We start from the raw sequence: 71,462 nt of genomic DNA, 5'->3' as shown, positions 1-71,462 counted from the left end.
TAATTGTCGGCCATTTTTTGAGTTTTCTTAGGATTGATACCTTAACTAAGGAGGTTATGGTTTTGGTAGCGTTTGCATGCTTAAACATGTTGCTTGGTTAGTGATAGCTCTAAAAGGTTTGAATGAATTCAGATAAAACTTTGTAGGGGTGTAGAGTGGGGTCATGTTAACAATGAGTTCAAATTTGGTTTACATCCACCACGGTCTTCAAGGTCAACTTAACAATTTATTAGTCGAAAATTGACCTCTGGCTTCTCCTTCAAGGTCAAAGAATTGATCTGAAAGTCAAAGTGATAAAAATCCAATACACAGCTTTTTAAACCCAAGTTTCTCACTGCCATTGTTTGAATTGACAACTTACGGCTACATGGGGAATGATATATGGGGTAAATACTGCCCAGAGTGAACTACCTTGGCAGACGTTTGCACTCTCTGCATCTTTTTTTCTTTATACAGCCAGAAGAGTCGATGGCTGTAGATCATTAGAAACAATACAGGTGTAAGGCACCTCTTTTCAGACCAAGACGCTAATATACAGTCTAAATCTATATCCCATTGTCTGTTTTCACTATACATAAAAGTTTGAGCCTTCAACCTTTGCATTCACTTTAGCATTTATGCATAATTACTTTGATTTTACTTTCAGTTGTCTCATGAACTCACTTTCCTTTGGTATGTCTTTGTCATATGGACCATTCAAGCCTGTGTATACCCCATAATTTAATAGCTTGTTTAACCAGCTTCAGCACTTTGGAGGAATCTTGGCCTGCTCTTCTTTGCAATTGTACCTCAGTTCATTGAGATTTATTCATGCACAGCTCTCTTCAGGTCCCACCACAGAATTTTAATCAAGTTCGACTGGGCCATTGCAACACCTTGATTCTTTTCTTTTCACTGGGCCACATTAACAAACAGTGTGTAAATCGTGCATCTCTGTTCTCCTTGCCCTCCCCCTTTTTAACTTTTTTTTACTTGAGCCAGTCAGTGAGTATCTCAGAAGAAACACTATTATTAAAATTTATATTATTTCAGCCACAGCCTTTTTTTCTTTTTAAACTGTTCCCTCCAGTGGAAACATTTTGGAAAGCTCAGTTGGAAGGTCCAGTTTTAGTCAGATTTTTTCCCTACTTTCTTCCTTTAGTGTTGATTGCACATGTCTGTTGGTTTACAATGATTCTGATTCGTATGCATGGTGATACAGTACGGACAAAATAAATTGGTGTGCATGTTTTGTGAATCTGATGACTTTGTGTACCCACTTGTTTGCTCAGAAATCAGTGAGTAAATGCCATTGTCCTTTTGACCTAACTTCAAGGTTTTTTTACTTACACAAATTTTAATTGCATTAAGAGATGGTTACAGTCAGGGTTGGGGAGTAACGGAATACATGTACCGCCGTTACGTATTTAAAATACAAAATATGAGTAACTGTATTCCGTTACAGTTACCGTTTAAAAAGGTGGTATTTAGAATACAGTTACTTTGTTGAAATAAATGGATTACACGGTGGTATTTTCCTGTTTCATGGCGGGTCAGGACTGTTTGGGTTTTGTTTGACAGCTATGTTCTGTTGTTCCAGGCGGCAGCGTTACGGTTGCCATGGTGACGCGCTCTCTCTGCGACTGTGTGTTTCCTGGGTGAGAGAGCGCTTTTTTGTTGTTGTTGTTGTTGTGCTATGCTAATAGGCCTAAAGAATGTAGCCTTATGCAGGGCTGGACTGGGACAAAAAATCGGCCTGGGCATTTTGACTAGAGACCGGCCCACCAAAAATGTGACGTCATTCAGGGGTAAAACCGCAAAGGATTCTGGGAACTTGTGGCAAGAGGTAGTAGCGCATGCAGGCTTTCAACTGAACTCAGTTACACAGCGATAAAAAGAAACACAAAAAATGGCAAGAAGCTGTTGTATTACTAACTGCAATAGCCGGTGTTGTGCCAAAAAGTGATTGTCTGCCAAAAAGTGATTTCCGGTATTTGCCAAAAACTGATTGCTCGTATTTAAATTGCTATAAGTAACTTGTTGGGCTATAATATGTGAAACATATGTCAAATGCATCCCTCATGGATGACATAAAGTCATCTCTCTAGGTAGCTCCCCAGCTGGGTCTAGACTGGGTCTAGAGAGTATTTTAAATTCAGGGAATTTAAAATAGAAAGTAGCTCATCCACAGAAGGACTGGTAGCTCCCCTTACGATAAGGGTTCAGATCGCGCGAACAGGTGTGAATGTGAATGTGTGTGTTTAGTTAGTTTGTTTGTTTGCGTGTTTTAATCAATTTTAAATCATGCTTTTTATTTGTTTTTGTTTCTAATGTCTCTGTAAAGCACTTTGAATCACCTTGTTGTTGAATTGTGCTATACAAATAAATTTGCCTTGCCTTGCCTTGCCTCTCCATCTCCATCTCTCTCTCCTGCTCTTTTATTTCTCTCTCTTGCTTCATCTCTCTCTGCTGCTCTTCTGTCTCCTCTGTCACAGACTTCTCCACTTTTGATGATAAATCAGCCTGGTGCAACATGTAAGTATTGGCACAATTTGTTAAGATTTTGAGGAGTTTGAGAAACTAAACTTAAGCATAAAATAAAATTTACAATCAGTAACTTCATAGCACCCGCCCAGCAGTATATAAACTCCATCATGCTAGCTAGTACGCAGTACCAGTTATTCTAAGCGACTGTAAAAAGTCAGCACAATGAAAACAAACTACAACTAAACTTGGTTTATATCTGACACAGACAGCAGGTCATAACTTCTTACCTGAAGCTTAGTTCCTCTGCCACTATGACCGGCGGCCGCCTATGGTCTCTCCCCCTCTTGCCTCCCCTTTCCCTTATCCACCTGCTGGCCTCCACCACTTGCTGATGTTGCTAAATCTGTGGAAGCTATTCCATAGCTTCCGCCAAACAATTCAGTTATTTTTACACATTTGGCAGCGTCTACCTGAAGGGCTTGTTTCTTTTTGGCCCTAATTTTTTCTGCACCTCCTTTCCTTTTTTTGTTCTCCATTCTCTTTAGTTCGTCTATAAGATTGCTAAACAAGGGGGAGGGTACATCCGACCTCCTCGGCTGTAATTCATCCAGGCCAGAGTCGATCATGACCAATTGGCCAATCCAACACCTTTCATTATTTATACCCTTTCAAAAAAAATTTTTTAAAAATCGATCGGCCCATAAAAACAAAAAATCGCCAGCGGCCCACCGGGCAAATGCCCGGTATGCCCGATGGCCAGTCCAGCTATGGCCTTATGGCAGTGTAGTCCGTGCTGCAGGGAGAATGGACTGCCATACCCGTTATGTGTCTGTGAGCGCGAGGAGGGAGAAAAATGTGAGTGGAAAAGTACGAGCTGTCACCGAGCAGAAACAATAATAACCACTGCAGCCAAGAAGAGTGCCTGACGAGCCCAGTTGTAAGTAAGCTATTAAGACTCGACTGTACACTGTGTTCGTGTTTTCCTCCGAAAACAATAAGTTCCGTTGGAGCAGCCTTTCAACGCCTCTCTCTGTCTCTATTTTTCGGCTACGAGCCCGACACGGAACCCACGTATTAGCCAGAGGTCCCTTTACTACGGTTCGGAGCCGCGGACCTTCAGTAATAGTAATAAATCACACAGCAACAGAACATTCATGCAGTTGTAAAAAGCATGATAATATATTAAGTAATCCAAAGTATTCAGAATACGTTACTCTCATTGAGTAACGTAACGGAATACATTACGAAATACATTTTGGGGCATGTATTCTGTAATCTGTAGTGGAATACATTTTAAAAGTAACCTTCCCAACACTGGTTACAGTTGATCATAAATTAACAAAGTGCATTTGATTAGCTGCACTAGGCTGCTACGCTTCTAAATCCCACGGAAGCAATAAAGGTGTAGAGTCATCAGCCTATTACACTAAAACAGGACTAACACAAAACAGACAACCATTCACATTCATAAAGATATCTATGGCCAGTTTAAACTCACCAATTGACCCAACATTTACGTTTTTGGACTGTGGGAGAAAGATAACCAGGGAGAATATGTAAACTCCATGTAGAAAGGGAACAGCCAGCTTGTGGATTCAAGCCCAGTACCTTTTTGCTATGAAGCAAAAGTGCAAATCGCTGCACCGCTGTGCTGCCTGCTTTTTTATGAACTTTAAAGGTGGCAGTCACTACTTCATGGCAATAGAATACATTGCTCATCAAAGCTCATTTGAATTCAGCAGACATTGACTCAGGGTGGGTAAAACTGTAATTACAATCCATCTCTTACAATGTGGACTGTGAGACACCATGGCTGTAAAACACTGCAATAAAAACAGTCTGGAAGTACTTTGATGAGCTATGTTTTCACAAAGGAATAGATGAAATCTGGCTATACAAACAAAACTACTTAAGCTACCTTTTAGTACAGATGCAGTATTCATTTCTGTGCATATAATTTGATCAACCTTGTGGTGCCAAAAGCGTTGATTTACAGTTAGTCTTTCCTCACTATAGATGTGATCTGTAACAGATAAGCTAATTATTATGTTGGTCAAAATAATTAAGCTGAGAGCATTACAGCTCCACAACTTCACATAGAAATATGTTTGTGTCATGTATGCCATTTGCCAGATTCCATTTAAAGAGGGAAGTCAGAAATCTCAAGCTCCCAGTCGCAGTTTTTATCTGGATCTCCCTTTCAGATTGACTTTGCAATCCAAGATGGGAGTGGCAAGTGGAAACAATAAGTAAAAATGTAGACCCGCTGTTGTGTATTAGTGTCTCCATGAAGAAGCCATACACAGAGCATCAACCAGAATCTGTCCAAACATGCACCCATGTTTTTCATTTCACTGCAGATATTGACAAAGACAGCTCTAACTTGATCCTTAGGATCACCCGTTTTTCTGCCTGCTGCAACTTGAATGTACTAAACTTGGGGGTGACGTCGCCAACTCCAGCCTCTGACTTTGGAGATAAAAGGAATTTAAAATTTGACAAATTTAGTAAAATGAAAAGCTTTTAAACCAAAACCAGGATTGGACTATATGCTGTAAAGTGAAAGAAAATCATATTGTATACACAGTTCAAAATATGAATACATGTGAAGACTTTTAAGCAGATGTCGTAAAGGTAGCACACATCTTTAAAACAACAAATTTATTAATGCAGGTCTCTTTATTTATTTATTTATTTGTTGTTTGGATAGGCTGATAAATGCCTGCCACATAGAGCAGAACAACAATGCACCGCAAAAAAAACACGACCCAAGTAATCTGTGAACTGGCCACTGAAGGAAGGTTGAAGTCTTGTTGGGGATATAGACACATGAGGGCCCTCTTACAGCATTCATCTCGATGGCAGTAGACACAGGATATCACGGTGATTGATGACTATTGCAGGATATCTCACCCTCCCTCTCTCTGCAGTCCAACCCAGCAGAAGAAAACCGTCTCAGCTGAAGGTGTCTGCGCTGCTGGCACTCATGACTTGCTTTATATATCCAGGTAAATCACACAGGCCTGAAGTGCTGTAAACAGACAGAGAGAGAGAGAGATGCATACAGAAAGAGAGGGGGAGTCGAGAGTTCTGGCGCTCATGAATGGATCTCTAACAACAGGGATGTTCTTTCACTCTGAATTACACCCAACTAACTCTGAACACTGTGTTCGGAATCTCAACAGGTTCCACACCTCCTGACGAAAGGAGATTTAATTGCTAGAAAAGAAGCAAACCATCTGCTTTCACACGATTAAGGCAAAAATGACTAAATTATGGCTGACTCCAAAAATGAATCAGTCATTATCAATCAATTAATATTAATATGTGCCAGGCCTCAGCCAAGCTAATTCAAATCACTGAATGGACCTGTACACTGTGGGTTTTGTTTTGGTATCTTTGGGAATTTTTTCAATTTAAATATCAGACAAATAACATAGCTTTCTGGGAAGGTTTTTGCATAAAATCCATAAAGAAAGACATCTTGCACTTCAGTTTTAGTGTGTGAAATTTTAGTATTTTATTAGTGTGTTACTTAGGACTACTTAGGAATTCTGCTCTATATCCCTCTGAGAACGAGCCTATTCATTTTGTCCTCTGTAATGGACATTTGTTTTTGCTCTATATTTTGTGGGTTATTTGAGCTACCCTACTACTCCTAATCAGTGTTGAGAAGGTTACTTTTAAAATGTATTCCACTACAGATTACAGAATACACAGTGTTGGGGAGTAACGGAATACATGTACCGCCGTTACGTATTTAAAATACAAAATATGAGAAACTGTATTCCGTTACAGTTACCGTTTAAAAAGGTGGTATTTAGAATACAGTTACTTTGTTGAAATAAATGGATTACACGGTGGTATTTTCCTGTTTCATATTGTGGCGGGTCAGGACTGTTTGGGTTTTGTTTGACAGCTATGTTCTGTTGTTCCAGGCGGCAGCGTTACGGTTGCCATGGTGACACACTTTCTCTGTGACTGTGTGTTTCCTGGGTGAGAGAGCGCTTTTTTGTTGTTGTTGTTGTTGTGCTAAGCTAATAGGCCTAAAGAATGTAGCCTTATGGCAGTGTAGTCCGTGCTGCAGGGAGAATGGACTGCCATACAGTGTTGCCAACTTAGCGACTTTGTCGCTATATTTAGCGAGTTTTCAGACCCCTTAGCGACTTTTTTTCTAAAAAAAAGTCTCTAAAAAAAGATGTGAAAGCGCGTATTGCTTTTACTCTCAACAAGCAGCGGGTGCTGTAACGCAGTCAGTTCTTCTTTTACTCTTATGCTGTTTTGTGGATCACAAGGTTTAAAACTACAACACACACACAAAGTAACTCCACCAGAGTGCCTATTTCGGGTTACTTTTGCCGGTCCAAGACCGGGTAAAGGAGCAAGGATGGAATTGTGACATTAAAAAAAAACAATAATTGCTAAAAGAAATTTAATTTGTAGTTCTAAATAAACTCTAAATGCATTTAGGACGTTTTTTACTCACTTTATGTCTCTTCCACGATGTTATATTTCTCTCTCCAACAACATAGGTTACAATTAGATTAGCATGACCAATTATGCAAATTAGGCGATGACGTCATTTAGCGACTAATAGCAACTTTTAGGACAGCCAATAGCGATTTTCCTTACTGAGGAGTTGGCAACACTGCTGCCATACCCGTTATGTGTCTGTGAGCGCGAGGAGGGAGAAAAATGTGAGTGGAAAAGTACGAGCTGTCACCGAGCAGTAGGGTTGCCAACTCCCTGAAAAATAAATAAGGGACACCTCGTGGCCAGGGCCGGGCGACCCAGTTGTCTTCACCCTTCCCAGTGTGGTGAATTTTCTAGCTCTTTTTTTGTGTGTGAAATTATTTTTTTAACCATTTGACTTGAAGTTGATTTAAGTAGATGCATATTCTATTCTTTGTGATATGAACACATGTGAAACAAATGATCATTTAGCCATTTATTTTTAGCTCAAAATGACAACATTAACACAGTAAAACAGGTCTCCTTCTTAAACAGAAGCCTGTCATGCTTAACTTTTGAGAATATAAGTAAATCTTTCTTTAAAAGAACTCTGTCCTGCTTAACTTAAAATTATATAAATTAATAGAAAGCAATAGAACGAAAAATATTCTTGTAACAGTGCACATTTAGTGCATTTAGTACAATTGGCTTCAGTTGAGGTATTATTTCAGCTTTTCTAATGCTAATCAGCTGCTCCTGTTTGTAAACCCGCTTGTTCCCATGATTACGCATCTTAACTCATCATCATTATTCATCTATGTATTACTTTTATGTATTAGTGATCTATTTGTTGTAATCATCTATCCTTGCAGTTGTTTATTACACAAAATAAGTTATATTATCACACTTCTGGCCACATAGCGCTGATTTTCACTGCACATGCCCATATTAACTTTTTCCAGCCAGGTGTTTTCCTTTTCCCATTCTTCCCTTTCTCTGAGGGGAACAAACATTGCTGCTCTAATGCTGGGCTTACACTGTGCGGTTTTAGGCCCATTTTGAGACGATTTTTGAGTCGTGCGACTGATTTGGTGATCGGCCCGATTTTGGCCTTCATCATGCATCGTGTAGTATACGTGGGGTAACGAGAAGCGATTAACACCTCACGACCAGCTCCCGATCATCAATCGCTCGTGACGTGTCACCGCAGCCGCTCACACTGCTCACTCGCAAACACGTAAACGTTGGTGAAAAAGACTGAGCAGCACGGCTGTGCAGCGTGTGATCTGGACACAAGCAATGGAGGCACAACTTGTAGAACTTTGGAAAGCTCATCCGAGCCTTTTCGATGTGGCATCACAAAATGATCACGACCACAACAACCTGAAAATAGTTGGATTTACATTGCTGTTCAATCACAGCTGCCTGATGAATGTTTTTCATTAGCAATTTAGCAAAGTTGATGGTGGTGGTGTGTCTGTGTGAGTGAAAGACAGAGAGAGAGAGAGCGACAGATTTTCTGTTATAACCTTCATTTTATGGAGGCACAGTGTGAGCACTCAGGTCTCATCAGAGCATCGGGCGGTATAGTGTGAGACCCTGCATCGTGACCTACCAACTTCTAACCCCTGCGAGTCAATCGTGCAGTTTGAAAATCGCACAGTGTCTGTCCAGCTTTAGGTGTACTGTCGTCCGAGACTTGCACCGCAGTGTCGGCGTTTGTTTCCCTGTTGGCCATGCTTCTTGTTGTGGTCATCTGTTGTCTTCCGGTATTTTCTCCGCAAGCGACCTTTCCTCGACCAATGAGATGAGCGGTAATCTGAATTGTCATACTCGAATTGTCATAAGTGTGCTGTCAGCTCATTGGTCACAAAGCAGGAGAGGGTCTGGGAATTATGTTTTCAAACAAAGCGTTAATTCCATAAACATTTATAGAGTACTTTTGATTCTCACTGTATTACGGAACAAAGTGCGTCCCTTATTAGCTCAATACGGGACGTGTACTTTTGTTTCGAAATACAGGACGATTCCGTATTTTAAGGGACGGTTGGCAACCCTACCGAGCAGAAACAATAATAACTACTGCAGCCAAGAAGAGTGCCTGACGAGCCCAGTTGTAAGAAAGCTATTAAGACTCGACTGTACACTGTGTTCGTGTTTTCCTCCGAAAACAATAAGTTCCGTTGGAGCAGCCTTTCAACGCCTCTCTCTGTCTCTATTTTTCGGCTACGAGCCCGACACGGAACCCACGTATTAGCCAGAGGTCCCTTTACTACGGTTCGGAGCCGCGGACCTTCAGTAATAGTAATAAATCACACAGCAACAGAACATTCATGCAGTTGTAAAAAGCATGATAATATATTAAGTAATCCAAAGTATTCAGAATACGTTACTCTCATTGAGTAACGTAACGGAATACATTACGAAATACATTTTGGGGCATGTATTCTGTAATCTGTAGTGGAATACATTTTAAAAGTAACCTTCCCAACACTGAGAATACATGTGGTTATTATTGTTTCTCCTTGGTGACAGCTCGTACTTTTCCACTCACATTTTTCTCCCTCCTCGCGCTCACAGACACATAACGGGTATGGCGGTCCATTCTCCCTGCAGCACGGACTACACTGCCATAAGGCTACATTCTTTAGGCCTATTAGCTTAGCACAACAACAACAACAACAAAAAAGTGCTCTCTCACCCAGGAAACACACAGTCGCAGAGAGTGCGTGTCACCATGGCAACCGTAACGCACCCAAACAGTCCTGACCCGCCGCAATATGAAACAGGAAAATACCGCCGTGTAATCCATTTATTTCAACAAAGTAACTGTATTCTAAATACCACCCTTTTAAACGGTAACTGTAACGGAATACAGTTACTCATATTTTGTATTTTAAATACGTAACGGCGGTGCATGTATTCCGTTACTCCCCAACACTGCTCCTGTTGTACTAAATAGAGGACATCCTGGGCTTTCGATTAATATCTCATGTGCCTGGGTGGCCTCTCCATAGGGGCAGGAAATCACAAAAAAAGTTTCAATGGGAAGACTGTTTTTTCCTCAGTTTTATTGATGCACCCTGCTAAGTAGACATTGGATCATAACTTAGCAGTCTCCAAGAAAACAACATGGCGATGCTATAAAGATAAAGTCAGAGATTTTATATCTTTATCTTACCTAGTGGCTTGTTGCTCCACATGAATGAGCTTTTACATCAGTGGCCCACTTTTATTAACCTAGCATATATTTGGCTTTTTTGACTTGGAAAGACTGACTTTTAAAAATGTTAACTACTTTAAACACGACAAATAGCACAGTGCTGGTCTAATCTAAGGATCATAATAGTAGAGAGAGCAGCCAAACCCATATGGAAAAGAAATAGTAAAAACTTATATGTGATTACTCATGAAAGTGGCCACTTTCATGAGTAAATCATACAACAACAACAACAATCTTTATTTATAGAGCACATTTAAAAGCCTTGGGCATACCAAAGTGCTTTACATAAAACAATAAAAAATAAAACAGTTCACACATTAACATCAAATACATAAGAGTAACGGATTATGTTCACAGATAAAAGCCACCAATAAGAGTAAACTGCAGCACATAGGTTATAGCAAGGTAAGACTGTACCACCATGATAAAAGACACCAATAATGGAAAGATAGCAGAGAATTTAATACAATACAATACAATAGGTCAATAGGTCACTGCAAGCAAGCCAGCATTTAACTGGTAGAAAAGGCAAGTTTAAAAAGATATGTTTTTAGCCGTGATTTAAAAGAATGAATAGAATCAGACGCCCGGATGCCAATCGGGAGATTGTTCCACAGCTCCGGTGCAACTAGAGCAAACGATCGATCACCTCTAGATTTCAGTCGAGATCTGGGCTGAACTAACAGTAACTGTGAGGATGACCTTAAAGCCCTAGCAGGAGCATATGGGTTTAAAAGTTCCTTAAGATAGCTTGGTGCAGTGTTATTGGTAATTTTAAAAGTAAACAACAAAATTTTAAATTGAATACGATATTTGACAGGCAACCAGTGCAGATCAGCAAGGACAGGAGTAATGTGGGCAAACTTCTTGGTTTTAGTTAGAATGCGTGCTGCAGCATTCTGAACTGTCTGTAATCTATGTAAAAGGGAAGAGTGGAGACCACAATAAAGTGAATTGCAGTAATCAAGCCTTGACGTTACAAAGGCGTGGATGAGCTTTTCTAGGTCTTTATACGGGATATAGTGCCTGGTCTTAGAAATAAGGCGAAGCTGGTAAAAACTGGATCTGACAACAGCAGACACTTGTTTATCAAGTTTAAATGAGCTGTCAAATAAGACACCCAGATTCCTAACAGTGTCAGAGAAAGAACTAGTGAGAAAACCAAAGGCATCCCGAAGTTTGGCACGAAGGGCATTACTACCAAAAATCATAATTTCGGTTTTCTTATCATTAAGGATAAGAGTATTTGCCAAAAGCCATTTCTTGACCTCACACATGCATTCTCGAAAGCTATTCAAAGACAGAGCAAGATCATCGTTTAACTCAAAATAGATCTGGATATCATCCGCATAATAGTGAAAAGCAATGTGGTATTTCTCAAAGATAGCACTTAAGGGAAGCATGTACAATGAGAAAAGGGTAGGGCCTAACACAGATCCCTGGGGGACACCACAGCAAACAGGTACAGCCGAAGAAGAGGATGTGGCCGAAATCATATAAGGCTTACATGATTTACTCATGAAAGTGGCCACTTTCTCATTACTTTCATACATTGTTTTAGTAAGTATCCAAAACATACATGTTTCATTATATAATTTTTCAAGGGATCTTATATCTGTTTTCACTCTTATATGCTTTTCATACAAGTTTCACACAAGACAGATACAAATTTTATAAGATTTATATATATATTTTCCATATGGGAACGTTTGACTGCTTGGTAAAAATTGGTCTCCATTTGCAGAAAATTGGTGCAGGATTTGACCAACCAACTTCCATCCCCAAAGTTTGTCTCGTGACCCTTTCTCTCGGGCTTTGTATTCCTCTCAGTTCGCACAAGCCCACATATTGCTGGACAGCTTGCGGAGAATTCCATCTGATAGGGCCGAACAGCAGGGATACAGCTGTGATGAGAGTCTGATGGGTGATTGACTGTGGCACTTTATTACCTAAAGGGGCGTGTTTCCCTCATCTGGACGTACTCAATCAATGTAAATCTGTCCTGCCAGGGAATTTATGTCCAACATGATGAAGTGCTTTGCTTTACTGTGCCGCATTAATTTGACGGGGCTATGATGCAATCACAGAGATAATTTTCCCTCACTGCCGGGAGTGAGACAAAAGTCGTTCAAACACACTAATTTATCCAGTCTTCCAAAAGCTATTTTTAATGTTTAATTCTAATGTTACAGTGTTGATTTTCTTTCTCCCCCATAATATTTGTTGAGTTAATCTTCAGCTTGAAGTCAGTTCATCAGTCCCACCACAGTGTTGTGCCAGTGCACTCTGTTGCAGAAAAAGCTAGTTGACCAAATGCTTTAGCTGAAAACCAGTTGCTAGGAGACAGCTCCTCCCTGCCCAGTGGATGTCTGGGATGCCCATTGTAAAAGTGTGTGTATTTTTGTGTCTCCATCCAGGCATCACTCGCTTTGTGGGGACCTAAATTTGTTCAAGTCACATTATGGAGACCTGTCTTCCTTATAGGGACCAAAAGCCTGCATAACATACATGATTACATTTTGCATAGACATATTTTGAGATCAGGGTAGGGTTGAGTTCCACATCATGCAGTCTCTGGCTCTAGACTCAGAGACTAGCTGCAATGTGGCAACCATGTCAATAAAATTCAGCTATCTGTGGCAATAGATGAGTGAAATAACAGTTGGAGAATAGAGCTGTTTGGGTACATAAACTTATTTCTACTTGTAAACAAGCGATTAGGGGGAACACCAATGGGAGTGAAGAAAACTGTTGACTACTATAAAGCAAACCGCTGTTGCTAGTGACACATGCCTTTTTCACACCTTTGCTCGTGTGATGAGACATATGATTAATAGTGGGTCTGTTGGCCTTCTTAAGTGACAACCCCCTCTTGGCTTTAAATACCTGGGACTCTCCACTACGTATTTGGTTATAGAACCGAAGAAGCCTCTTGGATGGGAGGTCAATTGTGAGATTTTATACATCAGAACATAATCTTAGTAGGCCTTGAAATTAATTCGATACATCCACAGATGAACCTCAAAACATGACATATTACACTGTGTCATTATATATCAAGGTCTATCAAGCTATCAAACTATAAATGTCTAGGTCAAAGTCACTCTGTAACATCCACCCAAGCATGCTCCCTTAGAGATTTTGCAGCTTAACAGTGTCACACTGCTTTATTTGATTGTTTTTGAGACATTATTCACCTTGGAAGTTTATTCCTGACCTATTTTGGAAGCAGTTACACAAAATAACCTAACCTTTTAGATGTTTCATTCTCAGTTTAAAGCCATGAAAATGCAGTGAACTTCTGAGCTTACTGTTTAGTTAAGGCTAGGTACCTTTGTGCAGCACCTGGATCACCTAAACAAATAAAGTTGTTTGTCTATCACTTGGGTAAGTCTTTGTTTTGTTTTTTTATGAAAGTGACTGACTATCTCAGAATCTTATAACATATTATTATTGAAATACTAATAGTGTAATGAATAATTTTTAGGTGATCATACAAACATTTGATTCTCTAAATTTGTTCTGCGTTAGTGTTTGTTTGTGTGTGTGAGCTTCTGTTGCCATGCGGTGTTGTGAAGTAGCTGTTTACTAGACAAATGGCGTCTAAGTGCAGTAAAAGCTTTTATGCAGTTTGCTTGGTCTGAAGTCAACTTGCTCAAAGAGTGCATTGTAGGCGAAGATGAATGAGTGCATGTGGGACGTTGCTGTCGTCATGTATGTGACCTCTTCATGCTGTAACCTTACAAAGAATCCAGATGCTGTTTACCAACAGCATCTTTCCTCTGTGGTTTACAGGTAACTTAAAGCTATTTAATGTGTGGGATCAGAAAATGTTTTTCTTTGCTTCCTTAAAATTCATAGCTACAATTTTTTTCATGACCAACAACCTGTTAGAGTGAAACAAACAAGCAAACCAATGATCTATGATCGCGATGTGCCGTATAGACCACGTTTATTAACACTATATTCCCACTGCAGCCCCGCATCTTGATTACATTGACGGGCGACTGAAGTTGAATTATCTCTTATTTGGATGACACACTGCGGGGATTGTTTATGACATATGTTGGTGAGGTAGAGGACTCAGCTCATAAAATCCACTGAGGACCATTATTAAACACAAGCTTCGTAACAGATATTAAATCAAGGTCTCTATGGTGAAGCCCTCAGCGGCAAAACACCCAGTACACTCAGTTTTCCACCTCACATTTGGTAACACTCAGAAATACTATCAGTTAATCAGCAGTAGGACCAAATTCAGACGTTAAGTTGGCTGGCTTTGTACTCATGATATCCCCATAAGCCGTTAAACGTACATGGATCAAATATGATGACTAACCTAAGAGGGAACAATGACTTGTTACTGGATCAGCACAAGCTGCTGCCCTTGTACCTTTGGCACAAGGAATACCCTTGTAGCTTGCGTATTATAAAGACCAGTCTTAAACCTGTAGCAACAATTTAGTACTTCAATGTAACAGTACAAACATTGACATTTTAAAGAGGTCCAGAAGTGAATATTGGGGTACCCATTACTATTTTTTATTACTACCCATTCATAGAAACGAGCTCACATTTGTATAGAGCTTTCTTACTGACCACTCAAAGCTTTATCTGCCTCACATCCACAGCAAACTACAAAATTTACTGCAACATTCATAGATTACTCTAGGGGAGGAAACAGGAAGGCCTGGAGAAGGAAACCTACCAGGCACTGTGAGAATAAAGGGCTCGAAAAGATAACCTCGACTTTATTGCTGTGAGGTGACTGTAATAACCTCTGCACCATCGTGCTGCTGCTACAAAACACAAATATGAAATGAAACTTGTCAGGATTGGATTATATGATATTTATTTAAATTCAATCTCAAAATCTAGAAGTAAAATTAATATTCTGTTTTTTCTGACATTTGAGTAACTCCCTGCCTTGTGATGTAAATAACAAGGCAGGGATAAAAGGTAAAATGCAATAATAATCACTAAGATTGCTTTTTCACTGATCTCTAATTCTGAGACTAAAGAAGCCCTCTTTACAGAAACACAAACCTGATCAGAATAGTAGTGAGTCATGTTTTGGCTGGGCATATATTGTGTTATTTCCCATAAAGAAAATGTGTAACATTTTAAGTGTGAATGAAGTGTAAATTTACCATATGTGAGAACATTATTGGTATTCAATCGGAGTGCTTTGGTATAGAAAGGAAGGGTGGACATATGTATAGTCACTTCTTTGTCTGATGAGTCCAGATTTCTGCTGCAACAGTCAGATGGTAGGGTCAAAATTTAGTGTAAACAACACGAAAGCATGGATCCATCCTGACTTGTATGAATGGTTCAGATTGTTTCTTGTTAGTGGTGTAATAGTGGTGTAATAGTGTGGAGGATATTTGTGGAGGACTTGCACATGCTGGGATCACTGGTGCTAGTACTAGTGAGCATCATTTAAACCTGGCAGCTTAGAGCATTGTTGCTGAGGATGTCTGTGCCTTTATGTCAACAGCGTTCCAATCTTCTGATGGCTGCTTCCGGCAGGATAATGCATGTCAATATTAATCAAAACATGTGATGAATGCTTCCAGTACCTTGTAGAAACTGTGCCAATTATATTTAAAGCAGTTTGGAAGACAAAATTGGGTTTCTGGTGAGTGTATGTGGTGTCACCACCAATGTTCCCTCTAATAGTGATAAGATTTCTGGCTCTTTTTAGAGAACCGGCTCTTTCGGCTCGGCTCACTAAAAAGAGCTCTTTTGGCTCCCAACTGGCTCTTTAGGTTGTTTTGTTGCTTTAATTAATTAATTATGAACAACAATATAAAATTATGCACAAAAGGAATTAGTGATGTAAAAAACATGGTTTTCTTTATGTATGTTTGTAGTTATGTGGGCCCCTAGAGACGAAACACATACAAACTCCAAAACACATTTCTAGCGTTAACTGAACTTCCAAAACAGAGCTACCTAGATCACTTAAATTACACAATCGAATGCATATGTCTATTGTTTTTGTATTAATACACAAAGACTCATATATATATATATATATATATATATATATATATATATATATATATATATATATATATATATATATATATATTAGGGGTGCAACGATACACAAAATTCACGGTTCGGTTCGATACTTTGGTGTCACGGTTCGATGTTTTTTCGATACAAAAAAATGTTCATGCATTTTTAATTTGTCATTTATTAAAATTATAAATATATATTTTAACTCAAAAGTACAGTTTTTAAATTTAACCCTAACCCTTGTGCGTGTTTTTTATTTTGACAGCGAATGCGCACCTGCGGACCACTTATGTGCAGCCCTGGTTATTTAGCTCATCATATTGCAGCCACAGAAATTATTTTGTCCATTAAACCATAAAGCTGCACTTTCTTTTTGCCTTATAGTCTGATTTGTCATAACTTCTCCGTTTTGTGGTAAGCTTTTCTTTGGCTGTCACTTCTTCACCCTGACCTGTCTTATTTGGCTCAGCAGAACTGAAATGCTTTTACACACGGACTCACATAAGCTCAGCGATTCTCTGCGCGATCAACCTCTCACATGTTTAAGCTTGCTGCGGGAGATTTCACTTGTCATGTTTGCATAGTAAGCTAACGATTAATAAGACGATGTCAGAGGAATTGGTGCACAAATTATCATCACTCACAGATCAGTGCTGTCGCTCTCTATACACAGTTCGCACGATTGCAAAGTGAAAGCAAAAAAACAAGCGCAAATTCAAACGCGACTTCAATATGTCACATATTGACAGTGGCTCACCGATGCCAATGACATAATTACCCAGCTACATTTCTGAAAGAATGCAAAAGCATTGACATATATTTTTCCTACAATAGCCCGACGAGCAGGGAAGAGATAGATTTTGGTAGCCCGACTGAAAAAAATCGCTAGCTCCGGGACGTCGGGCTAGCGATATTGCAAGCCCTGTATCTGATTGAGGAATCACTCATCTTTGGAAAAGAGAGTTTATTACAGAGAAATGGCTCTTTCCAAAATAAAAGCTATACTATCCGCTTCTTCTGGGCTATATTCTCAGCAGCATAAGGAGAATCATGTGCTAACAGCTGTCTAAATGACTCGGCTAAAGTTAGTAGCATGCTTGCTTTTTTTTGTCTGCTTCCACTTGTCTTTGCACTAGGATGATGTCGGCGTAAATGTGCAGTCATATTCGTTGTGTTCCCACTAGTGCTTTCAGGTTAATCTCGTTGAAATGACCTTAACGCCACAACACGGCAAATCTCCGTTAACGAGCTACCGCCGATCGCCCCATGCATGGGGCTAGACGGCCAACACGTTAACGAGCTAACTGCGCTAACACACTAGTTCACACCAATGTAATTGAGCATTGCATGGCACATCCAACATACTGTTTTACTTTAGTCCATGACTCGCTTACCTTCAGGGTCATACGTCACATGAAAACCAAAATAATTCCAAACGCCAGATCTGAATGAGGTTCAATTTGCCTGTTGCAAGGAGAGCTTAACTTAGTATTTATTTAGTATTTATTTAGTATTTATTTATTTATTGTCATTGTCAAGAACAATGAAATTGCGTTTGGGGCTTCCATACAACCCAAAAAAAAAGAAGAAAATAATAAATACCCCTTAAAACCCAAGTGTACATATTTAACCCAGTGTGACTCCAATGCAATAAGACAATCCTTAGCAATAATGTTCGTAGAAATTCAGACAAAGACCTGAGAAACATGACAAAATACAACAATGCAACCCATTCAATAGCTTGCCCTGCGCTCTTCCTTCTGACTATGCTGTCTGTGTTGAGCGCTCAGTGGATCTGCGCTCGACAGTGCAGCCTAGGCGGAGTAGTCGAACGCAGATTCACTGAGCGCTCAACACAGACAGCATCGTCAGAAGGAAAGTTGATAAAATAAATTACAAATGTTGTATTGTTCGATACATATGCGTACCGAACCGAAAGCACTGTATCGAACGGTTCAATATCGATACAAATATCGTTGCACCCCTAATATATATATATATATATATATATATATATATATATATATATATATATATATATATATATATATACATAATGTACCGCAGACATGAGCGAGACAGATAAATATGAAGGCATGCCGGCTCGGACGTCGCCGGACGTTGCTCGGACGTCGGACGGATCAACAAGGTCCGCGTCAGGTGTTGAGGAACCAGGGCACCCTGACGACAAGTGGGCTACTGGAACAAGAAGGCATCGGTGAGCAAGAGACGAAGACAGGACGTTGTTGGAATGCTACTACGCAAGTAACCCTGGCAGAAGGGGCTACATGAATAGAATGAGGGACCTATGGATTATTCGATACCCAACATCCACAATGACGGCGAGAGATGTGGAGGGTGAAGGTAACAGTGGTCCCCGTGGTAATCGGAGCACTAGGTGCGGTGACTCCCAAGCTAGGTGAGTGGCTCCAGCAGATCCCGGGAACAACATCGGAGATCTCTGTCCAGAAGAGCGCAGTCCTGGGAACAGCTAAGATACTGCGCAGGACCCTCAAGCTCCCAGGCCTCTGGTAGAGGACCCGAGCTTGAAGGATAAAATATATATATATATGTCATCCTAGAGCACTCTCGTTGTGTTTTGGAGTTTGTACGTGCTCCAGAGTTTGTACATTTTGGAGTTTATACGTGCTTTGTCTCTAGGGGCCACTGTAAATATACTTTTATTTATTCACTCCACATAAAATGTAATAAATAAATGATAAAATACAAAAACCAACTATTTACATTTCATACATTTCAACTTACAACTACTTAAATTTTAAGCTTTTTCCTTTTAAAGAAATTTAAAGTGAAACAACACAAAACACTGCAAACCACAACACAATTAAATATAAACTAAAATATGGAAAAGGGGGGGGGGAGAACGCCCAGATCTTTAATTAAGGGAAGGGTTGGCATTTAGAAATATTAATATCACACTCAACTGACTGCGTTTTATCTTCCCATTGCACTGATGGGTGGACAGTTCTTAGGTGCCTGTGCATGTTGTTTGTGGAGCCGGCTCTATATGATATCCTTTTCTTGTAGACTCTACACTCTGCCTTTGTTTTGTCAATAAGATTGAAATGGTTCCAGACTTTGCTTCTTTTCTTGGTGTCATTCATTTTCTTTACTGTACCTTTCCAATGTGACGGTGTTGTCTCTTGTTGCTCCCGGCTCTTTCTTTCCCTCTCCCTCCTGCTCTTGTTGTGTGCTACTGCTGTTGCGAGTGTAACTATCGTGTCGTGTCGCGGGGCGCCCCCTCAGCTCAGCACTGAGCAAAGGGGGGAGGGGCACAAACGCAAGGCTCTGTTTGCCTGCTCAGCGCAAACACAAGGGTATGGAAGCCCGTTTCCGCCACTAAAAAAAAAAAAAAAAAGATCCATAACTCGAAATTTCGAGTTATCTTTCTCGAAATTTCGACTTATTTTCTCGAAATTTCGAGTTATTTTCTCAAAATTCGGACTTATTAACTCGAAATTTCGAGTTATTAACTCGAAATTTTGAGAAAATAACTCGAAATTTCGAGTTAGCGCTGCCAATAAGAAATCTACGTGGCTGATGTCATTTCCTTGTTACCCGGAAGGATATGGCGCAAAGGGGTGCGCACTCAAAACTGGATCGTGTCGTGAGCTGCTGTATTAACAACAAATGGCGCCAGGTTCTTCAGTTTTGAATGCCTTCCTACAAATGATAACTGGATAAAAGGTATATAAAAACAGTGTGACAGCGATTGTTACATACAAAGTTGAATAGAATGCAACGTCAGGGTTAACCAAAGGTACCTATAAGGTTTCTGTTACACGCTAATGACACCTGTTACGTCTGATGAAACAGACGTTTTGCTGAAAGCATGCGTAATAAGTATACAGCACTGTATAAAACAAAATCACAAATCACCCAAAACAGGGAATATGACTGACAACTATATAAATAAGGAACAAAACCAATAAAACTGTAACCAGACAACTGAGAAAATGTGGGATTGACTGTATTGTGATGCTGATTGTAGTTACAGTGCAAATGGACACTTAAAAATGCAGTTCCCACTTCTCCACCATAGTCAGAGCTCATAATGTAGGTAGGCACAGATACTTTGACGATAATATGGTGGCTTTATTTTAATTTTGTAATTTTAATTTACATCCTTCCTTACAGCATGGGAGACTTGACTGAATTCTTGAAACAAAGAGAAGTCTCTGAGGAAATTATACAGACCTTGGAGAATGAGAAGGTACTTAATTCCAACAAGATACTGGTTGAAATGCAACTTTTCCTCATTGTTCTTAAGTTAAAAATAGAATTGTATTTTCAAGGCTGGTTGTTTCAATAAATTAAATTATTTTTCCATCTTTAGATTGATGCCAGTGTCATAAGTCTAATGACAGATGAGGAGCTGAAGACTTATTTGCCATCATACGGTGATCGTCTAGCAGTATTTGGATTTTGCAGACGGAGGGGCAGCAGCCGCAAGTCAGCGCTTTTTGAACGGCTGAAATCCAAACTGTCCAAAAGAAAATTATCTGAAGAGGATGGCAGTAGCACACGGCAAGAAGAACATTCCCAAACAACCCATAAAAGAAATGCTCTGAAGAGAAATAGAAAAATAGAAATAGGATGGATGCATTATGATGAAGACACTGAGGTTTTCAAGCAGGTTAGAGCTAGACGAGGAGGAGGAACAAGAAAAATAGACATCTGCAAGGATGCCAAGAAAAGGGACATATTACAGGTTGCAACAGGCCTGTTCTTTCCAGATGGAGGAAACATTCAGGGGCCCTTAACAGATTTTGACTGTGATCTGAAGGATTATCAAGAGATGATAGTCGATGATGCATTGACAGTAGGAGAACTTTATCATGTCACAAAACTTAATATCCTCAGGTTCTACCTCACCACAAAGAAAAAACAAAATGACAGCCTTCAGAGCTCCAACCCAGGTTTGCATCCATCTTCAGAAATTGAAGCGAGTCCTCAAAACCAAACCTCTTCTTTTACTGTCACTACAGTCCAAACATCTGCTCCATTTGAAACAATCAGCCATGATGTGACATACATTGAAGACACTCCAAACGATAACCTTCCACAATCTTCCACGCAGTCTCTAAGCGCTAACACTTCTCACAGCAGTGACATTATTTTTGTTGGCCCCTTTTCTGACAGTGAGCCAATAAATTTGGATGACACCCTGATTTTTTCTCCACAACCTGGTCCATCCAGTGAGAGAGTGAGGAGAGTAGTGGTGGTCCACAGAGGGCAGGTAATGTCAGAGCTCATTTCACATTTTAGTGATAAGGACCTTGAAGATGTCGACATCAAAATCCAGGTCTTACTGCCTGATGGAACACCTGAAATGGCCCATGACGATGGGGGAGTTGTGAGAGACTGTCTTTCAGAATTCTGGAAAGAATTCTATGACCAGTGCACCACTGGAAACGTTTACAAAGTGCCCTTCTTAAGGCATGATCTTGGGCAACCGGAGTGGGAGAGTGTGGGCAGAATCATTGCATTTGGATGGGTTAGAGAGAAATATCTGCCTGTGAAAATTGCACCTGCCATTCTGGAACAAGCTGCCTTTGGATATGTAAAGAGTGATATTGTGGAGAATTTCCTTAAGTTCATGCCTGACTCTGAGCGTACAGTGTTAGAGGCGTGGCGATCAGACTTTAGCACCGTGGACCAAGAAGAACTTATAGACATACTTGATAACCACAGCTGCAGAAAGATACCAACAGCCTGCAATGCCACTGAAGTCCTATTGGAGCTTGCACACAAAACACTTGTCCAAGAGCCTGCCTATGTTATTGAACAGTGGGCAAGAACACTCAGCACTGCATGGGAAAGCCTTTGTGATCTATCTTCAGTTTATGAAACCCTCCAACCAACTGTGAGAAAAGTTCTCAAGTGTCTCACTTTCCCTGAAACAATGACGGCTCACCAGAAGCTGATTCAGAAATATCTAACTACATATGTGAAGAATGCTGAGAAGGAACATTTGTGTTTGTTCCTCAGGTTTTGCACAGGTTCAGATTTACATCTGGGAAAGAACATCATCATTGGGTTTAACGAACTGAAAGGTTTCCAGAGACGACCTGTGGCACACACATGTGGGTGTGTACTGGAGCTGTCGATAAATTATGACAGCTATCCTGACTTCAGATCGGAGATGAACAGTGTGTTGGAATCAAATGTGTGGGTTATGGACATTATCTAAAGGTTTGATTCACGGACAATGGCTTAAAAGCCATTGTTGTTTTACAACAGATTATATTTGAGTTGTGAACTAAGACTAAAGTGTTCCCATGTGAATGTCACAGCAAAGGTTTCAGGTGTTTAAAAACTGAGTTCCAAGAAAAAGTATTTGGTGAAATACCACTGTAATGCAATTTGAGGTACTTCTTTGTGTTTCTGTGTTTTCCTATTACAACTGAGGCAATATTTTTCTAAACACTTGTGAAATGCATTTCTGCAGAGGTCTCAGAGTGGCAGTCTGGAGACCATTTATAAGCATTCCCATTTCCTCAGTCAGCATGTGTGCATGTGAACAATGAAAGCAGTTTTTCCACCTTTTATTCATTTTTTCTATTATTTGAATCCAAAATCAACTTTAAAAAATGCATTAGGTTAATTTTAATTTGTCAAATTTTATTAATGTAATGTCAAAAGATGACATGTATTGTAGTGGTTCACCAGAAAATTAGAGATTGAGACCCCTGCAATATGTAGTGTATAGTACATGTAGGAGATATATGCAATATCTCCTACATGTTTTATCATCGTGCACACATTTTACAGTTTACAAGTCAGGTTTTACTTTATCATTGTATTTTATTACAGTTATGTTTGTACAGTTCTGTTTAGCCATCTGGGTTATGGTGACTTTTGCTAAATTGAATGGCCATAAGGCACACCTATATGCTTTTATTTTGGATTTCTGTGAAATCAGCAATTGCTTAGCTGAAGGTTGATTTTTGGTTGGCTTTTCCTGATTTTTGTAATGGAAAAAAACCCCTGTGTATCATAGCCCCCTTTTTCAAAACTACATAGCCGATGGGGTAGTTATTTAAAAGATATTTTCCTATATTTCTGTTTTCATGTTTGAGCCTAATGTATTTGCTTCATAGTGGTTTTAGACCACACGTTCTTATTCTTTAATTGTAGGATATTGTTATCAGATCTTGCCATATTATCCTCAATCTCTTTTTATTGTCCCATTCTTTTTGTATTTTTAATAATAATTGAACTTTTGCAAAACATATTGCATATTTTTGTTGAGTGTATTATCGTACTTTTTCCAAGTCTTGTGCTTGCAATTAGCTTTTTATAAGAATACTTTAAGGTTTTTTGTGTTACTGTAAATACAGTACAGTTATTTTGTTTTAAGACAAGATGATGGCAAAAGATCTGTGTTTTATAATAAAGTGTTCAATGAGACAAATTACATCTTTAATTTTGGTAATTTCTGGGTTTTTATTATTCTGAGGCGCAATCCGAAAAAAAAAAAAAGGTCCATAAATCTCACTCAGTTAGGTTATCCATATGCTAAAAAAGTATATATAATTATACTGCCCATAATCAGGAAAACAGTCAGTATATATAAAAAGTCTCAGCAGTGAAAAAAATGACAGTGAAATTTTTTTTTACTGCTACATAACCAGATATTTCAAAACATCAATAATTACTCAAATAAAAAGAAAGATGAAAAAGCATATTTACAAAAAGTTGAAATCATAATTCCAAGGTGACATGCGCTGCATATCCTCCAAATAGCAGGTCTAACAGACATTATGTTTACATATGTTTTAATAATAAGGCTTTTAAAACAAAAAATTGGTTTGTTAATTGAAATAAACCATCCAAAAAAAAAACAACCCTCCAAAAATTAAATACAATTTTTATAGCCTTTTTCAATTGGCCCTGTTCGTGAAATACATTTTCAGGCCCTCAAAACCCATGTATGTGTGCCCCAAAAACGACAACCATCCAAAAATTAATAACTCATAAAAGTTTACAATTTAAATATGAAAATACAGAATTAAAAATGCATAACGATGTCTAACCTTTAAGGCAAAAGCTCCAACTCAGTAAGCATCAACTGCCTTAGCTTTACATACAGATCCACTGTATGAAACACATCATCTGAGAAGTCCAGGTTATGTTCTGACATGAGTTCTACACAGAGATGAAAGACATCCTCTTCACATGGAAAGTCTTTGAACACGCATTCTTCAAGGCAGGCTTCAACTTTGTCCATATTGACATGTTTGAGACAGTCCCTCGCGCCATAAATGTCTGGGAGGGCATACATAAAAGATGGTCGGCCATGAGGACTTCGGGAGTTGTGGACTGGGCGCATTCTGTGGTCATTCCAGGCCAAAGCAACTTCATTTAATTCTTCCTAGATGAAAACAAAATGAACAAAAGAAACATTTTCAGGCATACAATATGAAAATGTTAATGTACAAAAGCACAACTAACTTCTACATTGATTTTCTTAGCTTACACACCATTAATTTAGCTTTGAGCTACATTAATGATATATATCCGTATATATACACACACATACCTATACACACACACACACACACACACACACACACACACACACACACACACACACACACACACATCATGAACAGACAGATACTTATTTACTTAGTTTTGACCCACCAAAAATGCTAACCGAGTACAGAGAGAGGCCTAAACACATAAATAATCAATGTGTTATAATGTATAATTGTGTTCCTTGATATATATGTGGAATTTTTTTTTTAACAAAACAGTTAAAAAAAAAAAAAAAAAAAAAAAGCACTACTTTTCACGTGTACTTTAATATATCTGATGTTTCTATAATATACAAAGGCCGTGTGAGTTGTTACAAATTAAACAGTTACAATACATGTCGTTTACACAATCACCTATGTAAACTCACCTGTATAATGTGAAGAAAACAGAACTGGACCAATGATTTGTCCAAGAAAGAGTCTGAGAAGTGGCCATCCTCTCTTAGTTTGTCAAATAGTTCAATCCAGTACTGGATACACTGGCTTCGTAAGATTAGCCACCATCTTTCAATGCGTTGATTTCCTGTACTTGCTCCAAATATGACGTGCTCTCTTTCTGGTTCATTGTCTGTAAAGTGCAAAAATCGTTGCATGTGAGCCACATGGACGTTTTCTGTTCCTAGATCTAATCTCACTCGATCAGGGCAACCACCTTGTTGAATCACGGCATCCATGAAGTAGCCAGCAATTACTCTCGGGTCATTATTTGTCTTGTAAGCGTCTAGCCATATTATACTCCTTGAAAATCCGTCAATGCATCCACTGATTGCAATCCCAAATGGCTTCAGTTTATCGTAGCCGTCGATATGCCACACATAGTTGGGGCCTCTGCTATGATACACTCGCCTCCGCAGTCGTCTACGTGACCTCAAATCCACACCTTCTCCATCGAATAAACGGAGCAGAAGACGAACGGTTTCTCTGTCAGTAACAATGCCATTCATCCAACACTTCTGGTGCATCCAACGATACCCATGACACTGTCCTGAGGTTGCCAATTGTGCTTGTATAAAAGCTGCCACCTCTCCCACCTCTGTTTTGTTCTTTCTGCGCCAAAGTCGGTTGTTGTGTAAAATCCTTTCAAGTGTACGGAGGCTGATAGTAATGCCATGTGATTCAGCTAATAACGCAAGAATCTCCTCATTTGTGAAGCCACGCTTAAAATACTCAGCAATTTGTGAATTCATGATCCGTATCTATAATTAGCATTTCTGTAGCATTTGTAGCTGAGGGCTTCAGCTTCCGGGTAACACGGAAATGACGTCATTCACATAGATTACTGATTGGCAGAGCTAACTCGAAATTATGAGAAAATAACTCAAAATTTCGAGTTATTTTTCTCATAATTTCGAGTTATTACAGTTTTTGCTCGTTGCTTGAACACTATAAACCCATGCTTAGACTAAAGTAACACAACTTGAAGCTTTTGTTACCATACCCCAAACACATGTACCCATACCTTAAACAAAAGTGCTGCTTTGCACTCTGGTTGCAATTATGCAACACACTTACTCCTTTATGCAACACACATGGTCCTGCATACTACACTCTATTTCATACATAAGACACTTCGTTCAAAAATGAAATTTCAGGGTGCCATTTGGAAAACACATGTATCCAAAATACAAAACACATCGGGTAATTGCAACCACTCAAATATACACCTGAAGGCACTTACTTGCAAAACTGAACACCAATTAGCCAGCCACAAAAAGCCCTCAGTTTAGCCAATTCAAGAACTTTGCAAGCATGGATGGAGGGAGAGCAAGAGGAAGAGGAGGAGGAGGTCAAAGAGGCCATGCACGGACCCATATTTCTGATGATATAAGAGCAACTTTGGTGGACCATGTCATCAACCACGGCCTGACTATGAGGGAAGCTGGGCAGAGAGTCCACCCACATCTAAGCCGCTTCACAGTGGCATCTGTAATACGAACATTCCGACTAGAAAACAGGTATGTCTTCATCTCACTGCCTTCTACTCTACTCAGATGGTTTTCATAGTACTGTTCTACAGTTACCATATCAAGTGTACAGGGTATTGCAGGGTGCTAATGCTCCTTTTGCAGCCAAAGTGGTAGTTTCTGTGAAACATACCATGATTACTTATATTGAAGTACAGTGTTGTACAGTGGTTGATACAGTATATACAGTGAAGTACTGTAAGAAAAATAAGCAAACCGATGACAATATGTGGTTGTATTTCTCTAGAATGACTCGAAGACCTTCTGGGGGAGGACGCCAACGCCTGTTCACACAACGGCAGGAACTTGCTGTTGTGGACCTAGTGAGGGCAGACAATGCCATCCGTCTCCACCAGCTACGACGGAAAATACTTGCAGACAGGCGAGTGTTCAGCAACATAGACCATGTGAGCATCACCACCATCAGACGCATCTTGGGTAAACACAGCATCACCATGAAGCAGCTCTACAGAGTCCCATTCGAGAGGAACAGTGACAGGGTCAAAGGACTTCGAGCTGAATATGTACGGGTACGTGTAACTGTCCCTTACATTTACAATAGAGTATTGGTGAAGTCCAGTAGCAGCTGAATATGTACCATATCAGTACCACATGGATCCATTCTGAGAGCTACACAGGTACCTGTGTGATGGGGTGAGGGTGCTGTATGTGTAGCACTGTAGTACAGTGATATGTTCCCCTTTTTTTCAGAGAATCTTGGCCATGGATGGAGCTGCACAGCCTCATGAATACATTTTCATTGATGAAGCTGGATTCGACCTGAGCAAAACAAGACAACGGGGTCGTAATGTAATTGGCCAAAGGGCAATTGTGCACGTCCCAGGGCAGCGCGGGGGAAACATCACATTATGTGCCGCCATATGCCTTCGAGGGCTTCTGCACCATCATGCAATACTGGGTCCATACAATAGCCAACACATACTCACATTTCTAGATGCTCTCCATGATATAGTTGTACAGAACAGACCAGATCAGCCCAGGTTTGTGGTGATATGGGATAATGTCAGTTTCCATCGGGCTGCTCTGGTCCAGGCCTGGTTCTCCAACCAAAGTCAACTTGAAGTGGTATGCTTGCCCCCTTACTCACCATTTTTAAACCCTATAGAGGAATTTTTTTCGGCTTGGAGATGGCGTGTATATGACCGCCAACTACATGCCTGCATGCCTCTTCTGCAGGCAATGGAACAGGCCTGCGGCGACATTCAGGTGACAGCAATCCATGGATGGTTTTGACATGGAAGAGGATATTTTCCCCGGTGCCCAGCGGGAGAAGACATTGCTTGCGATGTTGATGAGGTCCTGTGGCCAGACCCCAACAGACGGCGGGATCCATGAGCCCACGTATGCACAATTGTCATGATTTTTTGTTTACAGTATAGTGTTTTTTCTATTACTGTATTATGGGGTTTTTTTTGTTTTGGTTTTTTTTGCTTTATCTGAATTCATGGTACTGCAATGTACAATATTGAGTAGGTCTATTTGCTTTTTTGGTTGTTTGCAAATGTGTCTCCTGAAAATATGCCTTCTGAATGAACAATGGAAATCAAAGACTGCAGTGCTTTATATAAAGTAGACTAGTGTGTTCCTCCTGCTCTGTAAGTGTTTGCATATGATGCAAGTATGTGTCATTTTGTCAACAGAGTTACATTTTGACAAAGGAATGTTAGGTTTTGATAGCAGAGTTTAGGTTTTGAGAGTAGAGTTTCAATTTGGTGCAGATGTGAATGGTATATTTCCCAGTGTTGTGTCATGTTTACTTGTGTTTAGGGTTTTGGCACAATGAGCAAAGTTTTGCAAAATGTGTTCAGGCAACGGGCAAAAACTGTAAGTCGAAATTTCGAGTTGCTAAGTTGAAATTTCGAGAAAATAAGTCGAAATTTCGAGAAAGATAACTCGAAATTTCGAGTTAAGTATCCTTTTTTTTTTTTTTTAGTGGCGGAAACGGGCTTCCATACAAGGGTGACTTGCAGCTTAAAGCGAAAAAAAAAGTGAAAGAGAGGGCAAGAGAAAGAAAGGCTCGCATCGTTCACTTCAAAGATCCGGCTCTAAGAGCCATTTCGTTCGCGACCGACCCATCACTACCCTCTAAGCTGTGCACGTGCGCAATTGCGCACTGCTGGCACGGTCTCTGCGCACAGAAAATATGTGTTGCGCACAAAAAAAAATCTAACCTGAATTAAAATTAAAACCTTAACAATAATCTTTTGCAGTGTTAGTCAGTGAGTGACTGGCTGCTCCCGTATGGGATTAGAACGATGCCACCTTATCCCATAGTCCAGCCAATAATGCGATTTACATTCGTATATACTCAGCTAATCAATGTCGTTGACAGGCTATGACCTGTGGGCTCAAAATGTGGTCATAAATATTTTGTACTTGTAAAAAAGATTTGTATGTGTAAAAAAGATTTGTATGTGTAAAAAAGATTTGTGTGTGCGTAAAAAAGATTTGTATGTGTAAAAAAGATTTGTGTGTGCGTAAAAAAGATTTGTGTGTGGACTTAGAAAAAAAAACCCCTGCAAGTTACAAGTACGGATTTTGACCCTATTTTTCTTCCTTTCATCTGATTGGTCAATGTCATGTCAATCACAAATGTAACAATCCAATCAGAGAACAGATGGGTTTGGCTGTCGGAGGGGCGCTTTTTTGAACTGCAGGTCTTTGAAGGGTGATACAGTTTGAAGCTGGAGGATTATGGGCTCAAAATGTGGTCATAAATATTTTGTACTTGTAAAAAAGATTTGTATGTGTAAAAAAGATTTGTGTGTGCGTAAAAAAGATTTGTATGTGTAAAAAAGATTTGTGTGTGTAAAAAGAATTTGTGTGTGCGTAAAAAAGATTTGCATGTGTAAAAAAGATTTGTGTGTGCGTAAAAAAGATTTGTATGTGTAAAAAGAATTTGTGTGTGCGTAAAAAAGATTTGCATGTGTAAAAAAGATTTGTGTGTGCGTAAAAAAGATTTGTATGTGTAAAAAAGATTTGTGTGTGGGTAAAAAAGATTTGTGTGTGCGTAAAAAAGATTTGTGTGTGGGTAAAAAAGATTTGTGTGTGCGTAAAAAAGATTTGTGTGTGTAAAAAAGATTTGTGTGTGCGTAAAAAAGATTTGTATGTGTAAAAAAGATTTGTGTGTGGGTAAAAAAGATTTGTGTGTGTAAAAAAGATTTGTGTGTGCGTAAAAAAGATTTGTGTGTGTAAAAAAGATTTGTGTGTGCGTAAAAAAGATTTGTGTGTGCGTAAAAAAGATTTGTGTGTGTAAAAAGAATTTGTGTGTGCGTAAAAAAGATTTGCATGTGTAAAAAAGATTTGTGTGTGCGTAAAAAAGATTTGTATGTGTAAAAAAGATTTGTATGTGTAAAAAAGATTTGTGTGTGGGTAAAAAAGATTTGTGTGTGCGTAAAAAAGATTTGTGTGTGTAAAAAAGATTTGTGTGTGCGTAAAAAAGATTTGTGTGTGGGTAAAAAAGATTTGTGTGTGGACTTAGAAAAAAAAACCCTGCAAGTTACAAGTGCGAATTTTGACCCTATTTTTCTTCCTTTCATCTGATTGGTCAATGTCATGTCAATCACAAATGTAACAATCCAATCAGAGAACAGATGGGTTTGGCTATCGGAGGGGCGCTTTTTTTGAACTGCAGGTCTTTGAAGGGAATAAATGCCCTTTTACATGCCAACCCAGCATTTTCCTTCATCACCACGAAGGAAAACAGTCTGTGGTCGTCCGAGTTTGGTGATTTTTGTGTCACAGGTCTACGTGTTTAATACAGGGACTTCCACAGCCTTTTCAACAGCGCTGCGGACCGCGGGGTGGGGGCGGGCAGTGTTTTGGAAATGACAATCTTCATTACAAAGCTTTCTTCGTTATGAATTAGCATACATGTTTTTATTGAACATTTGAAGAACCAGCAAAAAAAAACAGAAACTCTTGTAGAGGACATAAAGTCAGAGATAGAAAAGACAAGGAGCAGGTGCATCTAGTTCTGGATCCTTTGCTTTTAGTTAGCAGTTAGCATTAGCAGCACATCCTGCGTCCGATGTGAAAGATAAGATAAGATAAGAGATAAGATAGAATTTTATTACAGTTTTTGCCCACTGCTTGAACACATTTTGCAAAACTCCGCTCTCTGTGCCAAAACTGTACACACAAGTACACATGACACAACACTGGGAAATATACCATTCACATCTGTGCCAAATTGAAACTCTACTCCCAAAACCTAAACTCTGCTGTCAAAACCTGACATTCCTTTGTCAAAATGTAACTCTGTTGACAAAATGACACATACTTGCATCATATGCAAACACTGACAGATCAGGGGGAACACACTAGTCTTCTTTATATAAAACACTGCAGTCCTTGATTTCCATTGTTTATTCAGAAGGCACATTTACAGGAGACACATTTTCAAACAACCAAAAACGCAAATAGACCTACTCAATATTGTACATTGCAGTACCATGAATTCAGATAAAGCAAAAAAAAAAAACAACAACAACACAATAATACTGCAATAGAAAAAACACTATACTGTAAACACAAAAAACCATGACAATTGTGCATAAGTGGGCTCATGGATCCCGCCGTCTGTTGGGGTCTGGCCACAGGACCTCATCAACATCGCAAGCAATGTCTTCTCCCGCTAGGCACCGGGGAAAATATCCTCTTGCATGTCGAAACCATCCATGGATTGCTGTCACCTGAATGTCGCCGCAGGCCTGTTCCATTGCCTGCAGAAGAGGCATGCGGGCATGTGGTTGGCGGTCATATACTCGCCATCTCCAAGCCGAAAAAAATTCCTCTATAGGGTTCAAAAATGGTGAGTAAGGGGGCAAGTATACCACTTCAAATTGATTGTGGTTGGAGAACCAGGCCTGGACCAGAGCAGCCCGATGGAAACTGACATTATCCCATATCACCACAAACCTGGGCTGATCTGGTCTGTTCTGTACAACTATATCATGGAGAGCATCTAGAAATGTGAGTATGTGTTGGCTATTGTATGGACCTAGTATTGCATGATGGTGCAGAAGCCCTCGAAGGCATATGGCGGCACATAATGTGATGTTTCCCCCGCGCTGCCCTGGGACGTGCACAATTGCCCTTTGGCCAATTACATTACGACCCCGTCGTCTTGTTTTGCTCAGGTCAAATCCAGCTTCATCAATGAAAATGTATTCATGAGGCTGTGCAGCTCCATCCATGGCCAAGATTCTCTGAAAAAAAGGGGAACATATCACTGTACTACAGTGCTACACATACAGCACCCTCACCCCATCACACAGGTACCTGTGTAGCTCTCAGAATAGATCCATGTGGTACTGATATGGTACATATTCAGCTGCTACTGGACTTCACCAATACTCTATTGTAAATGTAAGGGACAGTTACACGTACCCGTACATATTCAGCTCGAAGTCCTTTGACCCTGTCACTGTTCCTCTCGAATGGGACTCTGTAGAGCTGCTTCATGGTGATGCTGTGTTTACCCAAGATGCGTCTGATGGTGGTGATGCTCACATGGTCTATGTTGCTGAACACTCGCCTGTCTGCAAGTATTTTCCGTCATAGCTGGTGGAGACGGATGGCATTGCCTGCCCTCACTAGGTCCACAACGGCAAGTTCCTGCTGTTGTGTGAACAGGCGTTGCCGTCCTCCCCCAGAAGGTCTTCGAGTCATTCTGGAGAAATACAACCACATATTGTCATCGGTTTGCTTATTTTTCTTACAGTACTTTACTGTATGTACTGTGTCATCCACTGTACAACACTGTACTTCAATATAAGGAATCAGCCACTTTGGCTGCAAAAGGAGCATTAGCACCCCGTACACTTGATATGGTGATGTGATATACTGTAGAACAGTGCTATGAAACCATCTGAGTAGAGCAGAAGGTATGGAGGTGAAGACATACCTGTTTTCTAGTCGGAATGTTCGTATTACAGATGCCACTGTGAAGCGGCTTAGATGTGGGTGGACTCTCTGCCCAGCTTCCCTCATAGTCAGGCCATGGTTGATGACATGGTCCACCAAAGTTGCTCTTATTTCATCAGAAATATGGGTCCGTGCATGGCCTCTTCGGCCTCCTCCTCCTCTTCCTCCTCCTCCTCTACCTCTTCCTCTTCCTCTTGCTCTCCCTCCATCCATGCTTGCAAAGTTCTTGAAATGGCTACGCTGAGGGCTTTTTGTAGTTGGCTAATTGGTGTTCGGTTTTGCAAGTAAGTGCTTTCAGGTGTGTATTTGAGTGGTTGCAATTACCCGATGTGTTTTGTATTTTGGATACATGTGTTTTCCGAATGGCACCCTGAAATTTCATTTTGTGAGCGAAGTGTCTTATGTATGAAATGGAGTGTAGCATGCAGGACCATGTGTGTTGCATAAAGGAGTAGGTGTGTTGCATAATTGGAACTGGGGTGCAAAGCAGCACTTTTGTTTAAGGTAGGGGTACATGTGTTTGAGGTATGGTAACAAAAGCTTCAACTTGTGTTACTTTAGTCTAGGCATGGGTTCATGGTGTTCAAGCAACGGGCAAAAACTGTAATCCCTCGGGTGGGTTCCTCTGGGAAATTCGGTTTCCAAAAGCACAGCACCGACAGAAGTTACAGTAACAGAATGTTATATATATATATATATATATATATATATATATATATATATATATATATATATATATATATACACACACACACACACACACACACACACACACAAAGGACTTTTATGCTGCGCACTGTGACTCACAGCAATGGTCCTGGGTCAGCCCTGACTTTGTGTTAAACTAATCCTAAAGTAATAATGGTATTTCTAACCACTGATATACCACAACTTTTTCCTTTCAACAGCTACTGAAAGTTAGGGGACCTAGCTGCTATCGGATATTTATATAGAGATCCTCCAGCTTCAAACTGTATCATTTCATTTCATTTAAGTATTTATTGTCATTGTCACCCTTCAAGGACCTGCAGTTCAAAAAAGCGCCCCTCCCGACAGCCAAACCCATCTGTTCTCTGATTGGATTGTTACATTTGTGATTGACATGACATTGACCAATCAGATGAAAGGAAGAAAAATAGGGTCAAAATCTGTACTTGTAACTTGCAGGGGGTTTTTTTTCTAAGTCCACACACAAATCTTTTTTACACATACAAATCTTTTTTATGCACACACAAATCTTTTTTACACATACAAATCTTTTTTACGCACGCACAAATCTTTTTTACGCACACACAAATCTTTTTTACACATACAAATCTTTTTTACGAACACACAAATCTTTTTTACACACACACAAATCTTTTTTACACATACAAATCTTTTTTACGCACACACAAATTCTTTTTACACATACAAATCTTTTTTACACACACACAAATCTTTTTTACACATACAAATCTTTTTTACGCACACACAAATTCTTTTTACACATACAAATCTTTTTTACGCACACACAAATCTTTTTTACACATACAAATCTTTTTTACACATACAAATCTTTTTTACAAGTACAAAATATTTATGACCACATTTTGAGCCCATATATGACAGCGTCCTTATGTGCAGACACCGGTGTTTTAGCTAGCAAAGCGGCGTGGCTGATGTGGAGTGAAGCCACGTTAATGACATGTGGACAGCCATTGGAGATGTGAGCAGGACAGACGGAACAATAGACGGAAAAAGTGTGGACTTTATACCAGTATACAGTGGCAGCATCGGGGCAGCATGAGTACGAGCATTTTTTTATTTTTTTTTGCCGATGCCCGTGATGCCGCCCCCCACCACGATGCCGCCCCGGGCAACCGCCCGTGTCGCCCATATCTAATACCGCTGCTGCCAGCATATATATATCAATTGTGTTGATAGGCCACGTAAAACCAGAGTTACGATAAAAATATCTGTTTGGTTTCCTTGCTCAATACTATCGTTGTTTATATTTACTGCAGGAAGAAACGGTAAAAACTGCGTTTTATAAGAAAAAAAGGCTTGAAAGCGCTCTCCGCCTGTGAGCAAAAACAAACTCCACCCCCCTCTCCCTTTCCTATTCGTCCAAAAAAGTACCATGTCGACCAATCAAAAAAATGATATGGCAACGTGGCATCAAGTTGTTAAGAAATGGGGGGAAGTTTTAGGAGTGACGGCGGTGTTTTGAGATGTGAGAGATTTGAGACGTTTAGCGCAAATCTTGTGTAGTTAGTGTGTAGTGTAGTCAATAGTTTTGTTGTGTGTGTCAGAACAATGAGGCGACTGCTGAATGTTACAGGTGTTACAGCAGTGATACATCTCCTGTTGTCAGGCCTGTCAGGCTGTTGTTCTCCTTCATCTCATAGTGGACAGAAATCATTTTTTGGAGTGGCACAAATGATTTGTGTGGCATCAAATTTGACGCAGAACAGCTGATTGTTCTGTAAATAGTTTGAAATGTTTGTTTAAAAAAATGCCTTGACTGCATTTAAAAAAAATAGCTGCAAAAAACTTTGTTGTTTGCCAAACTGAGTTACTTTTTTGAAGAAGTAACTATATAATTAATTGCCCAGCATTGGTCATTATATACTATATTTTGCAGACAGAGAGTTACAGGACTCTCTCCCAGACCACAGACTCAGACTCATAATACAAGTCAGAGCTTTATAAAAAAAAAAGAAGAAAAAAGTAAGTTGTGTTTTTTCAAAATTGGAGTTCAAGTTATTTTTACTTCCAATTGTGTTAACATACTACACAGGTCAATGACTAGATTTTTTTTTTAATTTTCACTGTAAGTGGGCTAAAGCAGTTAATTAAAAGTAGTCTGACATAAATGTAAATGATGTAATTTGATTATTTTAATAAACCATGTAACTTGGATGGATTCGATGCCGGCGTGACCACAGTGCACACGTCTGATGTCGCTCACAGTGGTCCAAGGGATCGCTCAGGGAGTTTGTGTGTTCGCTCAGACACATGAAAAATTAGAGGGAACATTCATCACCACCTTAGTTATACTAAGCTTTAGTCCTTATTATATTTTTTGAGAATTCTAGACCTTTTGGCATTGTTGTTGGTGTTTAAGATGGGTTTGATTATAGAAAGAGTTAAGACTGGTTTAGATTTGGGGGATATCTGCCTTTCACTACCACCAGCTATTAAAATATTGCTATGCTAAATCCAGACAGACATATTTTGGATGCCAGGTGAATTTTCTCAGTGGGGCTGAATTATGGAATGTGTCTTAAATATTAATTCTGTACATTTATTCCGTCCTTGCTACTGTGATCCAGACAAGAGCTCCTTCCTAATTCCAGTTTAGTCATGTCTCCAATTCTCTCTGCCTGCCCCTGAGCCTACACAGTTTAAAGCCTTCTTTTTTACAATGACCCACTGTGCTGACTCACTCCTTCACAGAGTCTCTTTATGGCAGAATCAGTACTTTTTCCACATAGAAATGGGACTGAAAGCTGGGCTTTTACTTAATAAGTGTTGCTTATGCATGTGTGAAGGCTGTAAAAATATTCCTTGTTACTAGCTCACATTATAAATCAAGTAAGTGTGGGACTGATGTTTGGTGTTCAGCTGCAAAATAATTCAACTGTGTTTCAGTTTCTTATTCATCCCAATGAAATAATACCTTTAGAAATATATAGTACTTTCTTTAAACACACACATACTCATATTCTGAAATGCAGTGTCCTTGCTGTCCATCTCAGCGCTGGTCTCACAAGTTGACAAGCTGTCACCGAACATAGTCTCAGATCAATAACACAGCTGTTCGAATTCCATCTCTGTCTGCTCTGCCTAATTTGATGGACGCTCTGCTTGTCTACCTGTCCATCTTCGGTATGTTAGACTACCAGCCTGGCAAAATAAAGCACGCATAGGCTTGCGGATAGATGGCAATACATATCTGCAATCAATACTACGTGTGATGTTTGAGATAAAATTGACAGGCTCTATTGCCTACTCATTTTCATACACAGGGGACTTTTGCCAACTCATAGCAAAACCTCAATGTCTGATGTCTATTTGTCTTATTTATCCTTACATATATCAAAGCAGCATATGAAATAAAAGAAAGAACGACAGTAGTTCACCATTTTTTCTCACAGCAAGCATTTTCTGTGCTTTCTGTGAAACAACAGAGGCATGAAATGACTGCTATCAATGCATGCTGACAGCAGCAAGTCCTCAAAGAGCTGCACTGGGGATACCCAAAAATCACAAGCTTACAATATATTCGTTTTATGGGGATTCCACAAAGGATTTGCTCTATCAGAGACTTCGTTCAGATGAATACATTTTCTTCATGCATTTTGAAAATGACACAGACTGGGTTATGAATATGCTTCTGTTTAGTTTAATGCAATGATTTCATTTCAGTTACTTCAGGGAAAGAAGGTTATGACAGAACAAGAAAGACAGACGAAAGGGCAGCTGTGGAAAATATCTGACACAGAATTCTCCTAAAATTGCTCAAGGTTAAGGTGTGAACATGGCTTTATTGACACCGACATGTAATTTTCAAATGCCAGCTTTAACCAAAAAATAATAATTTAAAAAAAATCATCACAGTCTCAGACCACAACTATCTCAAGATACGACAGATAGCACCCCTCAACTCTAAATTTTACTGACTGCAGTCTTCAGTCTGGGTTGCAAACAAAAGCCTTTACATTAAGGTTATCAAGAAACTGCCGAAGGAGACTTTACAAGTAGGAGTTAAGGTATTCTGCATCTGAGAGCTGATATAATAGAATAAGTTATCCACAAAAAAAGAGATGAGAATAAACTTGGAAAAGAAAAGCGAGAGCTTTTCTTCTTGCCAGCCTCTATTGATTCTCCTCCAGGCCTTCCTGGGAGGATGGTTCCACCAGAAAGTAGTCATGAATAAATCATGGGGCAGCAAAGCATGAAAGAAAAATTGAAATGAGGACTCAAATATGTACAGGTGAACAAATAAGCGCACACAATCTGACTTCTTCTTGTCTACTGTACATATTCACAGGACTCGGATCTCCCAGAAGGCTGTGCAATTTTGCTCTTCTAGATTCACTGAAATCACCTGGTTTGATCTGTCTGAACAGCTGGCTTTACAGATTTCCTCCTAAGCTGTGGTCGTGTCATCAGAGGCAATCTCGAGAGGTATGCTGTGTATTCTTTAACAGGCTTCACTAGGGGTGTCTATGCGGTGTGGGTTATTGACATTCAGCTTGGCCACTCTGGCTGACCTTTGATTCTCTATATGTTATCCTGCTGTTAATGAGGAGAAAGTCGATTTCATCCCATCCCCAGAGCTATGTCTTTTTCCCTGAGCGAGCTGCAATCTCTGCACTGTGTTGGCTAAAAATCATGGATAACAGCCAACTATTTGGATCACTGCAAAGTCAGGGGACTCTTTAGGCCAAAGCAGGAGACTGAGAGGTTTATAATTTAACATCATATGAATGCAATGATACAATGTGGCAGTGGAGTTTGATTTGCTATGATTAAGGGAGAATATTGAGAACAATAAAATGTTTCTTCTTCTGACCCTTGAATTGACTTGACTCTGGGGCGATCGTGGCTCAAGAGTTGGCAGTTCGTCTTGTAATCCGAAGGTTGCTGGTTCGAACAGTCTCGGTTGTTGTGTCCTTGGGCAAGACACTTCACCTACCGCCTACTGGTGTTGGCCAGAGGGGCCGATGGTGCAATATGGCAGCCTCGCCTCTGTCAGCCTGCCCCAGGGCAGCTGTGGCTACAACTGTAGCTTGCCTTCACCAGTGCATGAATGTGAGAGTGAATGAATAGTGGAATTGTAAAGTGCTTTGAGGGGTCCCGAAAAGCGCTATATAAATGCAATCCATTATTACTTGTGAAGTTTTCTTTTTTGTAAAACTGCTGAATACGTTCAGTATCAACAAACAGAAGACCAATGGAAATCTTAAAGGAGTGTATTTTATAGATTGTCTCTTTTAAAGGGTTGAAAATCACACAGTTGGTTTTCGGTGACTGTGATGAGAATAGCAGTTCAGAGTCAATTTCCTTGATTGAATCAAACTTGGAATTTCATCTGTGGAGTGAGGCCAGGCTCATAGCAGAGGGACACTGGGGTTTAGACTGGGAAGTGACTGATAGCAAGGCATCCTAGGCAGTAATCTAAGCCCAGGGTATCTGTCAGATTCTTGGAACAGACAGCAAGCAGAGCTCTGGAGACCTCTGGAGAGAGAAAGACAGAGGAAAAAAAAAAAAAAAAATAGAAAAAAAAAGAAAATCACTGTTGTAAGCCAGACAGTTTCGGTCTATGAGATTTGGAGAAAAACACCAGAAAATAAACACGTAATGGTTGCTTAAAGAAAGTCAGTCTTATATTGTTTTTGATTAATATTACCCAGCATGCCACATACTTTCACTCTTGCCATAATAGATGGAAGGATTATTTTTTGAAATATATATCTAACATTTTCTGCTGGGGAAATATTCTTTAGTTTTTCTAAGTTCTTTATTTTATACTTAATTTAGGAGCTCCGAGGATCTCACCTGGACGACCAACTGCTCCAAGCTGGTCAAGAAGGCTCACCAGCGCTTCTTCTTCCTGAGGACTCTGAGGAAGAACCACCTGTCCTCAGACATCCTCTACCGCTGCACCACTGAGAGCATCCTGACCAACTGTATAACAGTCTGGTACGGGACCCAAATGCAGACACAAAGACACGTAGAACTATGTACTAGAGTGTTTATTTTGTAACAGAAACTGTTTGGACCCTAGTTAGAAAGGGCAATGGGAAAAAAGTAACTGGAACAGGGAAGGGTGGTCCTACAAAACTGGGTCACCGAATAGGTCACGGCGAGAGACAGAGGAATGAGAGGATTCTGTAACAGACAGAGAAGGAGTACGGGTAAGGAGCCAGTGACTGAGAAATGTTAGCTGGTGAGTTTATTTTCCTTACTTGCAGGTCTGGGTTTTGAAAGCTCTGAGGAGGGATGTCCATGAGAGTTTCCAAGGTGTCTGGGTGTAATGGCAGACCATAGGGCTGGCAGGCAAGTAGGCGAAACAGATGTCCAGGTGAGTCCAAACCATGAGAAACGACAACCTCTAAACACAAGGAAAACAAGGTTACACAGGGAAAAACAGGTATAGGAGGTTTTACAAGTGCCGCCTAGTTATCACCGTGGATCACATACGGTAATGCACTGGCGAGGAGTAGCAAGTCGCACTGGTTTAAGAAGCCGTCCTGCTGATTGTTTGCTGACGAGGCACAGATGAGATGCGGGAAGCTCCACCCCAAAGGGGTGGACAGGAGACCAGCAGCCACAGGTGGAAAAACCCCAGACACTCCCACAGACCATGACAATATGAATAACTGGTTTGGGAAAATTCTGCAGTATTAGTAAAAATTAAACCTGCAATATAAATCTTGTGCTTACTCATTGTGGTCAAATGTCAGTCATGGGACTAGTACCGATGGAAACTTTCTGCATGTTTGTGAGAAGCCAGCATCTTTGACAAAATGACAGTATTTTATCCTCTGACAATGAGGACTGATTTTTTTGGTACTTCTCTTTGCTATATTTTTAAAAACCTGGCAAAACCATTATGCTGGCATGACTGGTAATCATGTTGTCTTACAATTCATACATGCTTGGTTAGCAAAAATCCTTAATCATGGAGTGAAAGCGTTTGTTACGGGTCCCAGATGTGAAGACCACAATAACAAAAAGAATACAAATCTGTAAAAATAAAGGTAGAGTCTCAGAGAAAGAATCACAGGAGCACTCGTATCTTTTCCCGAATTGTCTCTTATTTCAGAACAACAAATATAATTTACATCCAGTGCTTTCACTTGTCAGATATGCTCAATAACTGTAAAAGGTAAATAAAAGGCATTTGGCAAATATATGTATCTATGGTCATTATGTAACACACCCAAAGAAAGATTCTAGGTCTGACCAACCGTCTCAGTCGTGGGCAAAAAGATGACAGTCAATAAAATTCTAAAAGATAATTTATTGACAAAAAAATATCAAGAGATAAAAGATAAAACAGTCCAGTGTCCCATTTATGAATCGTATAAAAACACACAGTCCCAAGGCCAGAGCCAGCTATGCCACACGGCCAGTTGCACTCCACGTGTTGCCTTTAACAGGGTTAGAAGTTGTCCTTGGAGGCCCACCACCCTGCAAGCATATAGCCAGTGGTCACTCCAGCCTCTGCAACTCTGCTGCCTTTAGGCTGTGGCATATAATAGGCCCTGGCCTGCACAGAGAGACAAAATGACACCTTCAGTATAAAATTCATAGCGCAAAACCCATCCATCCCAAACATATCTGATTTCATCACATTACATACCTGCACAGCGAGACAAAATGACACAGCAGTGTTTGTAGTGTGGGCTATAAGTAGACCAGTGTATCAGTGCAATCAAGTACACCTGCCTCTAATTAGTCCAACCCCATTCCAGCCATTTGCTCACCAAAAATGTGACACACACACACAAACAAAACCACTCCCAACCCAGTGCAACTTCACACAATAATATGGAGCTGAATTAACACAGGCACATTAGTCTACCATGTTACAATTACATTTCTCCAGTTTACACTGTTAATTACACTATTCCTTCACTCATTTACATCAGCAGTGCAGATACCATATAATGCCTTAAACGTCTTATTGCTCTTTCTCACATATAGGGCAAACTCAAAATAGCTTATCCACAAATCTGATATAAGTGCATAAATCTTACTAGATTAGACAAAACACACCTGAATGTATTACTTTGCAATGTAATAACATACATGTACATTCATTCTTAGCTTATTCTTAACATTTCCACATCACTTGAACCATAAAGAGTATATGAGATATTTTAAACTCGAATAATCTGATGTCAGTGCCTTTACAGTTAAATTGGAGCACCACACACACATATTTGATTGTTAAATGGAGTTTACCAAGTTCAAATACATCCCGCGGGCTGGCGAATTCTCGCGGTAACTCTCGCGAGACTTGGGGCTGCGCCGCTCGGCTTTACCATCGCTGCGGTGCCGCGCTTCCATAACTTTCAACTAAACCCCACTTAAGGTTACATCGGCGGTGTCAGCATAACTCTCAGTAAACACAGAAGTAGAACGAGGCACAAAACCCTCATACACTGTATTTTTAAGTCGATACTGACCTGTAAAAATAAAGGTAGAGTCTCAGAGAAAGAATCACAGGAGCACTGGTATCTTTTCCCGAATTGCGTCTGAGAGGACAGGAAGTAGGTCCGCTCTAGGCAACCGCGGGTGAATGACTACAGTGTCAACAGTTCCGCTTATTATTTCTCACTTTTACTCTCCTCAATTGTTATGGACTACACGTAATGAATGTAAAATAATAATTGTCTTAATTGCTGGCATATATTTTTCTTAAAAATAATAAAATTTACCAAAATGTGGTAGCACATTTGTGTTCACCACATGCTCCCCAACAGCAAAAGTGGCTCCTGACACTTAACTTGAATTATAAAAAAAACTTTAAACTAACAAAGTTTTTTTTACAGAAGTCCCTGTAATATTCCTCTTGCCCAGGTGTCCTTAGACTTCAGGCATCCTTCTTCCTGAGATTTCTGTTCGATTCAATAGCAAGGAACAACATATGAAACAGGTAAGTAAGGGCTAAGGGTAAGGGGAGAGGGGTGGGGGGCTGGGAGTAGAGAAGAGGGTAGTATAGGGAAGGATATGGCGAAGGCTGGACGTTGATGGTGTTCACCGCAGGATGAGCCTGATAGGCTGGTTGACCCAAGGACGGGTAGGTGAAGAATGTGGTGGGACGTCTCTGCCTGCTGGACTGCCTAAGATGAGATGGTGGCTCTGGATGGATGTCATCCCCTGGCTCCACCCTAGGTTCCGGCTCTGGGTCAGGAACCTCTACTGGATCAGGACTGGGCTCAGTGACGTCGACTTCTTCTTGAACCTGAGGCATCTCCTGATCGTCACTTAGCTGAGGTAGGTCTGGGTCTCTTAACACGATTAGATCCTCTTCCGGAACCATGGCACTTTTTTTTCTAGGTTGGACACGTGCCCTTAAGACTTGTCCTAGTTCACTTGGACCGGAGCTCCGTTGCGCTCCACTTGGAACTGGTGTGACTGGAGAATGCCCCCCTCGAGGGTATCTGGGTACACCAAGCCAGTACAATGGCTCACCCTCTTCCGAGTCAGTTGTGTCAGGGTTCAGCTCTGGTGTCATTGGTCTTCCGGTGGACTTCTTGTTTCTCTTGTGTGGTCTTGTAGCCTGACTTTGGATAATGTCCACTGGCAAGTCGTTTACTTGTAACAACAAGTTCCTGTGCAAGGTGCGAACAGGACGGCCTCCCGCCTCTGGACTCACTTTGTAGACGGGGTTGTCGCCCACTTGCTCCCTCACAATGTAGACCATTTGCTCCCAGTAGGGTCTCAGTTTGCCAGGGCCCCCCCCTTTCACTCAAGTTTCATACCAGGACTCGGTCTCCTGTCTGTAGCCTTACTCCTTTGCACCTTTTGTCATAGTTTGCTTTGCCTTCGGAACTTGACTGTTGACTGTTTGCATTTGCAATGCGGTATGCTTCTGTCATCTTCCCTTTCCATCTTTCTGCATACACATGTAGTGTCTCAGTGTTGTTTTCTGTCATGAGACCAAAGAGAAGGTCCACTGGAAGACGAGGGTGTCGACCATACAAGAGGTAGTATGGAGAGTAGCCAGTCGATTCATGCTTGGTACAGTTGTAAGCATGGATAACATGGGGTAGATGTTCCTTCCAATTTTGTTTCTCCTTTTCTCCCAGTGTACGCAGCATCTGTAACAGGGTGCGATTCAGTCTTTCAGTAGCGTTGCATTGGGGATGGTAGGGGGATGTCCTTGAGTGACCAACGCCTGCGAGTTCTCTTAGGGACTTGAATAACTGATTCTCGAACTCACGACCCTGGTCACGGTGGAGCTTGGAGGGGTAGCCGAATTTGGGAATGTAGTCGTTGAAGAGGCGGTCTGCCGTGGTCTTTGCGGCCTTATTCTTGGTGGGATACGCTTGTGCGAACCTGGTAAAATGGTCCATAACAACCAGTATATATTCAAACCCACCTTTACAAGACTAAGTTCAGGAAGTCAATGCAAACAAGCTCAAGAGGGGAGCTGGATGTCATGCTACCCACGGGTTTTAGCTTTACACCATGCCGTTGTAGGGCTTGGAGGACTTTCTGTAGCACTTGAACATATTCGTCGAACGACTTGGAAAAACAAAGCACGTCGTCAAGGTAAGGGATACAGCACTCGTCTCGGAGGGTGTCAAGCATTTCTTCCATGCTCCGTTGGAAGGCTGCTGGGGCATTCGACAGTCCAAAGGGTATCCTCACCCATTCGTAGAGGCCCCACGGGGTCGTGAATGCCGTCAGGTACCTTGAGCCTTCTGCAATGAAATCTTGATGATAAGCTTTACCCTGATCCAGGATCGAGAACCAGCTGTAACCACCGAGTGAGTCTGTGAGATCCTGGATCCGGGGAAGTGGGTGTCTATCTGGCACAGTCTTGTTGTTTAAGAGACGGTAATCGATGCACAAACGTAAAGACCCATCCTTCTTCTTTACGCAAATGACTGGAGCAGCATACGGTGACTGTGACTTCCCTTGACAATCAGCTCTTGAATATACTCCTTCACTTCCCTGTAGAGGGGTTTAGGGATAGAAGCATAGGCCCTCTGGACTGGTGTATCATCTTTGAGCCTGATTTCCATTTGTAGTGATGGAAATCAGTGTCGAACTAAAGACTGAAATAAAAGTTCAAAGAGCTAACAACTCAAAGAGCTGAAGGAAGTTTTCACAGGACTCAGTCTTGTGAAAACTAAGTACACCTTTATTACCTCAAGGAAAGTAGCAGCTGGGTGCTGCTAATCAAATAACTAATTTGTCTTCTGCGACTGTGAGCACCCTTATAAAAACTGAAGTTTTGGCAGTTCACTGGTTTGGAGCATTCACAATGATCAATGATCTGACAAAAACAATTGTTGCTGCCCATTAATCTGCAAAGGGTCATTTGGCCATTTCACCCCAAGCCCAAGGTTAGACCCATAGTAATTGGTAATTACATAGTAATTACACTTGGTTACTCCTAGTAATTAAAAAAGGCCCAAGAGCTACATCTCAGAGTCTACAGGCTTCAGTTGTCATGTTAAATATAAAAGTTTATGACAGCCCAATTTGACGACGACTGAACAACTACGGGTTGTTTGGAATATGCCATAATGCACAGTTCCATGTTTGGTAAAAACAAACAGGGGGGCAATGATTTGGGCTTGCTTTGCTTGAATTGGGTCATGTAACAGGACAATCCCAAGCACAGCTGCAAATCTACAACAGAATAACTGAAACAGAATAAGAAGAGGAAACAACTTGCTAAACTGGTAAAGAGCGCAACTTTTTACTCTATCTGTGACATCTCTTTTATTGCATATAGTACAGTCTGTATTTTATTGATTTCTACATTTTTAGCATGTTTCTGTTGTTGTACCTTATCTTTTTTTTTCTATTTTCATTGTTTTCTAGGGCAGCTTGGTGTCACAGTCGTTAGCACTGTTGCCTCACAGCAAGAAGGTCCTGAGTTTGACTCCACCATCTGGCCGGTTCCTTTCTGTGGGGACCTTTCTAGTTTACATGTTCTCCCCCATGGGTTCTCACTGGGAATGTCAGCTTCCTCCAACAGTTCAAAGACATGCAGTTAGTGGGGACAGGTTAATTGGTGATTCTAAACTACCCATAGGTGTGAATGTGAGTGTGAACGATTGTTTGTCTGTCTGTGTTAGCCCTGAGTCAGATTAGTGACCTGTCCAGGCTGTACCTCACCTCTCACCCTATGGTAGCTGGAATAGGCTCAAGCCCCCAAGTGACTCTGATAAAGACAGAGGATGGATGGATTGTTTTCTAATATATCTCTAATTCACTTTTCTTTTCTGACCCCTGTGCTGCTGTAACATGGATTTCCCCAGTGTGTAATTAATTAAGTCCATATCTATATCCATCTAGATGTGTTCTAAGTTACAAGGTAAGCTTTTCAAAAAGACTGAGAAGCCTTCCTTTTCCCGTGCATCATCTAATCTCTCCTGGCCTTCTGTTCCCCTGCACCTATTTCCCTCATTATGGAAAAAAAGAAAATAATGAAATCACTTCACACAGGGGCTGTGGCTCAGCAGCCAGAGCAGGTCATACACTAATTGAAATTTTGGTGGTTGAGTGTCCTTGAGAAGTGTCCTTGGGCATGATCCCGAACCTGAGAAGTGCTTCTAATCTTTCGGTTCTGATGCCCTTCTGATGTGTGTTTGATTTACAAAGTCTTGTCTCTACATGAAAGTTGACCACAAAAGGTTAAATAACATGTTTGTAATTTAACCTTTAAAAACTGCTGAAGCCTTGAATAGAAAAAAAAACACTCTTCTAGTCACCTGGAAGTCTACAGGGCTCTGTTAATTAAACATCAATAAACAGTGACTTGGTTGTTTGCTTACTGCCACTGCTGATCACCATCTGGAGTGATATCTCTTGATTACATGTCGACAGCAGTTTTGTATGCATGCATGTACAGAGTCACAGATTGTACAGGGCTTCACTCCCATTTCATGCCTGAAGGCTCCTTCTAATTAGCCTTTCTATTTAATACAAAATTTTTCCACTCTCTAGAAGACTTAATCAGCCCGCCTGGTCTGGTTATTTATACTTCCGCTGAGAGTACTAAATAGATTGCCCAGTGTTGCTGAAGCTGTAGGAGGGATATAGTTTTAGGTCCATTGAAGGGGAACTGAAGTTGTTTGGCAGCACATTCAAGGAATGATTCCCTGGCATTATAGATGATTCCTAATTATCAAGTCACTTAATTAAGTGATTAATTCAATACCCCGTCAGTGTTTTCTTCAGTTTCAGTTTCTTTCTGTCATCTTTTCATCCAGTTAAAGTGGATGTTTTGATGTTTTGACCCACCTTTACTTTCATCAATCCCTTGGGACAGCAAGAGGCTGTTAATTTCTGCAGTTCTGACATGAAAAGCTTATGCCTAGTTGCCTTCAAACAGCAATTCTAGTACCAGGCTACACTGCATCTAGCTCTTTAATCCCAACCAATTACAACCCTCAAATGCATTCATAGCTCTATATTTGCCATGAATATACTCGTGAGATTTTTATCAGTAAAATATTTAACTCATGTACTGTCAAAGAAAGACGCCAAAGCTTCTTCCATTGCATCATTCTCAATAACCAGTCTTGCACTGGTGAGACGTACTGGTTTCCGGTCTCTCAGGACACTAAGTGTATCCTGCATTTGCTACTGCTAGCTTGAATTATTTATGTGCGATGCCTATTTGGCCTCTGAGCAGGACCCAGACACTTTGCCTATGAAAACGAGAGCGCAACATTTAGGAGGACAATATAATACAAGCCAGCAGGGTAGGGGCCACTCTGGCATTTTATACAATTTAAAAAGTCATTTTTTATCTGTGAGATAAGAAGTCAGAGTGAGTTTAAGAGCTCGAAGACAATCAGGGGGCTATATTTTGTAGTTGTATAGAAACACTGAAATATCTTTGATGAATTTTCATCTGTAAATAAAAGAAAAGAAAAAAAAATACAAGCTTCTCTTAATAGAATAACTATTTCTTCCCTCACTGCATATTCCCATGACATGGCAGACATGTGGTCCGAAATATAAGAATCGCTGCAGGTGAGAGTACGCGGCCCTCTGACATTGGCTTCATAAAACCTTAATGGAGCGCCATCAATCAGATGTTGCCTGAAGATGCTGCTGGAGGACCTTGAGGGGAGGATCATATCTACCAAGGGACCAGAAAATCTTGTTTATTCCACATATCAGGATTCATAGCATGTGGAAGATGTCAGACATAATGCAACAAGCTGGGTGTCTGTGGTGCAGATTTCAAAACGCGGAAGGGGACGGGTCTAACAAGCAGACAGAAATAATACTGAACATAATCAATATATTTAGCTTCTATTAAAAACAATGGTGCATCAAAATCACAGTTGGCATATAGTAGGTACTAGAAAGAAGATTAAGAGCCATCCTTTAATTTGATTTTATACTCGATTTCGTACTAGTTTTTCAGGCAAACAACCAGAGCTGTGCTGTGTCATACCCTTGCAACATCACTCTCTCCTCGCTCGTCTCTCCTCGCGTGATATATCAAACATACCCTCCAGTTTGGTGGTCTATTTAAGCTGCAAAATTTCCCCTCTCTCCCTGTGACATTACAGTGCCCCTGCTGCATTGCATCGCAGCCTGCTGTTTCAGCCCCTCCACCACTACAGCATCCATCCGCTTCGCGTTGTTTACCGAAATATCTTTTCTCAAATGATTGGAGCAGTTTGAAAAATATTAACATGTTTTTCTGTTATTAAAATCAGGCTCCACCAGAGGGTCACATTGGAGAAATCAGCACTTTGAGACTGAGGCACAAACCAAAGCTACTGGACGTGCAATGAACTTGACATCTTGTTGGTTGTTGTTTCGAAGACAGAGAGCAGGTCTATGACCACACTCAGCTGCCATCTTTTATAAGACTTGCATTAAAACTGCAATAAGACGGTCAGTTTGCTATGCGTGGCGGGAGCCATACCATTAGTATTTCATGGTTTGTGGAGCTAACAGATAATACATAATTTTTGAAAACTTGGGAACTGGACCAAAGAGACATGTCACAGACGAGCTGCATTCATGGGTGCAGGCTGACTCAGAATGACTGCAATGTGCTCGCTGACTGTTTACAAATTAAAACAAAAGCTGTCTGTGCAATTACACAGGGGTGTACAATATTTTGTCATGTATTATAAGTTGTTTTTTATAATTATTTCATGTTGTGCGTATTGTATTAACAAGAAATTGCACTTTCCTGAGAGAACTCTTCTTGATAGAAGCAAAAGTGGTGTGTTCAACGACAGCAGCAGACTAATAGAATTTGACTACTGTCCTAAAATGATCCACATGTGTTCATCACAAGTCTTCTTCCTAGCGGTTTATATCCCACGACGCGGGGATTTTGCATGCTTTCCTCCACTTCTTACTATCAAGGGCGTCTTCTGGTGTAACATTCACAGCCTTCATATCATCCTTGATTCGGTCCATCCAGCGCTTTTTTGGTCTTCCTTGTGTTCATCACAAGTACTTTCTTTAACTGTCATGTGGCTATATAGTCCACTCGAATGTACACTGCGATATATATTCATCTGTGACTGTCATCTGTGACTGCTACCAGAACTACTGAGGAAGATTAAATACATTTGATTTTTTTTCCTACTGTGATGCCATTATAACTATGTTATTACCTCCAAACCTTGATTGCACTGAGATCACTTTTCTAGCTGGTTCTCATTCACACTGAATATTGCATATCCCACTGCAATGGCGCCGGTGCCCAGACCTGATTCCACACATTTCCACCAAATCAAGACTAGTGCTGGTTGAAGATAGGTGGAAGTAGAATTTCTGCAGCTAAGTTGGAACCACTGATGTTCATGGCAAAGATGGGCCACCAAAAAACAAAGACTGTTGATGATGTCACACACTGGAGAAATGAGGCTCTCTTCATACATATGAATGTTGGTAAAGACCCATTAGCGCCACGTTTGAATGCAGTGGGTAACTTTCATTTTTTCAGGAAGGGTTAAAAAGTACAGAACTTAAACCAGAACATTGTCTTCTTCTGAACCCAAGCAAGAAGCGTTTTGTACCTAAACCAATCCAACAAGCAAAAGCAAAACTAAGTGAGTCCAACAAAATTAATCTGAGTTAAAATTAAACAAAACCAAAGCCCAAACAAGACACAAACCAATATTTGCTGACTGGAAAACTTGTACCTTTCATCACCGCCCTCTCTTCAACCTCCAAATGTGGACTTTGTCACTCTTTAAAAGATGACTGCCATTGAAAACAGCAGACACATTTTCAAGTACAACTTTTTGTATGTTTTCAAGTGTGTGTGTTTTTGTTTTAATGCAATTCTAAATGAACTGCTTCATATTGCTTCATTGCTTTCACCACGGGTTGGAACAAAGACTCTGGTGCGTTGAGATTTGCTCAGAGATGCGAGGTTTCGGTCGTTTGCACCTTGAGCGGGCGATGTGACAATTCACAGTGGTCTTGCACTATAGAGTTGCTCTTCCAGTGGATACAAAGAGTGGCACCTTAAAGGCTCTGCAGAGGGGCATAGCAAGGGTGCATTACACGCACATAAATGGTGTATTTTTTTCAGGCATTACCAAAATGTGTGACAGCATGTAGAGCACTGAAGCACACAGTAAAGTGCAACACTAAACTTTACACCCATGAACTGTTACAGGACTTCAAGCTTAAAGAAACATAAAGAAAAATTTGGTCTTACATGCACTAGCGTGTCTAAAAAAATGTACACACCCCATTTGCCCAGTGTTTTACTGTGACAAATTGTGGCTTTTGGAAATAAATGGAAAATATATGACTGCAACTCTTATTTCCCATTGAATTCCCAGTGTGTCCAAACAGATTGGAAGGGACATTTGCTGTGCAGGATCTGTATGTGTGACCTGAGCGTGACTCATGTGCAGCAATCAACACTGTGGTTGTCATGTTTGCGTGGATGCCATCTGTGTCTTTACACCTCCATTTCCAAAATAAAAAAATACTTATTTTGCACTCTGAAACCTTGTGTGAGCATATAAGTATGATGCTCCTGTTTTTTTCTGCGTAAATATTAGTCACAGGATGCTTAGGGAAATGGTGTAAAAGGTGGGGCTGTGTAAGACGTGACTGTTGATACACTCTTAATATGGGCAGGAAGTAAATGAGATTACATGTGCATATGAGCACCAGTGTAATTGGGGCTTGCAGGTGTAGTTCAAGATGTGTAAGGCATGAGAAAAGAGGTTGCATAGCCCTTTTCTGCAGCACTCTCACTCTACCCACCACCTCAGCTTCATTAGCAGCTGTCTGTCAGCTAGGCCCCATACACCGCTGGATGGTTGCCTGGCAACTGGGACCTTGATGGACCAATCAGGACTGGATGCAACAGGAGTTCTCTCCTTGACACATAAAAGAGAGAGACCGAGTTGTCCTCGAATTCAGTTGATTTTGCCTCAGTGTCATTCAAGGGCAGACCAGATGTGGGGCCCTACCGCGGAGTGAGTGAATCAGCTGATGTGACTTGTGTTAACTGGGCCCATTTGGGAGAATTTTCCAAAGCCAGCTAAGTCGCTAGCGTTCCCATAACCTATATGGGCAAATTTTGTCCTATAATGCAGAGAGTCAAAGCTGCAAATCCCAAAGCTGCACTTCTCACCAGATGAATGGGAGACACGCACACATGCAGCTTCCCTGTTCATCAGTGATGTGATACACAGAGGCAAAGCAAGGTGGTGGACAAAAGATTGCCGCAGTATTCATCTGTATCAAATTAAAAGCAAAAGTCATTAAAATTTGATCCGTAATGCACCTGCAGATATGAGTATAATAACACCTTTAGAGAATCTGTCCCTGCACTTGGTGAATCCTTTCTAACAACAATCACCAACTGATGGCCCAGATACAGAAGTCATGCATCATCATTTCGAGGACCGATATCATGACACCTTTTGTTTTTACGGCTTTGTAAGACTCTCAGTTCATTGAGTTCATTCAGTGTACTCTCCTCCCAGTCTGTACTGTCCCTTTCTGTAATGCTGTGCCTGAGCGCTGGCAGTGGATCTTTTCCAAGGGTGCTGCAAGATATATTACAATTACATATAGAGCAGACTCATGGATCTTGATTTTGTAAAGGTCTACCTGCGCTGATGTTGCTAAGAGACTGCAAGGTTTTCCGTGCACCTGCATTTATGAAAAGCTTGTGGTACACTGCTTCAGCTTCTTTCATTTTGCACAGCAGAGTAATTTAGGAAGAAAAATCATAACCATAGTTGTAAAATTTTACAGTTATAATACAAGCGATGCACTCTTGGCAAGCACTTACGAGGAAACATGACAATTTAAGGTTGCTGACAACAATGCAATGCAAAAAACTAATATTCTCTCACTCTGAAAGTGCATCAGAGGTGCCGAATATGGCTCGCACGTAGGGGTTAAAATGGATTTGGCAGGTGTAGCAGTTCAGTATGGAGAAAAGAGTTACTTTTAAATAAGTCACATACTAATTTGTATTTTATAGACTTGTTTTCTTTGTGTTGTGCTGCTGCTGCTCTGAAAATCACTGCTCTTTGTGGATTTAGACAACTAAGTTATTCTAGATATAAGCTGGTGTTAAATGAACTTAAATTTTAATTGATGCCCGACGACAAACACCACAGCCTGTGCTACACCAGTCCAACACAGTGTATTACTGTAAACCTCACCAACTAAAAACGAATACCTTAAACTAACCAGTTTAACTTAAACTAAACTGTATCAAACTGCCCAGTTTTTCATGTAACCTTTGAATACCTCAAAATTATACTTCAGTTTGTTTTCCATCCACACTATGAAGGCATCACTGGAATGAGATGGGGAAAGAAAGAATGCAGTGAAGGTGTAAACGGGCCGTTGGATATGTTGTTATTACTAACCACAGATTTCATCATCAACTGGGTAAAACACCAGACTGTAGTACATGAAAAATTAGCTCGGATTAGTGTTCGGTGTTATGTATCAGTCGCATAGGTCAGGCTCACATTCCACTGAATGTCTCTACAAGAACTTTTAATGTGCTTTGCAAAGGGCACACTGGTTAAAAGTTGTTGGTTATGGAGAGTGGCTGCGCAAACCTTTAATTTAACATGTTTAATTCATCACCTTCCTTCTTAATGTCCAAGCTATTACCAATGGCCTATGATACTACACTAAAGTGAGGGGTAATGCCAAATCACACCAACACATCAGTATTTGTATCAGCTGCTTTGATTCATAGCGGATGTGTTTCTTTAAACTGGCAGTAGACTTATTGAATGGGAGGCCGCAAAGTAAAGGTCAGCCACAATTCCAGCAGATAAGCTGATCTCAATGTCGTCCACATCAACCGATGGTCACAAACATGGCACATGATATGATTTATGCATACTTATATTAAAACTGGTTTTATTAATGTTACTAAAAGTGAATGTTTGCATTTGGTTCAATAGTTACCACTATTTTAGTCTTAGCAGGTGCAACTATATGATAAACTGCTACATTTTATCATGGGTAATATCTTGTGATGGTAAGAGCTGAGGATTATACTACTGCATGCAATGTCTTTTAGAAGATAAGGGATTTTACTTTGCCTAGAGCATGAGTGAATGAGCTCTGATTTATGTTCATGTGTGTACATGCTTGAGCATCTGCATGCATTGTACAGGTTAAATATTACACGTGTTTATTCCCATCTTTTAGATTCACATAATCCATAGTAATCAAAAGAGTAGTTTATTTTTGTATATTTCGAATGAGTTCCTTTATTTTAATGTCTCTAGTTTTTACTACTATTTTTCCATTTAATTTCATTTTAAGAGCATTCAAAGCTACAGTGAAGATTTATTTTCTTTTCATACAACTACTGCCAGCATGTTTCAGAGTGTGTCCTTTGGTGTGTTTGAGATGCGAACAGCGACTATGCAGGATCAATTCGATGTATCAACATCAAAACCCCAGAAGGATTTAAAATAAGAGTTTGAACAGAAATATGGTGGCATATAAAACTGTAATTGCTCCTGGTGAACACTACATACCACCAAGGGCTGCTGTCATCTGAAAGCGCCACTGATATGTGCCGCAGTTCAAGACACAGCTGTCTCTCCTAACAGTGAGAGCGATCCTTCTATCCCCCTCTTCCTGCCACCGTGCTACAAAAAGTCAATTGGATTTCAAATTGTGAGGGAGCACACTCGATTAATACTTAATGGCTACTCTGGCTGCACCTGTCTTTCTTTCAGTGAGGAATGATGAGAATGGCATGCATGATCTCAAAAATGTAATGCTGGCCTTTGACAAATAGCTATGGATTGGTCTCAGATTAATTTTCAGACGCTATCATTTACATGTTAGAGAAGAATATCATAAAAGACAGATTAAATAAAGTAGTGGTCCAAAGGTAAAATATGCTGAGGTAAAGAAATGCTATCAGCATGGACATGTTTTATATAGTTTTTTGCTGTCAGGTGCAAACAAAGGAAAAGTTCACCAATGTCATATGGCACTCAGACACACCATTTTTAGCTGTGGTCATTATGATCCTGTTTCAGGTTGTCTGTCTGTCCATCTTATTGTTATAAAGCCCATTATAGGATTTCCTGGAGAGAATTTCTCCAACTAGAGCAGGAGTAGCAGGATGAATTCTGACGTAAACAAGACAATACTCTCTGCTCAGATTCAAAATTGGCACAGCATATTGTTTAACAGTTTCTTTAGGGATATTCTTTAAAGGCCAAGTTGGTCACCTGACCTTGAAGGCTTAACCCAATAGTGCATGCTTTTCAGTTACTGAAGATAAACTGAATGGAGAAAAAGACCCATGAACAAGGAGCAGCTGAAAGCAGCTGTTAATAGAGCATCTCAAGGGAGGAAACGCAGCAGGAGGCAAAGAGGCAAAATCACAAAATTGATGTCATTTGCCAAATAATTTTAACATTTTGTGATCAAAGAGTAAATTCACTTTGATTTTTTTGTCCTTTCAAATCTTGTTATTGCAGTAAAACTTTGGATGATTGGTGGGATTTTTTCAGATCTGCTTTTAAAGGGAGGAAACAAATCAAACTAATGAGAACTCAATGAAATAATATGAAAAACAAAAAAAATACAAAGAATACTGGGAACGCTAAATAGATAATCTAACTAAGTTAGATATAAGTTTGTGGTAAACAACTGGTGGCATATATACGAAGTTTAATTGTGTGTGACACAGGGTGGGAAGCAGAACAAAGGGTAGAAGTAGAATTAAAAGAAGTGTATGACAGAGAGAGATTTGAATATAAACCTAGAAGTAACTAAACTAAAAACCAAACCTATAATAATCTGGAACAAATAGAATCCGGGATGAACAAATTATTTCTGTGCAAAAACACATAGAAATATAGTATATGAGGCAAACAGAGTTTGTACCACTCACGATCTGTAGCTTAGAAACATATTGGGGTTTACAAGAGATATGTAATTGGATGTCATCTGCATAGAAGTGATAAAAATGCCCTTAAAGTTGATCAAAATGTGCTGGAAAGGGAGCAGAAACAAGAAGTGCCCCAATACACCACAGGAAAGAGAAGAGGAGGAAGACCTGTAGAAACAGCCACAGAACAAGGTATGATTCCAACCAGTCCAAAGAAAACCAAGTTACACCCACCCAGTATCTCAGCCCATCGAGCAAAATGTGACGAGCAACAGTAATGGTAAATGATAAATGGACTGGTTCTTATATAGCGCTTTTGTACTCTTCTGAGCATTCAAAGCGCTTAAAGTATCATCCATGTGGTCCAACAGCAGCAAAACAGAATGTTCTCCTGCACCACTTGACATCAAAATGCCAGTGGACACTGGGGCGATCGTGGCTCAAGAGGTGGGTGTTCGTCTTGTAACCGGAAGGTTGCCGGTTCGAGCCCCAGCTCGGACAGTCTCGGTCATTGTGTCCTTGGGCAAGACACTTCGCCTACTGGTGATGCCGATGGCGCAATATGGCAGCCTCGCTTCTGTCAGTCTGCCCCAGGGCAGCTGTGGCTACAACTGTAGCTTGCCTTCACCAGTGTATGAATGTGAGAGTGAATGAATAGTGGTATTGTAAAGCCCTTTGAGGGGTCCTGAAAAGCGCTATATAAATGCAATCCATTATTATTAAGAAGAGCTGTTATAGTAGAATGAGCTCTACGAAAGCCATGTTCAAGTGTCAGATGCATCTCCAAGATCTTGTTCCAGGTCCAGCTGGATTTTTTCCTATTTTTTGAGGACAAGACTTTCAGATTCTGTTCATCTGCTGTTATTACACCCATCCATTGTCCTCCACTTCCCTTAGTTTCCTATTTTTTCTTTGAAGACATACCTCACACCATTTCAAGATATGCCAACATCTCAGTATATCAATGTATAGTTTTTGGCTAATGGCACAATGTCAGACTGTGTTATCTTTGGCAATTTTAAACATAGTATTTTTGTAACGTACTCCTAGTGCCTAAGGATAAAATTTTAAAGTGGTTCTTTGTTTAATTGCCTTGAGAAACAACACTAGTTCATTATTTGAGTTGTGTGTCTTTTTTATGCTTGAATGAGCTATAGGTCAGTGTGAAGCGGTATTGTTGAGAGAAGAACTTTGAAAGACCTTCAGAAAGCCTGGAGAACTACTGCTCAAGAACACTTTGAAAAATTACAAGAAAGTCTGGCTCCTTGGAAGCAAAATACAAAGAAATGAGGAGTGGCTTGAGACTTTTCCACAGTGCTGAAGATCACACACCAATGAAAAATGAGAGGCTATTTTTGCTGGTCGTGGCCCAAGGACACCTTGACATGTAGTCTGCAAAATGTGCTGCTTGAGTTATGACCATGTTTTTAGTCATAGCTCAAGAATTCACATGGTGAATGACGAATTTGAAATGAAAAAAAAAAAGACTTTGGGTGTTAATGTTAGAGGGAGAGGCACAAATCAAGTATTCTGTTAATAAGTGGTAGGAACATACTAGTAACTGTTTAGATGAAGAAATAACAATAACAATAATAGTGTGTTAAAATGACATGGTTTGCAGAGTCAACAATATGAAAAGACTTGGATAATACAGTTTCAATAGCACAAGCAACACTTTCATCTCACACACAGCTGTAAGAACCTGTCAATCAAGCAATGCACCAGTGAGTATCATTCAGTTCAACAATAACATCCAAAATCGCAGCGATTCATCATTGTTATTAAAATAAACATATTTGTTGTTTCATTGCTGCAATTTTGTTTTACCTTTTGAATTAATAAGCAAAGTTCTAGACCTAAAACATAATGTTTAAATATAGGAATCTACCTTTTTACTTTTTGGCCCTAAACCATATCTGGGCTACTTTGATTTAGCCTTGCTAAAGCTAGCTAACTAGCGTTAATGACAGGTGGGTGCTCACTTTCAAATGTATTAAAAGACACTGCAGGCAGTCAGCTGTTCACTTTTTCTGGTAACCATACTTAGCTTTAAGATTATTTTGCTAGCATAACTTTGAATCCGATTAAATATTAAAGGAAAATGTATTGCAAACCAAGCAACTAGGCAGTGCTAGCATCAGCTAATAATGCTGCAGCTTTATTTTGTCATCTAACATTAAAATAAAAAAAAGGTTACATTGGACAAAGACGAACTTGCCGCATGAAAATGGTTCATCTGCATCGATATTTATATGTATCGTGTGATTAAAACTTGCTAGGTGTTGGTTGTACTTTACTGTGGCTATATTAGTATACAGGTACTCACACACCTCACTCACATATTCAAGGGAGATCTACTTCCCACAGCATCCGATAAACTACATCACACCTACACAGGTTTGCCACGATGAGCATTTGTTTCCTCTATATTTGCATTTCATTGTATGCTTTCTTCACAGCTTGCATCAAGAAATATTAGCAAACATTTCTCAGTACATTTGGAATGTTTAAAAAAAATGGGGGCTGGGGGGAGTAATGGAGACATCTTAGTTTTCTCCACTGTAAATTACACCTTAATGGCAAACAAAGACTAAGAGAAAAAAACCCTGCAATGGTGCTGTTTCCAGACCAGCTCGGTGATTGTGTTTGTTTCTCTCTCGCTCATTTTGAGCTTTTTTATCCTGCTTTCTAGTCATCCTGTCGGTTCTTTGACATAATATTTTAGTTAACGAACATCACTTATGTTAGTAGGAACATACTTTATAAAGTAGACTATTCTTGCATGCAAAAGAAATGGGACTATTTATCTTGCATGGAAATTACTGTGATTTGCTTATCCCGACAAACCCTTTATCCTTACATAAACCTGCATTCTGCTTTAAAAAGAAGCCCACTCAGCCTGGATGTTCTTTATTCAAATGGTTTGGCGTCCAAGTTAAAGACATTTCCTCTTTTTGTCATTGGCATGAGTGTTTGGGATTAAAATAATAGCCACTCATAAAAGTTGTAAATGTGAGCATGACCATAATTTTTGCTGTCCCCCATCTGCACCTACAATGAATGTTAATAAGATGAATCACATAACCTGTAAAGGAATGGGAGCATATGTTAGTGGTGGTATAATTGTTATGGTAGGAATTGTTACGCAGCATAGAGCACAGGTTAAGTCTTATTGCTGCATGAATCATTGTCAGCTGTTGGTGTGTGAGGGAGAAGGAGCTCCGTACGCAGGCATGTTTATACAGTCATGTATAAATCTAGCACCGTGTGGTTTTTATAGTGATATGGTATAATAAAAAGTTTAAGGTGGGATTTCACCCCTTTTCTGTGGCATGGATTTAATGCCAGCTTGTACTCTAAGTCGGTCTAGTCTTCAAGAGTCTTCAAGGGTGTTGTGCTTGGCCCATATTATAAAATTAAATTCAGGATTTTTTAACACTTAGTCGTTCATATGCTCTGTAATTTTGTGGCATCGCAGTACATAAAAACAGTGCCCTTTATATGCATGACCACTATACTGGAAAAACAGATAATTAGGAATAAACTGAGTCACACAGAAATAGAGATTGGCTTGCAACCTCCTGCCAGCCTCTGGTCACTTATAGGAACCACTCAAAACCACTTGCCAGCTGGTTGGTGAGTGGTTTGCATGAGGTTGCAGGCTCTCACAAAGATGATGCACTAAAAACCTCTTGTGATTGCATTTTTTGCAAGAATGCTGCTGTGTTTGCAGAAAAGTCTGTTTTTTATGCAGTATTTCACAGGCGATCATGGCAACAGGATTGTGCACCTATTTACAACCAACTTTCCATAGCAACCAGTGGTTGCCAGGGGATCACTGACTGGTCTCCAAGACTGTGTGACTGGGGTCTAAAGGGCCCAAGGGGCTCATCTTCTGCTATTTATCATTATGTCCGAACAAGCATATTTTTGAGTAGCTGTTTAACCAATTTTTGTTCATTATGAAATAATTAGATATTCAAAGCATGCTCAGACAAACCAAATGTAGGCATAAAAAGATCTGGAATCAACAGTTAACGTGGGTAACCGTTGAATCCAGTCGGTCAGCTTTCAACCTGACAGACAGAGGAGGCCTGAGCTAAAGTGCAATGATATCGCCTTATCATGAGGCAGACATAAAGATTTACAGGATTCCAGATACCTGTAATCCCGCTCCGTTCTGTCTCTGTAATGCAGCTCACACCGCGGTCGACTGAACTAATCTCTGATATCAGAGTATCAAGCAGCAAGAGGTCGGTAAACTGGTTCATTTATAGAGACAGACAGAAAGTCACGAAGAGCCCTGGCAGCTCTGGATTTGTACAGACTGCAACTGAAATATGCTGATATGTGTTTCTTCAGACAGATAAATCATAAGATGCGATTTTAGGCCCTGAAGGGAGGCAGGCTGGAGGCTGAGATGATGGATATGTGGACATGGACATGTTAACAGAAGGGGATAATGTCAGGCTTCAGAGTACACATTTGCTTTGATCCACTGAAACAACCTGGAGAGGCAGGGCGTTCCGCAAAACAATACACCAACATCTCTCCCTCAGGTTTATGAGAGCACTTTCTCAGCTGTCACATCGTATTGCTAGCTGTTTGACTTAACATTTACTTGGTAATTTTAACCACAACGCAAAGTCCCTCCATCATCCTCAGCAAATATTTGCATCAGCATTTCTCTAGCTAAAGGAGTGAGTGTGTGTGTCTTTTTAATTGGCTGTGAGGACCTCAGCAGCTTAACCTCTGAGATCATTGAGATTTTGATGTGAGATTTGCATGCAAAATCTCCGCGTGTGAAAAGAGGTCCATTTGCATGACGAAAGGGGGGAGGGGATGACTTGCTTAATGACATTCAAACATTGAGCGTGTCAAGCTATGAGGAGGAGGATCAGACTGAAGCAGCGTCATAGGTCTCTTTTCTTTTTATAGGTGCCTTTTTATAGCTTCTTCTTGATTCCCTTATCACTTTGATCATTGCTTCTTAACTGGTGCCTATTTTAGCTTCATTTCCACAGATTGTGCAGTCAAAAGAACCGCCTTACAAATCCTAGTGTTAAGCTTTGATGGTGCAAGAGTCTCTGAGTCAAACCAGTCAATATATGGGAATTCTTAGCTTCAGGGCATTCGGATATGAAAATGTTTTCATTTTCATCACCTGGCTGCATTATAGTCATTCATATGCAGAGGCCTATACTGACTTCTCAGGGGAAATTAATATGATATGACTGAGTGATTCAACACTGTAGAACACGCACATGGCAGGTCAATATAGTGGGTGGTATGCTATACGAACACTCAGCTGCATTATAAACAGGGACTGAATGATATTGTTGTCATTCTAATCATCATGGGGAACGATCAGTATTTACTATCTCGCCAAAAACCATCTGAGACTCTCACAATAAGGTTAATCAAACTCAAAGCTGAGTGATGAAAAATAAAGACTGTTCTGTTTCTGGCCATGGATTCAAAGCACACACACCACTGTGATGACAACAAGGGGACTGTGAAGCTGCAGTGTTATAAGTTGGATTTTGGTGTGCCAGATATGATTATATTTGGATATATGACCAAATATTATCATTATTTGGATTAAAAAAAAAAGGTGTCTGAAGTTATTAGAAAATGCTAGCAATGCTTTTCTTTGCTCCAGAAAGCCCCAACAAGACAAACATGAATAGCAAACCTATTGATCTTTGAAGTTCACCCCTCAGTTCACATAGTCCACTAACACACAGCTGTCTGTCACAGTGACTATGACCCGAACTTTGTAAATGTAAATAAATTTTAATTCTTAGTAAGATTTTAGGTAATCTTTAAAAAAAAAAAAACCTCCATTAATCAGAATTGTTATAAATTGGGAAATAAGCGACTTTACAGCAACTTTATAGTTTGACTTCTTTTTTGGAACCAGCCTCTAGTGGCCACTCAAAGAATTGCACTTTTTTGGCACTTGTTAGCTGGCTTCATTTTACAGCCCTGATGGTTACTGCTGAGTTTTGTCATCATGGTGTACTTTTTTTCACTTGAGAAAAGAGCCAGCACTCCACCCCACCACTTAGCTCTGTGTCTGTTTTGCTAATTTGTCAGACAACAGGAAAAGAACAGGAGGGGGAAGCAAGTTGGGGCTACAACAGAGAAAAGAAGCATCTGACAGCATTCTCCCAGGTGGGATTTAGTGCCAGCTAAAGACCAAAACGAGACAGCAAACACCAAGCTAGTGCACAACGTATGTTAATTAAATATCCAAGCCAGTGACTGGCAGCCGAGAGATAAATCTTCCAGAATGGACCTTTTCCCAGAATCCAGGGACTGTAATTCCTGTGAACAGAAACATTGGTGCTTTTCAAGAGACATGATTATAGATCTAATGTAATAATCCAGGGAAACAACTGTTTTGCAACACTTTGGGGAGGGGGTGTGGGGGTGTTAGTATACCTTTTTTAAGAGGCCTGCAGCACAGTACAGCACATACAAGAAGCATACAGAATTCAGCACCATGGACAGTGGCATTAATCTTTGGGCAGTCTACAGGCAGCAATTTGTCACGGGCCCACACTGCTGCTGTGAGAGAAAGTTAGAGCCTTAGTGAAAAAGCAGTAGGAAAGAGAGTTCTCAGACAGTGTTCAGTTAAAATATTTGACATTTAAAAAATTTAAATCCCATTGCCATTTTTACAGAATTATCTGATTGTTATTATGAAAAGCATCTGAAGTTTATTTAACTTTCTAAAACAGTTTAAAAAATACCATAAAGTACATCTTTATAAATATCAAACTATTTTTAAAAAACTGTGGCTTGGGTTAAAATAGAATAAACTTAGAATGGGACACTTTGTGGGTATCTGTGTATCTGTTTACACCAACTGCTTTGACTAAGCTTCTTTATAAGAAGACCTGGGTTTGACAATAGGTTCACAAACCAGTAAGTAAACTTTTATTACAAAATAGCGATAGCATTTTGTAATAATTAACAAAAACATAATGTAGCAGATATCATCAGAATATCTTTGTTATTGGCTCTTATCATCTGTGATATGATACATAAAACAAGACGCACTCACCAACCATTTCATTAGTAATATTTGTTCAACTGCTTCTTAATGCAAAAATCTAATCAGCCAATTGCATATCAGAAACTCAGCTTTTAGGCATGTAGACATGTTCAAGACATCCCACTGAAGTTCAAACAGAGCATCAGAATGGGGAAGAAAGATGATTAAACAACTCTGAATGTGGTTGTTGATTGGAGACCGGCCGACCTGAATGTTTCAGAAACTGCTGATCTACTGGGATTGTCCCTTCATGAAACATCTCTAGGGTTTACAGACCGTTGTCTGAAAAGCAGAAAATACCCAGTGAGCTGCAGTTCTCTGGCTGAAAATGCCTTGTTGATGTCAGAGGTCAGGGGAAAATAGTCTGACTACTTAGAGCTGATCAGAAAGTAACAGTAACTCAACTAACCACTTGTTACAACCAAGGTATGCAGTAGAGAATCTATGATGTCGCAAAAGGTTTAATCACCAGAAATGGACACCAGGAGACCAGAAAAACATTGCTACTGCAATAGTCAGAATTTAATGTCACCAACATGCAGTATGGATCCATCCTGCGCTCTATGAAATGTTCAGGTTGTGGTGGAATGATGTATGGGATATTTTCTTGGTACACTTTGGGTCCCACAGTACCAACTGAGTGACAGTTAAATGTCACACCTGTTGCTTACCATGTCCAACCCTTCAATACTACAGTGTAAAGTGCACACTGCTGCTTCCAGTAGAATAGTACACCATGCTGTAAAGCTCAGATCGTTTCAAACTGATTCCACTGTACTCAGTTTTTTCACACTCTTATTTATGGAGGCTATGCCATTTGGTCCAGGTTAATTACTGGACAGGTAACCAGTCTATTGCAGGGCTAATGCAGCTAGGCAGACAACCATTTTTACTCTTTTGTGTGAGACAAGAGGATAACCACTGCACCACCCTGCCACACTTGCTAAGAATAAATGGGATCTCCTTAAATCTATTAAAATATAATGAAATATTCATCTACATTCAATCTATTAAAATATTATGAAATAATTTAAAACATTTCTGTCTTTGTTTCTTTGCTGATATTTCAAAGTATTGGCCATTTTAATCCCTGTTATTGCTTGTCCATATTTAGACTGGCTTCTATATATTCAATCACAAGAAATCCATGCCCACTGTTTTATAGCCTGCAGCACACAGCAGTGTACATAGACAAGTAGAAAATAATGGAGAAATTCAGTGCCTGTGTTTAGTTTTTATTATTCATCTTTTTTGTCAGTAAGCCTCAACAATGGGAAAGAACCTCTCAGCATTTCTGACCCCAAACAAGACATAAAGGTTTAAATTAAATACACACAAAACACACACATTTTGATTTGTTTGTGCAGCAGAGGGCTGGGTCAAATATAGACAAACCTCTATGGGTTATTTTGACCTAGCATGTTGGATTGACCAACAGACCCTATTCCAGTGGTTTGATTTTCTAAACCATTTTATGGGAATTACAGACTTTAAGACGTGTAGGAAAGAACTATAGTACAGTATAATGCGGTACCACAACCCAGGTATGTCCTAGTTTCTTTCTTTCTTTATTTTTTATCGTAAAAGCTAATAATTGAATAGCAAAAACACTCTCCACTATGTATGAAAATATGAGCTGGAATGTACCATTTCATCCTATTTTTGTGCTTGCTCTATCAAGCCCCAATAGTTCTTAAGATGTTTTGTAGTGTTACAATAGTAATAATACAATAATAGTAACAACATCACCATAATTATAATTATTGTAAATGTGAAAATAAATATAAGGGAGTTTAAAACAGTGACTCATAGACTCATGATTGGTCAAATGTATATGGACATCCAGTCATCTTGAATACATGTGAGTGCTGAAAATCAACAGCATCTTTATTTGTGTAAAGTGCTACTGCACAATGAACACTAAGACTTACTACAACAATGAAGACCAACACTGTTTTTGCAGTGTCGTCTTTAAATATTATTTCAAAATTTACTCCACGTTTCTTTTACTTAAAAAATAATGACCCGTTACAGGTTTAAATTCACATAAAAATCACAAATATGTGAACCAAAACCTTATGTTACAGTACCATATTAAAGACAAAACTGTATTAATGTTATCTATAATAACATCTATTTAATACATATTTTATCTGTTCCACTCTTTTTTAACCATCTTTAAAAAAAAAACATTTAAATAAGTTAGATTCTTCTCAAGTCTCTCCATCGTTTAAACTCACCATTTAATTTTCTTTTAATTCATCATTATTTATTGCGTTTAAAATCACCTGTACTTAGTTGCACAGTCATATTTTTTTATATATATAACAAATCCAGTATTTATATTTCACTTTCAATCAAACCTAGTTTTTATTGTTTTTATCAAGCTGTTGTAACCCCGTGGTAACTTTTACTTAGCCCACCTTTCCCTGCATTTTTTAAGAACGTTTTTTTTTTAACATATAGTGTCTTTCTACAAGCAGCTATTACAATCTCTTGAACAAAATATTACTAAAAATCTTATATGATCTGATTCTGTGAGAGAGTCCCTGATGAAAAGAAACAAGCTAGTGTAAATGTTAATGGCTTTTGTATTGGACAACAACTGTTTCCTAGGTAATTGGACAAACAGCCTTCGGGACTGAAGGCAGTGGTGGCTGACCCCAAGCATCTCCCAACTACAGCGTTTGGGAATCTGGCAACGACCATCTGTGTGGCTGGAAAAGGTGAACATCGCTTCTGGTGGCATCTGCCTGACTGAAAAAAGGAGCTTTCCCCTGCCCTTTCTAATTGGTTGGCGGAACGCTATTTTACATTTTACAGAAGTACTCTCAGTACTAACAGATATTTTATCATAGTTTACTGGCATACATTGAAGATATTTCGCTTTTTCACGTTTTATTTTAGTCAGAAATAAAATCTTACACCTATTAAATGTAGCAGGCTAAATCAAATATTTTAACACGCTGAACACTTTTATTATTGTTGTTGTTATTAGTAGTACTAGTCGTATTATTATAGGTCTGCACATAAAGAAAAGAGAATTGCACAGCTGCAACTTTAAGACTCCACACGCCTCCCCTCCGTCAGCTCCTACAATGGTCTTTTCCAGCTCCGCTTATCACAGCAGAATTTGTAACATGCCATAATTTCTTAACCGGTGCGTGTGGATCCCCGGAAATCAGATGTCATTACCCGACCCGGCTAATTTGGCGATCGTTCCTGCTCTTTTGTTTTTTGACAATGCCAGCGGCGGGGACCAGCCGCACCTTTAGGGTCGTATCCTTGGCGTCGCTGGCTCTTTGCACTGAAGAAGCCTCCTAGGATTGTCCGCTTCATGGTATAGCTTGCACAGACTGCAGTTGTCATTGATCCGCGGCCAGAGCCTCTGCTGATAGTAAAGGAACAAATTGTGAGTATGCACACTGTTGCCGCCGGTATCGCAGTGACCTACATTGCCCCATTCCTTCGGGCTCAAGGTGATTTTCTGCGGTGCCCCTTTTATCTCCACAACTCTGGACTGATGGGGATGTTGCGGGGAGTAGTGAGCGCTTGGTGTGGAAGCATACGTGGTGTATATAATGTATAGATTTCGTGTGGTTGACATTGTGAAGCTCTGCCGGAGAAATAAAAAAATCACGGCCGGCTGTCACAGTGGAGAGACATAGCAGAGAGTTGAAGGGGGGCGGGATGCAGACTGAGAGGCTGGCATGATGTAATGCACTTGAGACAATAGCCAAGGATTCTCCCCAATTATCATTTCAGAGAATGAGGCGGAGTTGTTACAGTGGTGTCAAGACGCGATCAGCGCCGCAGTCAGGCCGCCTTGGAGTGTGTGTGTGTGTGTGTGTGTGTGTGCTTAGTAACGCAAAAGGACGAGCTGCCCCTCCTATAAACAACATTATCACCGGCTATTACAGAGATGCAAGGAGGAAGAAGGCATTCAACAGACTCCCCCGTCATCCATCCATCTACTCACCTGCCTCTCCATTCACACTTTTTATCCTGTAAATGGATGAATGAGTGAACAGACACACTCACTCACTCACACACACACACATCCAGATGCTGGCTCGCTGGTAGAAGGTTAATTGCTGTAGGCAAAGCTGTGATTTCCCTCTGATCTTGCCAATTAATATTAACATTTACAGGCGTGCACGGTGAAGAGATGTGACAATATTTGCATTAGTAGGAATTCCGACTTGTGAAGCTGTGGCACATACTTTAAAGTGTGACACAGATACATTATGCAAAGCTAAGATGCTTAATTTAATGGGTTTTTTTTTTAATAAAGTGTGTGACTTTCCAGTTAGGGACCTCAAACATGCAAATACACCTTCCTGCCTAATATGGCTGGTGTGCGGGCAAAGCTTTTATTCCCCCGAGGTTTCATTGAGAAAAGTGGCAACCTGTGGAAGAAGCTTTTATGTGCATAAAATGATCGTTTAAGGTCCTCTTTTAAAGCCCAGGTTTGACTGTCACTAAACCTTCGGTAATGAGGAAGGTAAAATGTTGCGGTGAGGCAGGTGTGGTGGTTACAAACGGCACAGTTCAAATCACCTCCAACTTGAGCTTTATTGCCTTTTTGTTCACCTCGATCAGTGCTCTTATTCAATCTCCATCGATTCATGGTTTGCATGACCTTGCTGCAGGGGATTGTGGGCGATGTTAAAGGCTACACGATGTCCTTTCATCCTTTCATGTGCATGCAGACTTATTTTCAGTTGAGCACACAACCAGTGAAAACACACACACAGAAAACCCTTCCCCCTCCTCACCCTCGCAGATGCTCACACACAGGTAAAGTGCAGTCACAGAGAAATGGAGACACACACACACACAGACATACACTTGATGCTCAGCCTCATCACCCTTTCCCGGCCTTCCTAATGGCAGAATGGCCTCCTCATCCCATCTCTGTCTCATTCACCTTTTACTACCAAAGCTTCACATGAGAGTATCAATGAGTGCTGAATACTATTTTTGTGATGTAATGTATTACAGTTGCACAAGCTATTTTTCATGTACTGAACAAAAGATTGTGGTTTGGACTAACACACTGTTTCAGGAAGCAGAAGCAGCATTTGCTGGTAGACTTTGTGACTATAATTCTTGGGATCGAGGCAGATGGGATTTCAATCGCTGAAATAAAACTTACTATAAAGCTCGAGAGCGTGTTTGGAAGTGTGTTTCTTAAGGCAGGTAGCTTGTTCTCAGACTGCTGTGGAATACATTGATGTTACCAGGATATCCTCTCAAAAATAGTGGTACAGTAAAAGTCCATTTCTATGCCTACAGATAAGCTGAGTATTAGTATTAATAGGGCTAATTGTAGGACCTCAAAATAACTATGTGTGCTTTTTTGAGGGCCAATAGATGTCTGAAGTTGGTAAGGAAAAGGTATATATTTGGACAATTTCATCTAGATTTATCAACCAATATAAGGAGACAGTCTATCTTTGTCCAAAAACAACAAGTATTGACAAAAATATTAGTTCTACTCTTAGATTTTAAGGTTTTACTATTTACTGAAAAGGATTCAAACAAGTTTCACACAGTGTCTGTCGTGTATCTTGCATCAGTGGTTAACGCTGTGGTTTAATTCCTGGGGCCTTTGTTCTCGTTGTGCCTGGTGGGTTTTCTCTCATTGCTCCAGTTTTCTGCCACAGTCCAAAGATGTGTGTTAGGTTAATTAGTGAATCTAATAGTGATGGGTCGTTCGCGAACGAAATGGCTCTTAGAGCCGGCTCTTTGACGTGAACGACGCGAGCCGGCTCCTTATCGCGAGCCGTCACGTGGGTTTTCTTTTTTTTTTTTTTTTTCTCTCAGCCTCTCTCTCGCACTTTTTTTCCGCTTCACTCTGCACGCGAGCCTTGTGCTTTATGCTGGGCAGAGGGGGGAGGGGCGGTAGTTACACTCAGTAGCACAGGAACAGAGCCAGAGAGAGAGAAAGAGAGGCAGGGACAACAACATTAGAAAGGTATAGTAATCATCCACAACTATTTTCAGTTGCAGATGATAAAGGATTGAGAAAGTTTATTCATGCAGGTCCATATGACAGAGAATATGCATGTTCTTTTAGTTTTCATATTATAATTTATATTTAATTGTGTTGTGGTTTGCAGTGTTTTGTGTTCTTTTCACTTTAAATTTGTGAAAGGAAAAAGCTGAAAATTTAAATAGTTAAAACTTGAAATGTGAATAGTTGATTTTTGTATTATATGATTTATTTATTACATTTTATGTGGAGTGAATAAATAAAAGTATATTTACGGTGGCCCCTAGAGACAAAGCACATACAAACTTCAAATCACGTACGAACTCTGAAGCATGTACAAACTCCAAAACACGTAAAAACACGTACAAACTCCAAAACACGTAAAAACTCCAAAACACGTAAAAACACGTACAAACTCCGAAGCACGTAAAAACTCAGAAGCACATAAAAACTCAAAACACGTACAAAAGACAACAGAAGTGCTCCAGGATGCTGGGCGCAGTGTTGAGCCTTTGTTATCTTGTGGCTACACAAGCCAGCAAGTACCAACGACCGGATTTGGTGTGTGGTAATAACAGGTAAATGAACTTTTTTTTAAATTATTTGAATATATATATGAGTGCCTGTGTATAAATACACAAACAATACACACATGCTTTCAATTGTGTAATTTAAGTGATCTAGTAGCTCGGCTTTGGAAGTTCAGTTCATGCTAGAAATGTGTTTTGGAGTTTGTACGTGTTTTGTCTCTAGGGGCCACCGCATATATTTATATATAAACATATATAAATAAAACCACTTGTTTTTATGTTAGTAATTCCTTTTGTGCATAATTTTATATTATTGTTAATAATAAATTAATTAAAGCAACAAAACAACCTGAAGAGCCGGTTCGGAGCCGAAAGAGCCGGCTCTTTTTAGTGAGCCGAACCGAAAGAGCCGGATCTCTAAAAAGAGCCGGAAATCCCATCACTAGAATCTAAGTTGTCTATAATGGCAGCCACTTGTGCCATAATGCACTTAATTAATAGGTTTTGCATGATTTCAATACCTTTTAATTTTAACTTCCATTTTGTTGCTGATGTTTTCTGTCTTGACTAAACATAACTTCCCTATATATATATAGGGAAGTTATGTTTAGTCAAGACAGAAAACATCAGCAACAAAATGGAAGTTAAAATTAAAAGGTATTGAAATCATGCAAAACCTATTAATTAAGTGCATGAGAGAGGGACACTATATATTTATAGTGTCTATAAATATATAGTTTCTGTCTGTATTTTCGTGCTAAAACATCAGAAGCTGTAGAATCAAAGTTTCTGCAACCTGAAGTGTTCCCATGTAGCAGAGGACTTTTGATTCCTGCTTATTCTTTTTGGTAGTGTAGTGTTGTATGAATATTACTAAAGATGTTGTTTCTTGTACATGTAGAAAAGGTACTTTTGGTTGCTACCTTGTTTCCCGAGGGTTCTCCACAGCAAATGGATCCACAAATGGATGTTTTGGCAAAAATCTTAAACTGGATGTCCCTCCTGACAGAACACTTCCGTTTAATCCTGGCTTGGGACTGGCACTAGGAGAATGTGAGCCTGTGTCCCCTAAAGCTGGGTTTGTGGGTTCTCCTGGCTTCAAAGTGGGTATCTTTTTCATGTAAGGTGAATGTGTTACAGAGGATTTATATTTCTGTGTTATATCTAGGTTTATTTTAATCTCTGAAAGCATACGCTGCTACCTGACATGCACCTCTCTAGAAATGAAACCGTATGTCACGTATATGCAGCCTGCAACTTTTGTGATTGGCCTGTTCAGTACTGTTGATTTCCTGCGACCATTTAACCACAGTTTTGGAACGGATCGGTAAGAGAATAACCAAAATAAGGAATAATAGTCATAGCCTCAATATAATTAATCACAAATGTCAGCAACCACCACAAGATAATTAACATGTGCTGCTGCACACACATGCTTGAATGCTGACAATGGTGCCACCCACTTATGTAGGCAATGTGGTAGCCTCTACAAAGACTGACCCAAGACGTCTAAATCAGCTGTTGGGCCTCAGTCACCAAATGCTAGGACCTTGTGAGCGCCGGAAATCGGAAATGGGGAATGTTCACCTTCAACGTAAAAGGTGCAACTTTTGAAATGTGTTTGTTGCAGTGGTAAGGCACAATTTGTATTCTGAAGGTGGACATTATGTCTTTTCAGCTTGCATCGCTCTTTCCACATTTTCACCATGTTTTGGTGAATAGTTTGCAAATGTTTGCAGACATGCATGTCTTTCACCCAAACTAATGGTGACCACAGCAACCTGCTAGCGACTAAAATAATGGTAAGAAGATTTTCAGTGCCTTAAACACTACACCACAGTTTCTTGCTAATGTGACATCTAAATTCTGCTTAAGCTCTTTTCAGAAACATCCTGGCAGGGAGATGCTGTATCAAATTAATGAATCACTTTCTCTCAGCCTACGAATAGATACGTATAAAAAGTAGTAATTAGCAACTGTACAATGTAACTTTAGTCTTCTTGTCAAAATTATTTAGAAACAATAAACAGATATTCCACTACAGTAGATTCCTGAGGGAAAAAAAATGTGTTTTGATGACAGATATTTTTTCTGCTTTTCTACATCTGAACAGTAGCACTTAAATAATAATAATAATTTACCTACATCTTCAGATGTCCAAATAGGGAAGTAGGCACCCTGTTTATTTAAGAAGATCAACAGTAGGGAGTTAACATAAACGGGAAAATATCTTAGTTCTGTGTTCTATAGCAGGTTATGACTGCTTCAGTGAATTGCAGGCAGGTTGGTGTTAATATTTTCATACAAGAGTATGGCTTCTTCTTTCTAACAGCCCATCACAGCACCATCACTTGCAAAACCAACTAACCATGCACATAACATTTCTTCTGAGATGCCCTTCAATCCAAGTCCAAGATTTTGCAGACAGCAGTCCTGGTGCATACTTGCAATTCAACTTGTTGAAATAAGCAACCACAGAACTCACCTCTGTATGCAGTTCTGATATAGTTGATCAGGAAGGTGTTTGAGACCCAGCAGGAGTGGAACGGGATCACCCTTTAAAATGACCACTTTGGAGCAAGAAATTATTTCAGGTTAACATCCAAGATCTTTACACTACAGCCATATTACTTTTGGTATGCCTACTGCAATTATTATAATATCCTGAGCAATCCTGTGTAATAGATTTGAATCGTTGTTTTCTTGACAGACTGTCTCTTGGTCGTCTGAAGTCTCCGTGGTACAGGGTGCCATATAAAGGAGATTTTCCAGCACTATGAGTGTACCATGCAATCTGGCCAGTTCCATTCACAAATATGCTGTGTCACTCTTTTCCCACCTGTCAGCCTGATATGAATGCCAAAATGGGAAAGAGCGGCATGCAACAGCTTTCCCATTACCCGTGGAGCTCATCAATCCAGTCTGTAGATGCACTTTGCTCATCTGCCCGCCAAGAAGTCAAGCACAAATATTACTTGAAAGTGCAATCTGTCATAAACCAACTATCCTGTCGGCTAACTGCTTGATGTGCAAGTAAAGTCCATTGTCATTAAAACAAATGGTTGTACACTCTTATTCATATTGTAAGAAAATTAGTTTTAATGAGTTTAACATGTTGCTACAAATGTTC

General features: G+C 40.0%; 3 protein-coding genes and 1 long non-coding RNA gene across 8 annotated transcripts in view; 2 read left to right on the top strand and 2 right to left on the bottom strand.

Moving 5' to 3' along the window:
- Window positions 1–19,717: 19,717 nt before the first annotated feature.
- Window positions 19,718–23,606, top strand: LOC146649814 (uncharacterized). The gene is made up of 3 exons (XM_085387488.1): window positions 19,718–19,876; window positions 20,327–20,402; window positions 20,526–23,606. The coding sequence occupies exons 2-3, from the start codon at window positions 20,328–20,330 to the stop codon at window positions 22,380–22,382; spliced, it is 1,932 nt and encodes a 643-aa protein (XP_085243614.1). The 5' UTR covers window positions 19,718–19,876; window position 20,327; the 3' UTR covers window positions 22,383–23,606.
- A 189-nt stretch (window positions 23,607–23,795) lies between these two features.
- Window positions 23,796–25,998, bottom strand: LOC146649813 (uncharacterized). Its single transcript, XM_085387676.1, has 2 exons — window positions 25,101–25,998; window positions 23,796–24,566 (listed from the first exon to the last, which is right to left on the bottom strand). Exons 1-2 carry the CDS (start codon window positions 25,917–25,919, stop codon window positions 24,231–24,233), a joined length of 1,155 nt encoding a protein of 384 aa, XP_085243802.1. The 5' UTR covers window positions 25,920–25,998; the 3' UTR covers window positions 23,796–24,230.
- An 11,031-nt stretch (window positions 25,999–37,029) lies between these two features.
- On the bottom strand, window positions 37,030–41,901 carry LOC146649812 (uncharacterized). The gene is made up of 5 exons (XR_014908167.1): window positions 41,834–41,901; window positions 39,840–40,911; window positions 39,605–39,750; window positions 39,195–39,527; window positions 37,030–38,873 (listed from the first exon to the last, which is right to left on the bottom strand). It is a non-coding gene; the product is annotated as an uncharacterized LOC146649812 (long non-coding RNA).
- Window positions 41,902–64,973: 23,072 nt separating this feature from the next.
- Window positions 64,974–71,462, top strand: part of ppfia2 (PTPRF interacting protein alpha 2) — a 187,343-nt gene continuing 180,854 nt past the window's right edge. For all 5 annotated transcript variants that reach the window (XM_085386151.1, XM_085386155.1, XM_085386154.1 and 2 more), the window contains exon 1: window positions 64,974–65,216. The gene's annotated coding sequence lies outside the window, so the exon portion shown is untranslated. The remainder of the gene's footprint in view (window positions 65,217–71,462) is intronic.

The sequence above is a fragment of the Rhamphochromis longiceps genome, linkage group LG17, assembly GCF_057381845.1.
Source record: "Rhamphochromis longiceps isolate RC_006_pf linkage group LG17, R_longiceps_female_GT1.1, whole genome shotgun sequence".
Lineage (NCBI taxonomy): Eukaryota > Metazoa > Chordata > Actinopteri > Cichliformes > Cichlidae > Rhamphochromis > Rhamphochromis longiceps.
The sequence above is the reverse complement of the archived record's forward strand: the minus strand, read 5'-3'. Positions and strand labels throughout refer to the sequence as shown.

What these genes read in the sequence shown, in the direction of transcription:
- LOC146649814 (XM_085387488.1), top strand. Translation starts at nt 20,328, where the DNA reads ATGGGAGACTTGACTGAATTCTTGAAACAAAGAGAAGTCTCTGAGGAA. An exon ending in AGACCTTGGAGAATGAGAAG is followed by an intron (nt 20,403 to 20,525) that starts GTACTTAATTCC and finishes TTCCATCTTTAG; the next exon opens with ATTGATGCCAGTGTCATAAG.
- LOC146649813 (XM_085387676.1), bottom strand. Translation starts at nt 25,919, where the DNA reads ATGAATTCACAAATTGCTGAGTATTTTAAGCGTGGCTTCACAAATGAG. An exon ending in GTTTTCTTCACATTATACAG is followed by an intron (nt 24,567 to 25,100) that starts GTGAGTTTACAT and finishes GTTTTCATCTAG; the next exon opens with GAAGAATTAAATGAAGTTGC.